The sequence below is a fragment of the Triticum aestivum genome, chromosome 1B, assembly GCF_018294505.1.
Source record: "Triticum aestivum cultivar Chinese Spring chromosome 1B, IWGSC CS RefSeq v2.1, whole genome shotgun sequence".
NCBI classification, from domain to species: domain Eukaryota; kingdom Viridiplantae; phylum Streptophyta; class Magnoliopsida; order Poales; family Poaceae; genus Triticum; species Triticum aestivum.
The window spans coordinates 200,611,182-200,683,270 of record NC_057795.1 but is presented as its reverse complement, the minus strand read 5'-3'; positions in this window follow the sequence as shown (position 1 = coordinate 200,683,270).

Here is a 72,089-nt window from a genome sequence, read left to right as displayed (position 1 = left end):
TTCACCCTTGCCGTTTTTTTCCCTCTCTTTCCCAATCTCCTCCTCTCTTTCCCGTTTGCCTTTTTCCCGTTGCCTTTCTGTTTGCTTGTGTGTTGGATTACTTGTTGCCATGGCGCAAGATAATACCAAATTGTGTGACTTCTCGAATACCAATAATAATGATTTCCTTAGTACTCCGATTGCTCCTCTTAATAATGATGAGTCTTGTGAAATCAATACCGCTTTGCTGAATCTTGTTATCAAAGATCAATCCGCCGGCCTTCCTAGTGAAGATGCCGCTACTCATCTAAACAATTTTGTTGATTTGTGTGATACAGAAAAGAAGAAAGATACGGATAAAAATATTGTCAAATTGAAGTTATTTCCATTTTCACTTAGAGATCGTGCTAAAGTTTGGTTTTCGTCTTTGCCTAGAAACAGTATCGATTCTTGGAACAAGTGCAAATCTGCTTTTATCTCTAAGTATTTTCCTCCCGCTAAGATCATCACTCTTAGGAACGATATTATGAATTTAAAACAACTTGATCATGAGCATGTTGCCCAATCTTGGGAAAGAATGAAATTTATGCTTCGTAATTGCCCTACTCATGGTTTGAATTTATGGATGATCATACAAAATTTTTATGCCGGATTGAATTTTGCTTCTAGAAATCTTTTAGATTCGGCCGCGGGAGGCACGTTTATGGAAATTACATTAGGAGATGCTACCAAATTGCTTGATAATATTATGGCTAATTATTCTCAATGGCACACCGAAAGATCTTCTAGTAAAAAAGTGCATGCTATAGAAGAAATCAATGTTTTGAGTGAAAAGATGGATGAACTTATGAAGATGTTTGCTCCTAAAAATACTCCTCATGATCCCAATCATATGCCTTTGTCTACTTTGCTTGAGAATAATAATGAATCTATGTATGTGAATTTTCTTGGTAGGAATAGTTTTGGAAACAACGCTTATAGAGGGAATTTTAATCCTAGGCCTTATCCTAGTAATCGTTCTAATAATTATGGAAATTCCTACAACAACTCTTATGGAAATTTAATAAGATGCCCTCTGAATTTGAAAGAAATAAAAACCTAGATGTTGCTAAACCCACTATTTTGGATCTCAAGGAATTTAATTATGAAAAATGCTCTTTGATTGTTTGTATTTCCTTGTTGCAATCCGTGCTAGATTCTCCTCATGCTTATAGTCAAAATAAGGCCTTTACCGAACACATTGTTGATGCCTTGATGCAATCTTATGAAGAAATACTTGAGTTGAAAGTTTATATTCCTAGAAAACTCTATGATGAGTGGGAACCTACTATTAAAATTAAAATTAAAGATTATGAGTTTTATGCTTTGTATGATTTGGGTGCTAGTGTCTCTACTATTCCCAAAACTTTATGTGATTTTCTAGATTTCCGTGATTTTGATGATTGCTCTCTAAACTTGCATCTTGCGGATTCCACTATTAAAAAGCCTATGGGAAGAATTAATGATGTTCTTATTTTTGCAAATAGGAATTATGTGCCCGTAGATTTTATCGTTCTTGATATAGATTGCAATCCTTCATGTCCTATTATTCTTGGTAGACCTTTCCTTAGAACGATTGTTGCAATTATTGATATGAAGGAAGGGAATATTAGATTCCAATTTCCCTTAAAGAAGGGCATGGAACACTTCCATAGAAAGAAAATAAAATTACCATATGAATCTATCATGAGAGCCACTTATGGATTGCCTACCAAAGATGGCAATACCTAGATCTATCCTTGCTTTTATGCCTAGCTAGGGGCGTTAAACGATAGCGCTTGTTGGGAGGGAACACAATTTTATTTTGTGTTTTTTGTTTTTGCTTATGTTTAGGAATAAATAATCCATCTAGCTTCTGTTTGGATGTGGTTTTATATTTTAATTAGTGTTTGTGCCAGGTAGAACCTGTAGGAGAACCTACGATGATAGTTGATTTGATTCTGCTGAAAAACAGAAACTTTGCACGCACAAATATTTTTTTTAAATCACAGGAACGTGATTTTGTGTTGATTCCTTTTTGTGATGTTCAATAAACAAATTGTCCAGGACTTCCTTATTTTGTAGAATTTTTAGAGTTCCAGAAGTTTGCGTTAGTTACAGATTACTACAGACTGTTCTATTTTTGACAGATTCTATTTTGCGTGTGTTGTTCGCTTATTTTGATGAATCTATGGCTAGTAAAATAGTTTATAATCCATAGAGAAGTTGGAATACAGTAGGTTTAACACAAATATAAATAAATAATGAGTTCATTACAGTACCTTAAGTAGTTCTTTGTTTTCTTTCTCTAATGGAGCTCACGAGATTTCTGTTGAGTTTTGTGTTCTGAAGTTTTCAAGTTTTGGGTGAATTCTTTTGATGGATTATGGAACAAGGAGGGGCAAGAGCCTAAGATTGGGGATGCCCATGGAGCCCCCAAGATAATCCAAGGACACCAAAAAGTCAAAGCTTGGGGATGCCCCGGAAGGCATCCCCTCTTTCGTCCACTTCCATCGGTAATTTACTTGGAGCTATATTTTTATTCACCACATGATATGTGTTTTGCTTGGAGAGTATTGTATTATTTGCGTATTTGCTTGTTAGTCACCACAATCAACCTTGCTGTACACACCTTTTGAGAGAGTAATACATGAATTGGAATTTTTTAGAATACTCTATGTGCTTCACTTATATCTTTTGAGCTTGATAGTTTTGCTCATAATGCTTCGCTTATATCTTTTGAGCATGATAATTTTTGCTCTAGTGCTTCACTTAGATCTTTTAGAGCACGGTGGTGGATTTGTTTTAAAGAAACTTTTGATCTCTCATGCTTCACTTAGATTATTTTGAGAGTCATTAATAGCATGGTAATTTGCTTAATGTTAATATACTTGGTATTCAAGATATGTGAATCTTTCTTTTGAGTGAATTGAATACTAAGATAAGTTTGATGCTTGATAATTGTTTTGAGATATGGAGGTGATAATATCAAAGTCGTGCTAGTTGGGTGATTATGAATTTGAGAAATGCTTGTGTTGAAGTTGGCAAGTCCCGTAGCATGCACGTATGGTTAAAGTTGTGTAACAAATTTGAAACATGAAGTGTACCTGGCTTGTGCACCCTTATGAGTGGCGGTCGGGGACGAGCGATGGTCTTTCCCTACCAATCTATCCCCCTAGGAGCATGCGTGTAGTACTTTATTTTTGATGACTTCTAAATTTTTGCAATAAGCATATGAGTTCTTTTGACTAATGTTGAGTACATGGATTATACGCACTCTCACCTTTCCGCCTTTGCTAGCCTCTTCGGTATCGTGCATTGCCTTTTCTCACCTTGAGAGTTGGTGCAAACTTCGCCGGTGCATCCAAACCCCGTGATACGATGCGCTCTATAACACATAAACCTCCTTATATCTTCCTCAAAACAACCACCATACCTACCTATCATGGAATTTCCATAGCCATTCCGAGATATATTGCCATGCAACTTCCATCATCATCATAATGACATACATTACTTTTGTCATATTGCCATTGCATGATCATGTAGTTGACATCGTATTTGTGGCAAGGCCACCATGCATTATTTTCATACATGTCACTCTTGATTCATTGCACCATCCCGGTACACCGCTGGAGGCATTCATATAGAGTCATATCTTGTTCTAAGTTTCGAGTTGTAATCCTTATGTTGTAATCAATAGAAGTGTGATGATCATCATTGTTAGAGCATTGCCCAGAAAAAACGAAAAAAATGAAAGGCCCAAAGAAAAAAGAAAGGCCAAAAGAAAAGAAAAGAAAGGCCCAAAAAAAAAGAAAAAAGAAAAAAAAGAAAAAAGGGCAATGCTACTATCTCTTTTCCATACTTGTGCTTCAAAGTAGCACCTTGTTCTTCATGTAGTGAGTCTCATATATTGTGCTTCAAAGTAGCACCTTGTTCTTCATGTAGTGAGTCTCATAAGTTGTGTTTTTATACTAGTGGAAATTTTTCATTATAGAACTTCGCTTGTATATTCCTACGATGGGCTTCCTCAAATGCCCTAGGTCTTCATGAGCAAGCAAGTTGGATGAACACCCACTAGTTTTCTTTTGTTGAGCATTCATAGCTCTAGTGCATCCGTTGCATGGCAATCCCTACCCCTCATGTTGACATCAATTGATGGGCATCTCCATAGCCCGTTGATTATCCTCGTCAATGTGAGACTTTCTGCTTTTTTGTCTTCTCCACACAATCTCCATCATCATATTCTATTCCACCCATAGTGTTATATCCATGGCTCACGCTCATGTATTGCGTGAAGGTTGAAAAAGTTTGAGATTATTTAAGTATGAAACAATTGCTTGGCTTATCATCGGGGGTATAGAAGTTGGGAACATCTTCGTGTGACGAAAATGAAGCATAGCCTAACTATATGATTTTGTAGGGATGAATTTTCTTTTGCCATGCTATTTTGAGAAGACATGATTGCTTTGGTTAGTATGCTTGAAGTATTAATATTTTTGTGTCAATATGGACTTTTGTCTTGAATCTTTCGGATCTGAATATTCATATCACAATTAAGAAGATTTACATTGAAATTATGCCAAAGTATCACTCCGCATCAAAAATTCTTTTTTTATCATTTACCTACTCGAGGACGAGCAGGAATTAAGCTTGGGGACGCCTGATACGTCTCCAACTTATCTATAATTTTTGATTGCTCCATGCTACTTTATCTACTGTTTTGGACTATATTGGGCTTTATTTTCCACTTTTATATTATTTTGGGGACTAACCTATTAAACGGAGGCCCAACCCAGAATTGCTGTTTTTCTACCTATTTCAGTGTTCCAAAGAAACGGAATATCAAACGGAATCCAAACGGAATGAAACCTTCGGGAACGTGATTTTCTCACTGAACGTGATCTAGGATACTTGGACCCTACTCCAAGAAGTGCCAGAGGCGGTCACGAGGGTGGAGGGCGCCCCCTGGGCGCGCCCCTACCTCGTGGGCCCCCCTGTTGCTCCCCTGACGTACTCCTTCCTCCTATATATACCTACATATCCCCAAACGATCAGACGAGGAGCCAAAAACCTAATTCCACCGCCGTAACCTTCTGTATCCATGAGATCCCATCTTGGGGCTTGTTCCGGAGCTCCGTCGGAGGGGGCATCCACCACGGAGGGCTTCTACATCAACACCATAGCCCCTGCGATGAAGTGTGAGTAGTTTACTTCAGACCTTCAGGTCCAAGCTAGTAGCTAGATGGCTTCTTCTCTCTTTTTGGATCTCAATACAATGTTCTCCCCCTCTCTCGTGGAGATCTATTCGATGTAATCTTCTTTTTGCGGTGTGTTTGTTGAGACCGATGAATTGTGGGTTTATGATCCAACTTATCTATGGATAATATTTGAATCTTCTATGAATTCTTTTATGTATTATTGAGTTATCTTTGCAAGTCTCTTCGAATTATTCTTTTTGGTTTCGCCAACTAGATTGGTAGTTCTTTCAATGGGAGAAGTGCTTAGCTTTGGGTTCAATCTTGCGGTGACCTTTCCCAGTGACAGAAGGGGCAGCAAGGCATGTATTGTATTGTTGCCATCGAGGATAACAAGATGGGTTTTTTATCATATTGCATGAATTTATCCCTCTACATCATGTAATCTTGCTTAAGGCGTTACTCTATTTTTAACTTAATACTCTAGATGCATGCTGGATAGCGGTCGACGAGTGGAGTAATAGTGGTAGATGCAGAATCGTTTCGATCTACTTGTCTCAGATGTGATGCCTATATACATGATCATTACCTAGATATGCTCATAACTATGCTCAATTCTGTCAATTGCTCAACAGTAATTTGTTCACCCACCGTAGAATACTTATGGCCCCCGGGTCTATTCTCATCATATCAATCTCTAGCGCTTTATTACTTGCTTTGTTTTTACTTTTCCTTTTACTTTTTACTTTGCATCTATCTATCAAAAATACCAAAAATATTATTTATCATCTCTATCAGATCTCACTCTCGTAAGTGACCGTGAAGGGATTGACAACCCCTAATCGCGTTGGTTGTGAGTAGCTATCGTTTTGTGTAGGTACGAGGGACTTGTGCGTGGTCTCCTACTAGATTGATACCTTGGTTCTCAAAAACTAAGGGAAATACTTGCGCTACTTTGCTGCATCATCCTCTCCTCTTCGGTGAAATCCAACGCAGTGCTCAAGAGGTAGCATTGTGCTCTCTGAAGCTGAGCACACTGAAGGAGCCTTGTGTAGTGACAGCACTTGGGAGCCTTGGTAGCCTGGGCTTTGGCTTCTGTGTCTGAGGACTTTGCTCCACATGATTGTCGTATTGGGGACCAAGAGCAGTTGGGGGTGTCAAGATTGGCCACTTAACAGTAACAAGCTCACCACGATAGAATACGCGTTCCATGGTGTGAGGCACGGGGGGAGGAACAGCCACATCTGAGGTGGATGGTTGTGCATTGTCTTCCATGGCATCATTGACTTCGGGCTGCACATTATCTTCAGCCATGACAATGTCATTGGCTTCATCAGTGGTGGTGGTGGCAGTCGTGTTTGCCTCAACTTCAGTAGCTTCAGGGATTGGGGGGGTCTGGCACAATCATTGCTTCTTGAGCAACGAGATCAACGGTAGGGGGAATAACTTCATGGTCTTCTTCTTCCTTGTCATCGGCTGATGCAGCCAGAATATCTTCAACCTCTTTGGCTTTAGATTCACGAGCAGTCATTGAAGGGGTGGCTTCAAGAAACACTTGATGTGCAACTGAGCTTGCAGTGTGCACATCCTCTTCAGGAATGCTCGACATGGAGACCAAGGGCTTAGGGCCACTGTGAAGCCTTTGGAAAGATGGCGACGCCTTTGGTGAAGGTGTGGTCTTCTCCATGTCTTCTGGAGTCTCTTGCAGTGTCTCAAGCACCGAAGTGGTGACATGAGCAGGTGGAGTGCGAGGAATAACTTCATGTAATGAGGAGTTGGGGTGTTGCACTTCCCAGAATTCATCTTGTGTGATTAGCGTCGTGGGATCGCCAACGTTGATCTGTTCACTGCTCGTAAGAGCAGGCGATGATACCGGATTGAGCATGAGCTGAGGAAGGACTACATCATCTTCAATATTGTCATCATGACCAATGTCTTCAGCTGCGATGGAGTCAGCAGCTGGAGTGTCTTCAGACTCATGAGCCTATGTGGTAGCAGGCTCATGCATGACGAGACAACGCTCGCGGTTGGTGGAAGCAGGCAATGCAACAAAAATGGGCTCCACTATCAATGGTTCTTAAGGAGCAGCCTGATCTTTGTGAGAATACTTTGAAGACTTTGTTTTCAGCTTCTTCTTGGATGGAGCAACATCAGAAGTGTCATGATGCTTCCTCTTCTTGGCTTCAGCCTCAGCCAGCTTAGTCTTCTTCTGCTTAGAAGCTACTGAAGGGACCTTTGGCTTCAAGCCAGTCATACTGGCAGGGAAGATAATGCTTGTTCCTTCCTGCCTTGGGGCTTCAGGTTCAGCTTCAGCAGGCTTCTTTGGCTTCTTGGCGGCCATTCGGGGGTCAATACTAGGACGCCCAAGGGCCTTTCTCCTCACAACCTCATAGCCTAGACGCACTTCTCAGCATATTACTTCATGCGCTCATGAGAGACTTTGGCTTCATCATGTTTCTGTTTGAACTCAGCCCTAAGGTCAATCATCATTTGCTTGAAGTTCTGAACATCAACGACATTGAGCTTTGCCATATGCTTCTTGAACTAGGCCTTCTCATAGTCAATTTTGTTTTTCAGCTCAACAATCTTCTGAGCTATAGCAAATTCCATGGCTATGCAGCCCTGAAATGTGACACTGATGTCAATGGGCAGCTGCAGATCATCAATGGTGGGAGTAGGATCTTCAAACCATTCATCGATTAAATTGTTAAGAATATCTGCATAAGAGAGGCAAATCCTTGAAGATTACGGCCTCTTGCTTGCTCTTGATGAGCACTTCCAGAGCATCATCAGCAAGATCTTCATCGCTTGACAAATTTATAACATTCTCTTCATTTTGCAGAATGCTAGAAAGAGTGAGGTCATGTCCAGAAATCTTCTTGGGCTTCTTGGACTTCTTGTAGATGCGATATTGATCCTAGGACTGCACACTAGATTCAGGTGGTGTAGATTTCAATGGCTTCACACTTGAAGCTTTTGTAGCCTTAGCCTTCTTCTTTAGCTTCGGGGGCTTAGGAACTTCAGCATCTTCCTCTTCACCAGCAGCTTCTTCAACAGTGGCCCGTTGTGCAGCTATATGGGAGAGAAGCCCATCAAAGCTATTGAAGGGACCAATGATATTCTGATCAGCTTCACGATTGCCATCTGTCCTTGGAGTTGCTTTACCAGGGTTGAAGTCAATCCCTATGTCCTTCTTGTTCTGCACTACAGAAGCCCTAACAAACTGAAGATTTTTCTCAAACAGTTCATCTACGCGACACCATCAGAGACTGGATGGGTCGGCATCTTCAGGCTGAGGTCCTCTGACCATGCAAGGATAGAATCCCTTTGCAATGGCTTTAGCCTTCGTCTTGGGGTGCAGTTTCCTATACACAATATCAACCCATGGTGGCCTCACGGCATTCTTCTTCGCATACTCAGGTGTAAAAAAATGGTACTTAAACCATTCCTCTGCCCAATATTTTTGAATCCATTGGACTTGAGTTTTGATTCACCATAGGTTTCCTCTGGGCCAGACTTGTATTGTTCATAGATATCTAGTGGCAGGTCCAAAGCTGTGTTGTCCCAGCGCTGTCTGTCACCCTTCTTTGCAGATTTTCCACCAGCCATTGGATTCAGAATGAAGGGCTTCACAACAGTGTTTGGCTTCAATCTACTTGTCAGACACGAGTTGGCTTTATGTGATTCAGTGTGATGCTGTAAGAAATCTGCAGATGAATGCAGACTATGAGAACCAAGGGATTCTCCCACGGACATGTACCTGTGACAGCATTAGAGATGTGAGGGAAGGGGAAGAGGTCATATGCATTCTCAGAAGATTTTGAAGATAAATCATTTTGAAGACATTGACCTCATAGTGCGAAGACATTCACTTATCGATGTGAGTTATTTCCAGATTTCTACAAATCCAAGAATAAGTAAAAGTGAGGAATCTAACTAGTTGTGATGCATAAGTGAACATACTTGCAACTTATGAGATGCAGAAACAAAAGGATCTAGATTTGGAAGTGTAGAAACAACTTTGGGAAGATGTGATGATTTCAATGGATCAAATAAATGGTAAAAAGGATCGCATATTTGCCGCACGAAGAACTGCTAGATGGGAAAGTTGGAGATCGAGCAGTCCAATCTCCCGCGCCCTAAATTGGCGGCGGAAGACACCTATGGCAGCGGCGAAAGGAAGAAGTCCGCGGCCGGCATGAAGACGGCGTCAGAGAGGTCGCAGCAGCGAAGCACTTCGTCTTCGGCGATGACAGATGCTAGCGGTGGAACTAGGGTTTGAGAGGGACGGTGAGGGGAGAAGATATAATGACCGTGAGGGGAGAAGTATTTGTAAAGAGGAGGGGCGGTGCAGTGCAATTGCGCAGGTGCCCCTTGCGCTTCACATCTGAAGGACACATGGCAGACATGCAACTTATTCATGGTTGAGCCATGACTCCAAGTGCGCCTGGTTTGTCGAGCAGTCGTTCCGGCTTCTTCGGTATTCAGGCAAAAAGGATAAGAACATTAAAAAAGGTTTTAAATGTGTGTCTCTATATCTTCAGCTGACAAGGACACAATAAAGACATTCGCCACGTGTCAACAGAATGCATATGAAGAGACAGAGAGAATTTGAGCGACACGCATAGAAGGGGTTAGGGTCCGATCACATTCACTTAGTATAGAAAATAGCAACTTGAAGACATAGCTATAAGTGAATGCTGTAGAGGACAACACACACACACACACACACAGATATATATATATATATATATATATATATATATATATATATATATATATATATATATATATATATATATTATAGTGAAGACCAAATCAACATTGCGAAGATAAACTTTGAAGTCAAATCAATGTTGAAGAGAAACTAATGATGATGATAAAGCAATCAACACGCCAAATGAAAATCTTCAAGAAAGGTTGGTGGTGGCGTTACCCACCGTATAGGGAATATTAGACCCAAACATGGCGCACAATTATCGTGGCGCTCCGAAGTCAAATTCCAAATTAATGTATTCATTCTCAGAGGGTAAGTCTTCATGAATTGAAGATATACGTTACTCCGTGTGTTGCACACCTAAGTCATCAATATGCATAAGCATTAGGATTAGTGTCCATTCACAGGACATCAAGGATTCTAAGATATTTAGCTCACACCGCAGCTTGCAAAACCTTTTCTCATCCAAGGGTTTCGTGAAGAAATCTGCTAATTGCTCTTCAGTGTTGACGTGAATGATACCAATGTCTTCCTTCATTACATGATCTCTCAGAAAGTGATGACTGATCTGAATGTGCTTTGCCTTTGAGTGCTGAACTAGATTGTTAGCAATCTTGATGGCACTTTCATTGTCGCAGTAGAGAGGCACATGGTTCATGTTGATGCCATAATCCTTGAGGGTTTGCTTCATCCAGAGAAGTTGAGCGCAGCAAGATCCAGCAGCAATGTATACAGATTCAGTAGTGGAGAGTGATACACAGTTCTGCTTCTTTGAAGACCAACAAACAAGAGATCGTCCAAGAAAGTAACACGTGCCTGATGTGGACTTGCGATCAACCTTGTCACGAGCATAATCAACATATGAGAATCCAACTAGATCAAACTCTAAGCCCTTTGGATACCATAATCCTAGCGTTGGGGTGTGAGCCAAATATCAAAGTATTTGCTTCACCGCGAGGTGATGTGATTCCTTCGGTGCTGCTTGGAATTGGGCGCACATGCAAAAGTTAAGCATTATATCTGGCCTAGATGCACATAAGTAAAATAAAGAACCAATCATGGAGCGGTATACCTTTTGATCAAACAATTTACCATTGTCATCGGGGCCTAATTGGCCTTTGGTTGGCATTGGCGTCGTGTACCCTTTGCAGTCTTGCATTCCAAACTACTTCACGCAATCTTTGAGGTATTTTTCTTGTAATATGAAGATGCCATTTCTCTGTTGACGGATTTGAAGACCAAGAAAGAATTTCAGCTCTCCCATCATGGACATCTGATATTTCTCTTGCATCATATGCCCAAACTCATCACTGTATCTCTTAGTTGTGCAGCCGGAGATAATGTCATCCACATAGATTTGGCATACAAACAATTCTCCATCATATGCCTTCGTGAAGAGAGTAGGATGTAGAGAACTAGGTTTGAAGCCTTTGCTCTTCAGGAAGTCTTTGAGTGTGTCATACCAAGCGCAAGGAGCTTGTTTGAGGCCATACAGTGCCTTGTTGAGTTTGTAGAACATATCAGGACGCTTTGGATCTTCAAAACCTGGAGGTTGAGCTACATATACTTCTTCTTCAATTTTGCCGTTGAGGAACGCACTCTTCACATCCATTTGGTATAGAAGAATATTGTCGTGGTTAGCATAGGCTAGCAGTATACGAATGGCTTCGAGCCTATCCACAGGAGCAAAGGGTTCATCGAAGTCAATTCCTTCCACTTGTGTGTAACCTTGGGCAAAGAGTGAGCTTTGTTTCAGACAACTTTAACATGCTCATCTTGCTTATTGTGATAGATCCATTTGGTGCCAATAATATTGTGCTTGCGAGGATCAGGGTGTTTGACTAGCTCCCAAACATTGCTCAGCTCAAACTATTGAAGCTCTTCTTGCATAGCTTGAATCCATCCAGGTTCCATGAAGGCTTCATCAACTTTCTTGGATTCAGATATCGAGACAAATGCAAAGTGACCACAGAAATTTGATAGTTGCGTAGCTCTTGATCGAGTGAGGGGACCAGGTGCATTGGTATTACCGATGATCTTATCAATCTGGACTTCATTTGCAACCCGAGGATGAGCTGGACAAAGACTTTGCTCTTGTTGATTGCTATCTTCAGCTTTAGCATTGTCTTCAGATTGAGCATTGTCTTCATGTTTATTAGGTGCTGAAATGATGATTTCCTCTTCATCCTATTCCTCAGTGGGTATGATTTCTCCAGTAACCATTAGCTTGATAGATTCACTCAGAGTTTGGCAGGTTCTCTCTTTGCGAGCCATTAGTCTCATCGAACCGCACATCTACAGTTTCAACCACTTTATAGTGAAAGAGGTTGAAGACTCTGTAGGTGTGCGAGTCCTTTCTGTAACCAAGCATAAAACCTTCATGTGCTTTTGGTCCAAATTTGGAAGTGTGATGTGGATCCTTGATCCAACACCTAGCACCGAAGACTTTGAAATATTATGTTTGGCTTCTTACCAGTCAAAAGTTCATACACTGGTACGCGTTGGTGCTATACAAATGGTTTTTAACCCCTTTCCACGATGGCGTTCGGAACCGTCGCCAAGTGAGTGACTGCGAAAGGGGGGGTCCTTCCCCACACGACCCAAAAACTGTCAGGGATATGCCCTCCTGGCACACATGCTCGGCAAAATGAGGTCGTGCGCAACCAGCGAGCGCTCAAATACGGTTATACATACAGTAGTGCTAAAAAATACAATTATAGAGGTGAAATCATTTTCGGTGGTAAGTACATCCCACACAGTTAGGCCCCGCTAAACGTTTCCATTCGTATGTACATCCCACACAGTTTCTCCAAGGAAAACGTTTGCAGGTACATCACACACAATTTTCCCCGTTAAATCGTTTGTGATAGCGTTGCCATTGCACACGATATTAATAATTTTATCGTTTGCATTATTGAATGCATCACACACGGTGCATAGAAGAAACTATGTGGCAAAGGCTGTCCATCACACACAGTTTTTATGTGGTAAACGTTTGTGCAAGGTGGCCTAATGCAAACAATTTTCAAGAGGATGTCGTGTGTGATTGTGTGTGCAGTGGAGATTGATCGCACACGTAGTGGATCCTAGAAACGTGTCTGATCTCCATGTCTATCGCAGACGTTTCGCTTTCGCAAACCGTGTGCAGTGTAATCCCGAATTAATCCCTAATTTAAAAATCACATGTTTTTGAATATGAAAGTAGGCAACCACTTATTTCATATCCAATCATGTTTATTACAAATATAGGTTAAACCACGAATGCATAATTCGATGCATAGGCAGATATACTGAAGAACTACAGAAGCACCAAGTAAAGAATGATGAACCACAATTGTACTAAAGAATGTAAAGAGAGAGGCGAAAGACATTCTGGTTGCTGGAGAAGGTGAAGCGGAATGCCCATATGGTGCCCTCCTCCATGCGTAATGCGCGCACGACTCTAGGCCAACTCCTTCTGATGGCCGCCCGTCCATCCTTCACTGTCTTCATTACGACTTCTCGATGCTCATTGTAGTCTGGATGAAAACTTTAACCTTCATTGCATGTCCACCAATCATGTACTTTGCGAGGTAATCTTGAGTGAACTACTTCGGGAACCACTACAAACGAAAAAGATTCAGACATTGTTGTCTAACAACTCATTATGGGAGGTAAAAAGAGAAGGCTGCAGAGTTTGTAGTTACCATCCTACAGCTCACTATTGTGTTGGGTAGAGCATAAACAAATAATTTGCTTGCCACCATTCATATCTTTTTGCTAATAATCCTTATCAGTTTCCTCACTTGATGCTTGTTCATGAATATCTCATTGCCCCATACGCAAAGAGGATCGATGCATGGATCCTTGCCAAGGGCATATGTACCTACAAGCAACAAGTCAATATTATAAGCTAACAAGTGGCCAGGCCTGGATCTATATGCACTACATTATGGAATGGCATGGGGAATACAAGCCGAGGGATGAAGCTAACCTCGGCGGAAAATGGTGGCCACTCCCGTTGTGGTCCTACATAAGTAGTGGAAATGCATGATAAGTACAACAACCTTAACATCAAACAAATATAGCAAAGGTAAGCAACATCATCTCCAAATGCTATCTTGAATGTGTTGGTTTCAGCATGTTGTTAAAGCAGATATAAAATGGAAGGCAATGTTACTGACAACAGGCTTAACAACCATCAAATTTTGCAATTCAAACTGGTATTGTTGAAAATGAATAGAACATAGGTAATGCTTAAACATCACACTAGATAAATGTGTAAAACTGAAATAAAGGGCATGTGTTAACTACACCAGGCATAACTGGAACCAAATACAGCCATTCAAACTAGTATTGATGCAGTCGAGCGGCACATTTCTGACTTGCATATAATGAACAACACATTGTGAATGACTGAAATAAACAAGGCATAAATGATCAGTATAACAACCAAATATAGCCATTGAAAATTGGACAGAGTCTCAGTGCAACCAACCTAACAAGAAAATACAAATAAACAAGGCATATGTTTGAAAACTGGACAAATGCTCACTACAACCAACATAACAAGCAAATACAAAAAAACAAGGCATCTGCTTGAAAGCTGGACAAATGCTAAAAAAAGAAACCTAACAACCAAATACAGATAAACAAGGCATCTTCTTGATAACTGGACAAATGATCACTACAGCCAAGTAAGAACCAAATACATATAAACAAGCCATCTGCTCGATAACTGAAAAAATGCTCACTGCAACCAACCTAGCAGCCAAATACTGATAGACAAGGCATCTACTCACTATAAACAACCATATATAGCCCTTCGTAAAACTGAAGTGGACAATTCATACTTAAACATCACATAGCCCTATTGAACAATACATTTTTGCATAACATGGCACAGTTAAAGCACCGCGCGGCAAATGCTACTACAACAAAGGGTACGGGTTGGCAGGCTAGAAAAGGTAACATTTGCTGATAGGATGTTGCCTCATATTTCATGGATGGGATCCTTCCAGTTGGAAGGGCACAGACCCATGGTGCGCTCTCGGATGTCACGGATGGGCTGTTTCACCTTGGAAGAACCTTTGTGGGTGCCATCCTTGTGGTCTTGGTCGTGGTCGATGAGATCTGACTTGGCAATTGAGGATCCCAAGACTCCACCGTAGAACGTGTCCTTCAGAAATGACAAAATGGGCTAGATGGCATATAAGGATCGCAAATGCTTGACCGCTTGGCAGAGGAGATCAGTGGCAGGGACGTTGAAGAGATCGACAACGGTTGAACCAGAGGGGTGGGGATGGACCACTTAACCTGTGACATGGCCAGTGTGAAGCAATCGCTGTCGACGAGCTTGATGTCATAGCTAGTTTTCCTGAGATACAATAATACGCTAGCCCGCTGACATGAAGCCTTCGGAATGGCAATGTAGTCAACATCTTCGCTGGCTTCCATGGTGACGTGTTGCTCCAGGATCGATAGGTCGGGGCAAACGGCGGCCACCTCGCCAAGATCCGCCAGAGAGGCCATGATAAACCTCTTCTTGGCTGAACGCTCGTCGGGCTCATCGGGATACGTGATCGAGCTTAGGCTGTGATATTCTGGTGCAGGGGATGTGATCTGGCAGGGAGGGACACCATAGGCCTCATCTAAAAACTCGGGGGAGTGGGGCGATGGTATGGTAATCGTTGGGTAACTTGAACTTTATTATCTAAGCTAGGAGGAACGGGCGACCGGCAGGGGTTGGCGGCAGCGCCGGCAGCGGCCGCGAGCTAGGGTTCGAAGGGGGAGGGGGCCGCGAGGGGGACTGTGGAGGGGGGTTGAGGATACGCCGCAGCTACTAAATTTTTTAGTAATGGTGGGTGGAGATGGTGGTGGACGATGGAGGGCGACGGTTCAAATGTCTCGGCTACTGCAATTTTACTATAAGGTCGGTGCTGGAGGAGTGTGGGCAATGGTTGAAGTACGACGTCTACTAAAATTTGGGTAAAGGAATTGATGCGGGGCGGGAGTGCCCAAGATCGCGCGCGGTCCAATAAGAATATGCATGTATGATAATAAGGAAAAGTTGCGGAACCACCGATTTTTGCAACGCTCAAGGCGGGTAGTTTGTTTTTATATTTCTAGCTAGCTGATCTATCACACACAGTTCGTCCTAATTTCTAAATAAACTTACCGGCCTTTAGCTTGCACAGATAGTGATTTTACTGCGCACTTGCATCACATATGGTTAAGCCAGTACCTCCACCCTTCGCTCGCGCTTGCGCAGTCGTGGTGATTTTACAACGCACTTGCATCGCACATGGTTGAGCCTGTACCTCCACCTTTACTTGCGCTAGCGCAGTCGTCGTGATTCACAGCGCACTAGCATCACACACGGTTAATACATTATACCCGCTGTTAAGTGTCATTAGAGTCTTTGCAGCCAAAAACGTTACGGAGGTTCAGAAGACAACCACACCAGCATGTGGCCCAAATATATATGAGTGAAAATGGTGGTATGTGATGTTCAAAATTCCCATGCACAACTTTGACCGCATGGGCCAATGGTTGGGCGCGTTGTCGAAGATTGGTGAGGGGGGCCTGAAGTCAAGAACCACCTGGAAGTGGCCAAATATATGTAGGAATATTGGGTGTGATGTTTAAAACTTTAAATACACAACACACAACTTTGGTGGCACCTGCCTCGCAAACCCGAAAGCACCCCTGGATATATCTATAATGACATAATGTTGTAGCTAGCTAGGATGCTTGGCCCACCACCTCCCACTTCGTGTCAGTGGGGGCGGATGCACATAATGATACTTTGGTCATACATGCATGTCACCATGACCTACCATAAGGCGGACCAATGAATCTATCGTTTGGTCAAACGACAACTGTTATTGTCGATAAACCGCTTGGGCCAATAGATTGATCAGACCATCATAAAAATCGCACGAGAGGGACCACAAAACCAGCACCCTTGCATGCGGCCCAAAATGATGTACGTTGGGAATGGGTGATGTGTGTTTTCAATATAGAATAATGTACAATTTAGATGTGGTGCCTACCTCTCGATACAGACAACAACCATGAAGGCAAGGTAGTTAAGGACGAAATATGCAGGGTATGATGTAGGTCGAACTCAGAAATCTGAGCATGTGGGAGGGAATCCTAACAACGCATGAGCTCGAGCTTCGGTTGAGCGACATGTGACGGTGACCGGACCTAACACGAACTAGGAGGAATCCATTCATGGCCAACACATACCCCTCGTTATCGGTCAAAGGGATGATATATATACACTTGGGGAGCACACAGATATGCGTGTCGTCACAAAAAAACTGCATAAGGGAGACGGGGTCGATCAAAATACCCCATATACACTGCATGCGGCCCGCAAATATGTATGGGTGCAGTGGTGTGTGATGTGTTTAAATCCCGAATGCACAACTTCGATGGGCCACCAACTACATTACAAACCCAACACCATACCCGACTCCAAGTTTGGTTCAATACGTACGATGTTGGTTTCCCCAACTTTGAGGCGGCGGCGGGGGGGGGGGGGGGGGTCATCCCACGCATGTGCTCAAACTTTATTTGGTCTAGCATGGCACACTTCTATACCCCTATACTGTGTGCGAATAACTTTGAAAGTTGGTCATTGGATGAAGACAATCGACATTACAGAGATGGCAAATCCGAGCATTACTGGCCGTTGGATATCATCTACATTGCACCAGATTCTGCCACATGTACGATCTAGAAGATTCCATGGTTGAACTTAAGCATAATGCACAAACCTCAAAACACAAGCACTTCTCCTTTGTTCTAGAATCTTCCATATATTAATTGCCCAAACTTTTTTTCTAAATGAATTTTCACTATTTGTTTTTACTTTATGCTTTACAATGCACAATTCCATGAATCTTAAAATAGTTTTTTTATAAAACTAATTGACTTTGAATGAGATGAACTATAAGAATTAAACGAACATCTACATCATGCATATATTACTCAAAGTTTACATGCTATAGTGTGGTATTTATTCATAATTTGGTTACCAAATCTCATGCGCGCAATGCATGTGTACCTTACTAGTATCAATAGGAAACCATCATGGTCAAACCCTTCTCGTTGTTGGGTCAAAGGGATAGATTGTGTGGGGCACCCTCATTGTCGGTAAAGGATAATATATATACCTCGGGGAGCCCATAGATATGTGCAGCGTCTATAAACCACACAAGGGAGACATGCTCGATCAGAACACCCTGCTCCCTATACCCCGCATGCGACCTGAAAAAGGTTTATATAATCGCCATGACAAGTCACTACAGAGTCAATGATTCTTTAATTTTTTAGAGCAAAAAAATCAATAAAAACATAGTCTACAAATTAGCAAAACAAGGACCCCAAGGTTTATATAACCGCCATGACAGGTCACTATAGAGATATCATATATCTCTAATGACCGTGTCATAGCGTTTAAATGAAGCTTGAGATATGCAACTTCCCACCGGGTCACCCATCCTTGGACTACTCCAGCCCGAGCACGCTTAACTTCTGGGTTCTATTCGACTAGGCTAGCGGATGGGAAGCAGCCACTTACTAATAGGAATTGCCTCCTTGCCTTTAAGGAGTTTCACGCTGGTCACCCTATGGGATCTACTCCCTCCTATCACGCACATTTGTTCTTTTAGAAACCGTGTGCGATATTTACATGGCTGGTGTGTCGCCGCCTAGCCTTCAATGAACACTGACACTGGTAGCGGGAAAACAATGGGAGAAGAGGCGGGAAACCAATGAGAGGAGTGGCGGGAAACAGTAGCATGTTTAGAAAACGTAGTAGAGAATGAAGCATGAGCTAGCATGATGCATGCGCACAGTGCTTACCCATGTACTGCATGTGCTGTCGAAAGGGCTGAGGGTTGTCGTTCAGACATACGATCCTGGGGTTTGGGTTCTGGCCAATCTGAATGCATGACTCAGTTCGTGCGCAGCAGGGGGAGGGGGAATCCGCCACGGTTTGGTAGGCACACGGCTTTCGTGAGTGAACCGTGTCCTATTTGATAACATTTTGTGAGAAGAATCTCAGTTTTTAAATCCCCGTAAATCCAAAACTCACCCGAAAATCATGAAACTTGGCATGGTGTCACGGCATGGCACATATATGTCCAGGAATTTTTTCGTCCATTTTGGCGCAAGTTTTATTACAAGCCTCTTACAAATTGTAGCTTCTCTCAAACAAGCCTCGTGGTTCTGATAGGGAAACATGTCCCCCTTGTGGGTGAAACGATAATCACTGCCTCTTTTCGCCTTGTATTTTCTTCTACGGGTAACATGGAACGACAGGATATCCGTGCTGAAATTTAAACTTATTCAGGGTTCATTTGGCCTTTTTATACACTAGTTGAGTTTCCTAGGCATTTAATGTCCATAATTCAAATCTGAACTTCAAATACATGCTCCAGTTCACCAAAATGGCTAGAAAAATTATACATGTGTCCTTGGGTGCATGTTTAGGTCCCATGCTAGGAATGGGAACGAATTACAATCGTACCGACGTCCTGGCTCGTCCTCAAACATTTGGAATCTCAGTTTTTAAATCCCTGTAAATCCTAAACTCACCAGAAAGTCATGAAAGTTGGCATGGTGTCAAGTCATGGCACATATATGTCGTGGTAAAAACATTGTCCAATTTGGGCCAAGCTTTATTACAAACGTCTTACAAACAAGAGCTTCTCTCAAAGAAGCCTCGTGGTTCCGATAGGGAAACGTGTCCCCCTTGAGGGCGAAATGATAATCAATGCCTCTTTTCACCTTGTATTTTCTTCTACGAGCAACATGGACTGACATGATATCCGTGCTGAAATTTAAACTTACTCAGGGTTCGTTTGGCCTTTTTATACACTAATTGAGTTTCCTAGGCATTTAATGTCCACAATTCAAATCTGAACTTCAAATACATGCTCCAGTTCACCAAAATGGCTAGAAATATTATACATGTGTCCTTGGGGTTCATGTTTAGCTCCCATGCCAGGAATGGGATACAACCGTACCGGCGTCCTGGCTCGTCCTCATACATTTGGAATCTCGGTGCTTAAATCCCCATAATCCTAAATTCACCAGAAAGTCATGAAAGTTGGCATGGTGTCATGTCATGGCACATATACGTCGTGGTAAAAACATTGTCCAATTTGGGCCAAGCTTTATTACAAAACTCTTATGAACCGGAGCTTCTCTCAAAGAAGCCTCGTGGTTCTGATAGGGAAATGTGTTCCCCTTTTGGCGAAACGTAATCACTGCCTCTTTTGCCTTGTATTTTCTTCTACGGGCAACATGGAGCGATAGGATATCCATGCTAAAATTTAAATTTATTCAGGGTTCGTTTGGCCCTTTTATACACTAATTGAGTTTCCTAGGCATTTAATGTCCATAATTCAAATCTGAACCACAAATACATGCTCCGGTTCACCAAAATGGCTAGAAAAATTATACATGTGTCCTTGGCTGCATGTTTAGGTCCGATGCAAGGAATGGGAATGAATAACAACTGTACCGGCGTCCTGGCTCGTCCTCAAACATTTGGAATCTCGGTTTTTAAATCCCCATAAATCCAAAACCCACCAGAAAGTCATCATAGGTGGCATGGTGTCACGTCATGGCACATATATGTTGTGGTAAAAACATTGCCAATTTGGGCCAAGCTTTATTACAAACCTCTTACAAACCGGAGCCTGTCGCAAGAACCCTCATGGTTTCGATAAACATGTCCCCTTGTGTGCCAAACGATAATTGCTCCCTCTTCTAGCCTCGTATTTTCTTCTCAACACGAAACAAGGGGAGATTCGCGCTGAACTTTGAAATTATTCAGGATTCGTTTGACCTTTTTTATTCATTAATTGAGTTTTCGAGTCATTTAATGTCCATAATTCAAATCCGAACTACAAATACATGCTCTAGTGCACCAAAATGGCTAGAAAAAATGTACATGTGTCCTTGCTATGCATGTTTAGGTCCCATGGAATGAATGGGAATGAATTCAACCGTCTCACCGTCCTGGCTTGGCCACAAACATTGCGTATCTCGGTTTTTAAATCTCTATAAATCCAAAGCTCACCAGGAAATCATGAAACTTGGCATCGTGTCACTACATGGTACATATAATTGTCCAAATTGGGCGAAGCTATATTACAAGCCTCTTACAAACCGAAGCTTCTCGCAACCCTCGTGGTTCTGGTAGGGAATAAACATGCCCCTCTTGTGGGCAAAACAATAATCGCTGCCTCTTCTCGCCTTGAACTTTGTTTTCTACAGGCAACATAGAATAACAGGAGTGTCATGCTAAAATTTGAAACTATTCAGGCTTCGTTTGGCCATTGTATATATTATCGACGTTTTCTAGGCATTTAATGTAGTCCATAATTCAAATTGAACTACAAGCACATGCTCTAGTGAAGCAAAATGGGTGGGAAATCGTACATGTGTTATTGGATGCATGTTTAGGTCTGATATAAGGAATGGGAATAATTACAAACTTCTTGTCATTCTGAAACATTGAGAATCTCGGATTTTAAATCCCAGTAAATCAAAAACTCACCCAAAAAACATGAAACTTGCCATGGTTTCATGACATGGCCCATATATGCCATGGTAAAAAAATCCTCCTATTTGAGACAAGGCGCACACATTAATAGCCATCGAAGTCCTTTTCAAAACAAATAGCTGAAACGTTAATATCGCAAATGGTTGTATTATATGAACCGTGTCAAAATTTAACCATACTCAATGCGTGCGTGCAGCTGTTTGATTAGACTCGACAAGCGCGAGAAGTCCGCCGTGCAGGTTCGACGGGACGTGTGCGAGCAGTCCGCCACGCAGGCTCGACGGGACGCGTGCATCCTGTCCACCTTGCAGTCTTGACAGGACACATGCGAGCAGCAAGGCCGCCCATGCTCACTGGGAAGCAATTTCTTTGACCTCCATGCACACTACAAAAAAAGACACATCCATGACATTTTGGGCCGAACGAAAAAAATTTATGTCATACTTATGACACTTCTATGACGATAATTGTGACAAAACCCAGTATCATCATAGATGTGGTGGGCTCCTACTTCTATGACAAAAAATCATGACAAAAAATGTGCTTTTCATCCTGGGCGGGACTGAGACGCAGCTGCATGACATCCTTTGGGCCGTCCATGACGGAAAAAACCATGGTAGAAGCGAGGGCAAGAAAAATTTCGGCGAGTTCCCGGTTACGGTGGGTGGTCGGGGCCGAGCGATGCATGTTTCTCTCGTACACGTACGCGCGTGTGTGCGAGGCGTTGGGCTGTAACTGAACCCGAGAGAGGCGTTGGGCTCTAACTGAACCCGAGCGATTGCACTGCAGGCTACGCGTTACTGAACCCGAGCGATCACTCGATGGCTGTTAACTGAACCCGATCGAGCGATTCTTTCGCTACTGCTACTAATTGAAGCCGATCGATGCTGCCTCTTGATGAACGGTGAGCGTTGCAGGGGGTTTGGATGAACAGTGAGCGGTGGGGGTGGATGACCAGGACCCCGTGGTGTTGCCTCTGGATGAACAAGACCCCGTGGTGTTTCCTCTGGATGAATAGGACCCCGATCGATCGAGCCGGTTGGGGTTGGATGAACAGGACCCTGTGGAGGGCTGGATGAACAGGACGACCCCGTGGATGGCTGGATGAACAGTAGATGGTGGAGGGGTGGATGAATAGTAGCCCGTGGAGGGGTGGTTGAACAGGAGCCCGTGGAGAGGGGTGGTTGAACAGTAGCCAGTGGAGTAGCACGCGGTGGAGACTGGATGAATAGGAGCCCGTGGATGAACAGGAGTAGGTGGACGCTGGAGGAGGTCGACGGTGGATGAAAAGTAGCCTGTGGAGGCTGGAGGAGGCCGGCGGTGGAGATGAACAGTATCCCGTGGAGTCCCATTTTGCGTTATACCACACCTCTCTCGATGAATAGGACCCCCGTTTCGACCGTAGCGCTCCAACACAAGTCCGTTTCGTCCTTTTGTGGTACGCCACACCCCTCCCGATCAACAGGACCCCATTTTGACCGTAGGAGGTCCAACACAAGTCCGTTTCCTCCGTTTTGCGGTACGCCAGACCCCTCCCGATGAACAGGATCCCGTTTTGAACGTGGCCGGTCGAACACAAGGGCATTTTCTCCGTTCTGTGTACGTCATGCCTCATTTCCATTGCCTGTTCCGTCCAAGCCGGTTGGCTCCAACGCGTTCCGTTGCCTCCCGATGAACACTACACATTCCGTTGCCTCCCGATGAACACGACGCATTCCGTTGCCTCCCCATGAACACGACGACGACGCAGTTTCTTCGTTTCGACCCAGGCATGTACACGAGCCCTGGTCGTACGTATGCGCGAGTAAGCGCTCGAGACCCCGCCCGTATGTACGTACGTGGCCGTATTTTCTTTCTTGCACCCTAGCTATTGTACGTACGTGTACATGCTACGTGCGCGCCTCTACTACGTCACGTGTGCGCCTCTACAGCGGCCATTATGTACGTACACGTTCGCGACCAGAATGACAATGCTACGTACGCTTCAACCAGGTGGGTCCCGACTGTTAGGCACTTCCTTGCGTGCGAAGATGTAGCTGGTGGGTCCCAACAGTCAGGGGGCGAATCTTATTTTTGCCCGGACGCACTTCCTTGCGTGCGAAGATGTAGCTGGTGGGTCCCAGCTGTCAGGGGGAAACATTTCTTCCTGAAATAAGCTGGCCCGTCTGGTGGATCCCTGCTGTCAGGTGGAGGAATCATTATTTTGCGCGTAATAAGGAGGCGCTTCTTTGCAGCCGCGGTGGACCCAGCTGTCATCCTCTCCACATATAGTACTCTTCCGATGGAAGTCGTTCCTTGACCACGTTGACCACGCCGCACCGAGAACACCAGGGCGGTGGACGATGGCGAGGCCTAGGAAGGGGACGACGCGGAGCCGGGGAAGACGCGGTAGTGGATGCCCATGCGTAGAGGAGTATGAGGGTTCACTCATTCGGCTGCAGTGTGAGGATGCCATCGCCGCAGAATAACAGGGGGTGTGGGTGAGTAGAGGGATGGCCTGGCCAGCGGCGGGAGTAGTAGGGGGCGGTGAGGCCTCCGCGGCATCACAGCCGGCCATGGGAGGCAGGAGCACGCGGCACAACCGGCGCTGCTTTGGGCGGCTGGAGCAAGAAGACCAAAGATTGAAGAAGCACTACCGCCGTTGGATGGACATTGTACGGTCACTGGACCTAGAATCGGTCATATTGACTAAGTTGACAAAGCCCTCCGTCCCCGTCAACTTAGTAGGCCCACAAGTCAGCCTCCCACAAGGGTGGGTCCCAGCTAGTAGGGGAGTATTCATTTTTTCTGCTTAATAAGGAGGCACTTCCGGTGGGTCCGAGCTAACAGCGGGGGGAAAGTTTTTTTTGTGAAATACGGTGGCCCGTCAGGTGGGTCCTAGCAGTCAGGGGAAAACATTTTTTTCACAAAATACTGTGGCCCGTCTAGTGGGTCCCTGCTGTCAGGTGGAGGAATCATTATTTTCCGCGTAATAAGGAGGCACTTCCTTGCCGAAGCCGTGGACCCAGCTGTCAGCCTGTCCACGTACAGTATACTTCCAATGGAAGTCGGTCCTTGAACACGTTGACCACGCCGTGTTCCGTTGCATGCATGCGTCCATGGGCGTGGTGCGTCCCCACTGTCAGCCTCTAATGTACAGTCATCTTCCGATGACTCTCGGTTGTTGACCATGTTGACCACACCGTTCTGAGCGCACCAAGGCCGGTGGACGACGGCAAGGCCCCAGACTGGAACGACCCTGAGATGGGGAAGATGGGGCAATGGAGTCACAGATGGAGAGGAGTGGGAAACTTGACTGGTTCGGGTGCGCGGCAGCACAGCCGCCGTGCCGCCCACGGGAGACAGGAGCAAGAACAGAGATTGAAGAAGGAGGATGGCTGTTGGATTAACATCCAATGGTCCAGCTGCTAGAATCATTTGTTGATTAAGTTGACAAAGCCCTGCGTACACATCCGCTTAGTAGGCCCACAAGTCAGCCACCAAATCTGACTGGTCCCAACTGTCATTGGGGTGAATAATTTTTTCGCAAAACAAGGAGGCAATTCCTTCCATGCAAAGATATAGCCGGTGGGTCCTAGCTGTCAGGTGGAGGAATTTTTTTCCAGCTTAATAAGGAGGAACTTTCCTTGCGTGCGGCCATGGACCTCGTGGGTCCCAGCCGTCACGCTCTCCATGTACAGTCCTCTTCCGATGACTCTCGTTTGTTGACGATGCCGCACCGACCGCAGCGAGGCGATGGATGATGGCAAGGCCCCGGACGGGAACTACTTGGGGATGGGAAGATGCGGCAGTGGAGTCGCAGATTGAGAGGAGGAGAAGGGTTATAACTGGTTCTGGTGCGGCGTGGGGCTGTAGTCGATGGAGAATAACAGGAGGCGTGGAGGGGTGGAGGGATAGCCTGGCTGGCGGTGGGGTAGCGCTTCACAGCAATGCGTGCTAAGCAGATCCGCTAGCCGCCGGAGGCCGGACCAGGTGGTCCCAGTGACGCTGGAGGAAGAAGACGAGAGATTGAAGGTGCATGTCGGCCGTTGGATATAAATCCAATGGCTGTGGATGTCATAATCATTTGTTGACCAAGTTGACAACGCCCTGCGTAGGCTTCGACCTATTAGCGCACATGTCAGCGAGCAAAAATGTGGCATATATTTAACCCATGTTTTCTAGAATGTACAGTCCATTTACTGGGCTGGGTGAACAAATTATTTCGCGTCAATCAGGCCCATTTATATTTTCTAAGAAATCCCAGTCCATTTGCACTTCCTTGAAATACACGAATTAGCTGGGCTCGTTATATATATATATATATAATGTTATGTTAGAAGGAGCAATTAGTATCAAAGAACAAACCGGAGAGACACATTTTTTATATACACTACAAAAAATACACTTCCGTGATGATACGTGTTTGTCACAGTAGGTCGCGTTTTTTGTCATGCATGTACATCCATGACAAATTTATGACAGAATCAAGATAGTGATACTTGTGCTGTCGTAGAAGTGTTCCATGACATTACCAAAATTATCATCACAGAAGTGTCCACTTCCATGACGATAAATCACGCGTCACAGAAGTGCTTTCGTCAAGGGTGACCGACACGTGGCATCCATCATAACGGAACGCCGTTAAGCTATCGGGTCGGGTTTTGGATCCGATAACCCGTTAACAGCCCCGACCAATGGGGATTTTCCACGTGTAAAATCATCACTGGCTGGAGGAGACACGTGTCAGGTCCGCGCTGGCACATGTGTCACTCATCCAATGGGCGAGACGCGCCTATGATATGTTGACACATGGACCGGCCCATCAAGTTTAAATGGGCTGGCCCAACTAAAGGCCACGAGATTTTGCGGACCATAATGTGCTGGCCCAGCTAAAGGCCCACGAGATTTTGCGGACCATAATGGGTTGGCCCAGCTAACGGCCCACAAGATTTTCCGGGCCATAATGGGCCGGCCCAGGTAAAGGCCCACAAGATTTTTGTTTGCCATAATGGGCCGGCCCAAGTAAAGTCCCACAAGATTCTTGCGGATCATAATGGGCCGGCCCGGCTAAAGGCCCACGAGATTACGCCGACATTAATGGGCCGGCCCAGCTGTAGGCCCACAAGAATTTGAGGACCCTAGTAGGCCGGCCCATTAACTGTCTGCCATGTTTTGGGCCAAATGTCGGCCCATATTTGATCCGGTCCATTAATGGCCTACCACGTTCTAGGCCTAATAATGGCCCATATGAGATCCGACCTATTAAAATCCTACCACGTTCTGGGCCAAATTATGGCCCAGATCAGGTACAACCCTTTAAGAAGCTATGGGCTCAATTATGGCCCATATCAGATTCGGCCCGTCAACTGGACACTATGCTTTTGGGCCCACTTGCTAGAGGCCCACTTAGTAATTCGGCCTGACATTAGTTTTGGCCTCTTAAGGACCCGTTTAACATTTTGGCCCTATATTAATTTCGGTCTGTTAAATGCCCGTCATATAGTTGGACCTAACTACGGCCCGGTTTGCATCCGGCCTGCTCGCAGCCAATATCTGATTGGGCCAAACAAGGACTGAGACAATTTTGGCCTGTTAAAAGCCTGTGATTTGATTCGCACAATCATGGGCCGGGGTTCATTTTGGGCTGCTGCCGGCCCGTTAGCTGTTCGGCACGTTTCAGGCCCAACCTACATCGTGATTGCATGACGACCCAATTATGTACCGTAATTTTACGGTTTGGCCGGTTTACTACGAAGACAGGATAAATATACAGTAAAATAACTGCAGCATCGTGAATAAGAAAAAACCTAGACTATACAATAAAGAAATTACAACATATTACATCCACTAGGCATCAAAGTTCGCCACTATGATAATAAAGCACACGCAGACAGCAGATTACATACACTGGGCATCAAAGATCGCCAACAGTGCAAATAAACACGCCGACAAAATAATATACAAAACCGACAGCACTTCAATAGAGTTCAAGAAAGGTTAGCCTTACTGGGGAGCTGCAGCGCAAGCAGCCGAGCAAGATGATGAGACTGCGCTTGTTCAACACTTAAATCTTCCTCACTCTGAAAGATAAACAAGCAGACAGATGACAGGTTTTGCACATAAAAGTATCGGTGCTGACAATTCATCACATTTCTTACTGACGAATAAAGTGACCCAGTTTAAAATTGCATTAACACAATATGGTATTGTTCAGGTCAAGACATTGCAGGAAATGACATTGTGAAGTAGTTGGTAGCTTCACGACACCACTGGATTACAGATCAAGAACTCATAAGTATCAATGGTTAGTGTGCTGTCAATTTATCCCATTTCAGATTGGCAAATAAAGAGACAGTTTAAATAATACTCCCTCCGTCCGGAATTACTTGTCATCAAAATGGATGTGTCTAGAACTAAAATACATCTAGATACATCCATTTCAATGACAAGTATTTTCGGACGGAGGGAGGAGTAGAATGATATGACATTGTTCATAGTTAAGACATTGCAGAATATGACATTGTGCTGTAGTGGGTAGGTTCACCATACCACTGGATTACGGATGAAGAACAGAAGCATACATGCAGTGCAAAAGAAGGTCACTTGCTCTGTATAGTTTAATTTACATGGTATGAATAAGGAACTTGGTTGTACAACTAAAAACTTAAATTGAGAAAGGACAAACTTTTCTTTATGAACTACATAATAAACTTTAAACATGCAATTCGATGCAAACACCAAAAATAAACAGCTGTTGCAGTCATGCCTAACCAAATATATACAACAAAGTTTGAAGGATTGTGATGGACAAACTTACATTATTGGTCAAGACAGGCTCTATAAAGGCCTTGTCCATGCTGATGGGGGGGGGGGAATTCAAGAAGTTTACCACAGAATCTTCTTCATAAGCATTGCCTTTATTCTACATTTTGTTAAGAGTAAATATAGATGTGATAATATATGAAAAAATGGAGAATATTTAAGATAAGATGAAGAGTGATGCTACATAACCAAGTAGCTATAAATGTAGGTGCAGTGATACAGGAAAAAGGTACAGCCAAGAGCAATGCACAGCTAAATTTCTTCAGTACCAACCTTATGGTACGAGTAAATATAGATCTGTTGTGTAGAAAATGGAGGGCAAAGGAAAATAAGCTGTAGAGTGATGGTACAGGAACAACTACCTGTCATTATAAGTACACTGATAAAGGACAACATGTACTTATAAGAACAACGCAGAGCTAAAAAAAACATTAGCATTGGATATATTCTACACTAATGTAACCATTCATACAGATCAGATATTTTGGAGCGAACAATTGATAAGAAAGCTATCATGCATACTGCTGTCACATAATGAACCAGGTATGTATGCAAGTACAGTGATATAGGACAACAGGTACTAACCAGAGCAAAGCAGCGGACAACATATTTGCGATATCCTGTCGTTCTTTTCAAACCGGAATTCTTCTTCGAGCAGATTTCCTGTAAACAAGATCCATAAGGCACATGCGGAAAATTAGAAGTTCAAATTGTCATGTGATTTCATAGACAGTACCTCATCCTGGGAACGAGACCAGTGCATAACAATGTTTTTCCATTCAATGTCTTCTAAATTTCGTCACAGGAGACTTCACCGGAAATTCGTATATAGATTTGCCACCAAAGTGTGATTTCCTCAGGTAACACCGATACTGCTGCAATGCTTCCTTGAAAATCACAACCAAGCTTTGCTCGTCATGACTATCCAGATTGACCCTCGCATAGTTACAACAATGTAATGTAAATCATTGATGTGTTCAATCAGCAGAAAACAGGAAAATAATAACCACGAATAATAGCACTTACAGGTAAATTGGACAGGAAGATGTGAAAATGGTGTTTGTCTTCACAAAAGTCTTCCCATGATGGGAATATATGCACGTAGTCCCTAATAACATTGAAAGCATCGTCTTTTAAACTGGGAATAAATGGAATGGGGTTCCAATCTGCTGGAATTGGCCGTCTCTGCAGTTGGGATAGGTCTTCGGCCGGTGGACTTGCTGTACTTTTTGCTGGAGTGGGATTTTTCTGTGGTACAGCTGGTGCTATGGCAAATGAAATTGTTATACCTTTTGCTGGAGTGCAGGTCCTGTGTGGTGGGGCTAGTGGTGTGGCTAGTGAACTATGGGTACAGTCAGCTGGAGTCGGTCCTACGTTTTGTGTCACAACACTATCGAACATGGTAAAGAAGAGCAAGCAGATTTTGGATAATAAAATGTTGGTTGCGCAGTGCCCACACATGATGAACTAGAGCGCATTAAGAATGCAACTCCCAGCTGTCTCTCGACCATTTCAGGCGGTTGGATGAATATCCTACGTCTCTTAACCCTTCTTCTTCCTTGTCTCTGATTCTTCCCATACAGAACACCGCACGGGCCGCCGGCCGGACCACCGGCCCCCACCGCCTGTGTTCCTCCGCCACCCCCACCCCCCACCCGCGTCGAGTTTTTTTCGTTCGGCGAGGCCCCACAACCACCCGAGCCCCTTGGATCGCACCGGCGAACTCCGGCGAGCTCTGAAAAATCGACTGACCCAATTTTGAAATTTAGTCTAGTGTGATTTAACTAGGGTGGAATATAAAAGGGGAAAACCATAAGCATTGGGAGTATAGTGTTGAGCGTGCCATGACGGATCTGAAGGTGCAAACCGGACAAAGGCAACTTCGCAACCAAGAGAAGAAATCAGAGTAAAGCAGTGGCGATCTATTTTCTTGATGCGATAAATAAGTTGAGCAGATACGAAAGAGTACCGCCTCTGGTGCGGCTCCGTGTATGCATCTGGTGAGAATTTCACAGTGCTGCGGTAGCGATGGCTGTCGGCGGCGTGGAAGCCGATCTAGGAGGGTAGACGGTGGCGGCGGGGCGCGGTGGACGAGACGGTCGTAGGAGTGGCGCCAGCAAGGTGGACGACGGCGGGGATGAAGCGAGAGGACGGGATGCAAGGATCCCGGTCCGAAGGCGTGGATGAGAGAGGTCGATCTCTTGTAATGGACGGCGGCATCAGCGTATCAGCTCCGGCATGGTGGAGGAGGACAGTGGTGGATGGAGTGGCGGACGGCGGCGGACGGAGGAGGGTGGGGTGGAGAGGGTGTTTTGGCGCCCACGGAGTATGAATGGGGAAAAGGGAGGTAGAGAGGAAGGGGGGAACCATGTATTTAGGGCGTGCTTGTCTCAAATGCGAGGAAATTTACAAACTTAGCCCCCATTTCAAATTTCTACTACATCACAACAACATTAGTCGGTTGGGGATAGGACGGTAATCTCGCATACACCCAATATTTGCCGACGAGAGTTTGTTTTTGGCGCCCATCGTGTATGAATATGAATCTAGGAGGGAGTCGATTTCGGCCGAGGGCACACTGTGTTTTGGCGCCCACCTTGTATGAATCCGGGTGAGAGGCGCTTACATCACGTTTGGGTGAAATTTCAAATCTACCCCTATTGAAACCTATAGAAATCGAGCAGATAGGCTTTGCACGGCAGGGATATGAAGTAGTGATTTCCATCTCGCAGATTTTGGTTTCCGGCGGTTACTACGACTTTCCCCGCTTCGTTCAAATTTTGCACAGTGCACGTTTACCGTGCCAACTTAATTCGAATCCCGTTTGTATTCTACTATTTTTTTTCGGGCGAGATCGATTTTCAATTGGAATTACATTCTATATACATCATTTTTTTACATATATACTTTCAAAAGCACAACAAAGAATTCTGCTCCTTTATATGTATAATATGATTTACAAATAGAACGATCTCAAAATCTTAAGGTTGAATTCGAATTTTTTTAACCAAATTATGTTCTACTAAAATGTATGGATCAGTAATATCTACATATTAAATAACATAGATGTGCGTGAATTCATATGAGTATGCATGTTTGATAGATCAATTTTGGTTTGAGTATGGATTACATGTATCATCATCTCGAATTCAAATATTTGAATCCCTTTTTTGTTCACTCCTTTCACGCCCATCTCTCTCGCATGCATGCTCCTTCAGGTAGCCATCACTCTCTTTTCTCCAGCTCACCCGCACGCTCACTTCATGTTTCTCCTATCCTCGCAAACATGGTCTCTCGATGTCTCACTTGAGAAGTGCCACACTCTCCCTATCATTATACATTACACGGTTTTTGATTATCTCTCACTTCTCTACTGTTCTTTGGTATCACTCGGTACCTAAGCTTTCTTTTCACCGCCACACACACAGTCTCCACTCGTCTTTCACTTTGTCTTTCTCTCTATGCGATTCTCTCACGCACCCTATATGTCTCTACATATGACTCATACCACTAAAATTACTCTCTCTCTCTCCTGTAGACACAACATTTGTTGCGGTCTCCTTTTCGTCTCCATTCCAGACTGACACCGATCAGAAAACCCCGACTACCGTCTCCTCTCTCTCTCTCTCACAGACACACACACACAACTCCTGCTTCCACTCCCCTTCCCGACTACCGTCTCTCTCTCACACACACAAAACTCTCGCTTTCGCACCCCGACTTGTATTTCTCTCACAAACATTTATCGACTAGCTAGCCTCTAGATAGGTTTATACACCCGCACACTCATGCTTCCACCATCGCATACATGTCTCTCTCCCACTCCTATTATCTATGTAGCTTTTTCTTCCCTTCTTGAGACACGCCCTCTCGATCGTGCACACACACACACTATCGCCTCATTTTAAGCTGATACCTATCGCACACACACTACTTGTGTCTTTGTCACACATGCACTCCATCCTCCTCCACTCTCCCTCTCTCTCTCACACACATGGGCTTTTTGCTACAACTAGCAAGATGCCCATCCATTGCATGGAACATCAAGATGCATTTGTATGAGTAGTTTATCTTGAGGGGGAAAAGGATGAATGAGGGAAGACCTTATTTGCAAATGTGGAGAGGGGTGTGGGTATCTTTTTGCAAAATTGCCATAGTTTCCTTCCTATCCGTCAGATATAGATCGGACGGCTTATATTGCAGGATGGCAGGCACACGATCATCATCGACAATGCTTTTTAAAAGAGTAGGGATAAAAAATAGAGTTGGTGATGATGGTGGGCATGCCATCCTGCAATGTAGGTCGTCCGATTTATATCTGACGGATAGGAAGGAAAATATGGCAATTTACCCACACTCTTCGCAGATAAGGCCTTCCCTTGTTCATCCTTTTCTCCCACAAGATTTTGATGTTCCGTGAAACGCACGGGCATCTTGCTAGTAAGAGTAGAAATTAGACATATACCACTTCTCGAATCTTGAAACCAACAACATGCCTCCCTTATCTCATCAAAACCGCCAAAGGAATATATTTTGAGTGAAACATAACATATTTTTAGTCATAACATATTTCAAAACTAGACTTTTTTTCTATCAAATCGGTGAATATGTATTAATCTACTTTGATCGTGTGGCAACGCATTGGCACATTGCTAGTAGTTATTATAATTTTTTGGACAGCAGACAAACGATGGAGTACATATATGAAGAGAAGAGGCGCACGCACGCAGTCGGCCTCTCGCTGTCTCGCACACATGAGTGTTACGTAAAGGCGACGTTAACAAATAAACCCTAAAACCGTAGGTGCACGATTACTGCATTCGCGGGTACCGGGTACATGGTGGAGCACCTTTGTAGGAGTTGATGGTCGGGACCACTGGTGAACGACTTGGAGCGCGGTGGCTCACCAGTTGCCATAGATCGAGTAGCCACGTTTAAAATATCGTTTTTTTAGCGGGGTTAAGAGTTCTGATTTTAAATGGCACGTTATAAGTAGTAAGTAGTTTTTAGAATGATTGGTATGGAGAGAAAATGGAATTCATAGTACTATGTACATCCTTGGCGTATGGTTGTATGGGTTCATGTTACGAGATGTTGAACCTGGTAGTTCTAGGGCAAATACTACGTTTAGATTTAGATGCTGGTTTTCAGTAATCGGAAGGGGAAACCCTTCTTTGATTAAAAAAAACTACTACCTCCATTCTGGTTTACTAGTCCCCATCGTACTTTGGGTCAAAGTTTGTCCACGAATTTTACTTGTAAAATGTGAATGGAAAACGAGATTTTGTTATACCCAAACAAAAAAGTACTGGAGGGAGTGATTGCTCTGACACGGACGCGACCTCTCATAGGGCATGCATTGAACCGGCGCGCCGGCCAAGAGGGCCGCACTCGCTGCAGGCCCACTGAGCACGCCTCCTCGCCGCGTGCAATGTAACGCCCCTGATCCGATGCGCCAGGTGTCCGCCAGTTATTCGCCATCCTTGCCATGTCATGTGCTTCCATGTTGCCCTTTTCCATGTCATCATCTGCATTTTTTATCATAACATCATGTGCATCTCATTTTGCATACATGTACGTCTCATGCATCTGAGCATTTTCCCCGTTGTCCGTTTTGCAATCCGACACTCCTATGTCCCCCGGCGCCCCCTTTTTGCCTCTTTTCGCGTGCGGGTGTTAAACGTTCTCGGAATGGACCGAGGTTTTCCAAGCGGCCTTGATATACCACCGGTAGACCGCCTGTCAAGTTTCATTCCATTTGGAGGTCGTTTGATACTCCAACGGTTTACCGGGTAACCGTAAAAGCCCTCTCTTGTGTGCAGCCCAACACCCCTCCAAAGTGGCCCATAACCCATCCAAACCCCCTCCATGCTCTCGATCGTTCGATCACGATCGCGTGGCCGAAAATCGCTCCTCATTTGGACTCTCCTAGCCCCCTCTACCTATAAATATGCCTCTCCCTCCGAAATTCCGGGTCGAAACCCTAGCTTCGTCCTCCTCGCGCCGCCGGACATGTCCATCAGCACCGGACATGTCCAGCCGGCCACGTCGCCCGACCAATGGGGGCGTGCCACGTCACCCTGCCGCCGCCGCTAGCCAACCAGGCGCAGCCACCTCACAATTGCCCGCGCCCTCTCTCTCCTCCGCCGCCCGCGGCCCGCCAGGCCTGCCGCCGGCCCCTGCGGGCCCATCTCCTCCGCCGCCCCACGGCTCCCGCTCGCCGCTGCCGGGCGCTGCCAGACCGCCCTCCGCCTCGTTGGCGTCGCCCCGCCTCCCCGTCGCCACGAGCCGCCGCCTCCGCTCCCGGACGCGCGCCGTCCCGCGTGTGCTCCTCTCCGGTGGGATCCAGCAGGACCCGCTCCGGGCACCTCCTCGCCGGCACCCCGGCCATCTCCGGCGCCCTCCGCGGCCTCTAGCTCCGGCGAGCCGCCGCCCCGTATCCGTCCGCCTTGAACTCCGTGCCCACAGCTTCCAGATCCAGATCCGTTTTCGAAGGTTGACCCCGAAATTCCTCCAAGTCCCTGATTTTTTGACATTTTATGCCCGTGTTCATCGCATCATAACTGTGCATCCGTAGCTCCGTTTCATGTGTGTAATATATCGAAATGTTCGTTGTGAGATGCTCTTCATTTCATTCCATTGTGACATGCTTGTTTGAGATCATCTTGATGCCCTAATCATCGTTGCAAGAGTGCTATATGATGTTAACCTGCTGAGACTGTTATAACTTGATGATTTGTCATTTTTGTTGCATTTGATGTGTGCATCCTATGAGCTTGATGTAGACATGTGTTTCGTACTACATCATGCCATCTTCACAGTGGTGCCATCCATGTATTTTTGTGGGTCTTGTAGTGAGTGCATTGAGCTCGTGAAGTAGGGTACTTGCTGTTGCTGTTTTGCTAGGCTGAATCTGCTATATCATGATGCTATGTAAACCTGCTGCTACAAGTCATTCTATGCATAATCTGGAGATGTTCACTAAGGATGTTTTGTTATACATGTCATGATCTATCCGTTCGTGCCCCTGGTTGCATTTATATCCTGTTGTAGATTGTTATTATCTTGCTCTCAAAATTGCTAAATAATGTTGTTGTCAGCCTGTTAACTTTAAGTTCAGTTTTGCCATGTGTGTTGCTAGTGATCCATGCACCCTATGACCATGATCTTGCCATGCTTACCTTCATAAACATGTATTCTTACTGTTGGTCGCATTGCCATGCCATGTATTGCTTTGTGGTGAGTGGTTCAAGCTCACCAACGTGCCTACTTATTGTTGTTCCAGCCATGTATGAATGTGTCATATAACTTGCCATGTTTACATGGGTGCCATCATATCTTCTGTTCCTTTTTGTCTCATCGTCAGTAATGGACTTTTGTTCTATGCAATTAGTAGATTCATGCCATGCCTTTTTTGCCATGATAAGTTCTTGGAACATGTTGTTTGATAGCTCTAAACATTGCAATCTGATGTTAGTTCTGCCAAGTCTGTAAACTGTTATCATTTGCAATCTTGCCATGTCCTTTTGAGCATGTTATAGTGATTTCTGGAGATAGCTCAGTGTTCTTGTTTTGTCATGCTTTACCTGTACTTCATGCCCATGCCTTTTGTTATTATGTTGAGATACTGTAGCATATTGTTTTGATGCTTGCTAGATGCCTAGTTGTTGTTTTGGACAGCTTGTCCTTTAAACTTGTATAGAGTGTATGTGTTGAACCGTTGCTCCGTTTTGAGTGTGCTCTATATGAAACTTGCTTAGAATTGCATGTAGTTTCATATTATAATGTTGCATCTTTGTTTTGAGAGTGTTTGCTTGATGTTTGAATGCCTTTCGTATGAATGCCATGTTTAACTTGTTTTGCTCATATCTTCTAGGCCGTAGCTCCGAACTAATTGAACTTTATATGTAACTTGACTTGAATTTCGTGTAGATCCTCTTGGTGCTCTTTAACTTGTTGTCTAAGAAGTTCAACTTAATGTTTGTTCAGATCTGGACCAATTTCTAAATTTGCATATGAGGACTTACCGGAATTGTTATATGTTGTTTCCGGCCTCATTTAAATTTGCCTTGATGTGTTGCTCTTGTTTGCATCATCTCTTGCCATGAGTAGCTTTATGTAGCTTTGTCATGCATCATACTTGAATGTGCATCATGTCATGTATATGTGTGGTGTGTTGACATTGTTGTGTGCTTCTTCTCGATAGTTCCCATTTCGTTGCGATCGCGAGGATTTGTTCGTCTATGCTTGGTTCATATTCGTGGCTTCATCTCCTTCATGGACTCGTTCTTCTTCCTTGAGGGATTTCAGGCAAGATGACCGTCACCCTGGATCTCACTACTATCATTGCTATGCTAGTTGCTTCGTTCTGTCGCTTTGCTGCGCTACCTATCTTTTGCTCTTCAAGCCTCCCAAATTGCCATGTCAGCCTCTAACCTTTTCACCATTCCTAGCAAACCATTGCTTGGCTATGTTACCGCTTTTTCTCAGCCCCTCTTATAGCATTGTTAGTTGCAGGTGAAGTTGAAGTTTGCCCCATGATGGATAGGATTATGTTGGGATATCACAATATCTCTTATTTTATTAATGCATCTATATACTTGGTAAAGGGTGGAAGACTCGGCCTTATGCCTGGTGTTTTGTTCCACTCTTGCCGCCCTAGTTTCCGTCATACCGGTGTTATGTTCCTTGATTTTGCGTTCCTTACGCGGTTGGGTGATTTATGGGACCCCCTTGATAGTTCTCTTTGAATAAAACTCCTCCAGCAAGGCCCAACGTTGGTTTTACCATTTGCCTCACCTAGCCCTTTTTACTTTGGGTTTCCGGAGCCCGAGGGTCATCTTTATTTAACCCCCCCCCAGGCCAGTGCTCCTTCGAGTGTTGGTCCGAACCGAGCTGCCTGCGGGACCACCTCGGGGAAACTTGAGGGTTGGTTTTACTCGTAGCTAGTCTCATCCGGTGTCGCCCTGAGAACGAGATATGTGCAGCTCCTATCGGGATTTGTCGGCACATCGGGCGGCTTTGCTGGTCTTGTTTTACCATTGTCGAAATGTCTTGTAAACCGGGATTCCGAGACTGATTGGGTCTTCCTAGGATAAGGTATATCCTTCATTGATCGCGAGAGCTTATCATGGGCTAACTTGGGACACCCCTGCAGGGTATAAACTTTCGAGAGCAGTGCCCGCGGTTATGTTGCAGATGGGAATTTGTTAATGTCCGGTTGTAGATAACTTGACACCTGATTCGAATTAAAACGCATCAACCGTGTGTGTAGCTGTGATGGTCTCTTTTCGGCGGAGTCCGGGAAGTGAACATGGTTTCTTGGGTTATGTTTGACGTAAGTAGGAGTTCAGGATCACCTCTTGATCATTGCTAGCTTCTCGACCGTTCCTTTGCTTCTCTTCTCGCTCTCATTTGCGTATGTTAGCCACCATATATGCTTAGTCGCTGCTGCAACCTCACCACTTTACCCCTTCCTTACCCTTTAAGCTTTGCTAGTCTTGATACCCATGGTAATGGGATTGCTGAGTCCTCGTGGCTCACAGTTTACTACAAAAACAGTTGCAGGTACAGGTTATGCGATGATCATGACGCGAGAGCGATGTTTGCTTGTTTTGGAGTTCTCCTTTCTGCTTCTTCTTCGATCAGGGGATAGGTTCCAGGTTGGCAGCCTGGGCTAGTAGGGTGGATGTTGTTTGAGCTTCTGTTTGTGTTTCATCCGTAGTCGGATGTTTCTCTTATGTATGATGATGTTGTATTCGTGTGGCATGGTATGCCTTATGTATGTATCCCCATCTATCGTGTAATGTTGATGTAATGATATCCACCTTGCAAAAGCGTTTCAATATGCGGGTCTATCCTTGGTGGGACCTTCGAGTTCCTTTGGATAGGGTCGCATATTGGGCGTGACAAGTTGGTATCAGAGCCTCGACCGACCCTAGGAGCCCCCTTGATTGATCGTGTAGTTTGGCCGTTGTTGAGTCTAGAAGAAAACTGTTTTCGGAGTCTAGTTATATCGGAGAGTAGGAATTCTTTTTACTACTCAGCCCCCTTCGTCGCTTTGGTGAGAAGTCTTGACGTAGGTGTTTTGAATTACTCCTATTCCCATTCAAATTTTTCTTTAGGTTCACGCAGTTGGTTTTCCGTTTGTTGGTTCTCATCTCTTTTCATCTGGTGCATTTCTCGTCAAGACGATTCGACCCTCTTTGTTTTTGCAAGTTCAATCCTCAGTTGTTTTCTTTTCCCACCCACCCACCCTTTTTCTTCTCGGAGCCGGAGTCCATAATCGAGTATCCATCCTACTCGTGCGAAGCCTTTGCATTCTTTCAACCGGTGTTTTCCCTTCAAGTTATTCGTCGGTTCTACCTTCCAAGTTGCCTTTGTTTTCCCGCCCTCCCACCACTTTTCTTCCTGGAGTCCGAGTCTATTTTCGAGCATCAATTTCATTCGTGTGGAGTCTCTTCATTCTTCCCTCAATTGTTTCAACCGGTGAATTCTCGTCTCGTTCGTCATTCTTCATCCCTTTCTTTTCCGGTGGACTCTATTCAAGTTTTTTTTCGGGTTGATCTCATTCTTTTCCTGGGATCAAGTGTTTTCCTTGCTCGTTCGCCTCTCGCCAGTTTATCCTTCCGGAGTGCTCAAGACATCTCAGGAGATTCGTCTATATTCCAATTAATTTGAGGTTGTCACCTCATTCAAATATTGCAATTGTTCCGGTGCATCGTCTATCTGTTCAACATCCTTTTCCAACGGTGTTTTTATATTCAGTGGGCCCTAACCCGCAGGTCTTTTCCCAGGATCTTACCTGACCCTTCTAATTCCCCCGGAGTTATTCTCAATTCTTTTCAAGTGTGATGTAAGAATGGATCCCATCAGTCACATGCCTTCTCCAAGAACGCTTTCAAATTCTTTTCATCTTTGGTGCAACCCTTCCTCTTTTTCATTCTACCGGAGCATCTCAGTAATTTTGATGGTGTTTTCTCTTCGTCATTTGAAGATCGAAGAAGAGTTTTTTTCCTCTAAATCTTGTCTGTTCACTCGAAGATTCGCGGTTCTAACTTCATGTTATCCTCGCGAATTATTCCATTTGTCAGATGTTCTTTTCTTACCCACCCGGAGCATGTCAGGAGTTGTTTTCTGTTTCTTTCACTGGAGACCATCATTTCAGCTACCGTTATCCAATTATCCTGGTGCTTCATTCAAGTGTTCTTTAATCAGCTCGTGATCTCTTTGTTCTTTTGCATCTAAATTCCCTCTAGCATATTTGTTCTTCTAATTCTTCCCAGTGATTCAGTCTCTTTCATCAGTCATTTTCGAATTCTTACGTTGGTTCGGTCAAGATTTTGTTTCTTCCTTGATTATCATTTTAATCCATTCGTTCTTTCCAATCTACAGGTGGGTCATGAAGACTTTCTCAAGTTTTACGCCATATACTCCTCAATCCTTTTCAAGAAGAATAAGTAGTATGCAAAATCCATTGCTTGTCATCAATTTAATTTGATGAAGGATAAGCATACAATAAACCTTATTCTTATTTCCTACAAGTGATTAATTACTTCCTTCGGAGTTTGTTCTTGATGAATAAATTCTAGTTCCAAGTGTTTTCATCTTTCCTTTTCCAGAGTTCTAATTTCCTCAGCCATCTCGTCGGAACCTCCATCTAAATCACCGCAAGGCCCATCTTATTCTTTCTTCCTTCGGTCTATCTCATCATCCTTTTGTCACCGGAGTTCTTCATGGTGGTTCTTCATGATTTAATTCATTCTTGAAGAGTTCATCAAGACTTTGTTGGAGAAATTCAAGTATCTTTTCTTCTCGCATCTTGAAGTGCAATTAATTCTCTGTATTCTTTTGAAGTGGAGTTTTGCATTTCTTCGTTCTTCTCAGCTATCCAATCATTTCCGTTTGTGGCCGGTTATCACCTTATGATCTTGAGATGTTACCTATAAGACCACAACAGGCTAATTCTTTTTGTTGTTGATTTTCTCAACAACTCCGTTCAATCCTTCCTTCTAAGTTCTTTTCATTCAATTCTTTCAATTCTTCAGGAGGCATTGCATTGTTCATCTCGTCAAGTGCCATCTCATTGGGTGAAGCTCGTGTTCTATTCCTCCATGGTTCGGTCAGAGTGCTGCCTAAATCCTTTCAGTCTTATTCGTTTCTTATCTCGGTCTAACCGGAGTGGTTTCATGGTCTATCTGATTCTGTGAGCTTTCGATTCCCGTCATTTCGTCGTTCCTCCCTTCTTCTCGAGTGCTCTCGATTCTTTGCTTCTTCATTGGAGTTCTTGTTTCACCTCATCCCTTTTCCCTTCCGTTCTTGGTCCTAAGATCTTGGGACGAGATCTCTTGTTAGTGGAGGAGTATTGTAACGCCCCGGATCCGATGCGCCAGGTGTCCGCCAGTTATTCGCCGTCCTTTCCATGTCATGTGCTTGCATGTTGCACTTTGCCATGTCATCATCTGCATTTTATATCATGTCATCATGTGCATCTCATTTTGCATACATGTACGTCTCATGCATCTAAGCATTTTCCCCGTTGTCCGTTTTGCAATCCGACACTCCTATGTCCCCCGGCGCCCCCTTTTTGCCTCTTTTCGTGTGCGGGTGTTAAACATTCTCGGAATGGACCGAGGTTTGTCAAGCGGCCTTGGTATACCACCGGTAGACCGCTTGTCAAGTTTCGTTCCATTTGGAGGTCATTTGATACTCCAACGGTTAACAGGGTAACCGTAAAAGCCCTCTCTTGTGTGCAGCCCAACACCCCTCAAAAGTGGCCCATAACCCATCCAAACCCCCTCCATGCTCTCAGTCGTTCAATCACGATCGCGTGGCCGAAAACCGCTCCTCATTTGGACTCTCCTAGCTCCCTCTACCTATAAATATGCCTCTCCCTCCGAAATTCCGGGTCCAAACCCTAGCTTCGTCCTCCTCGCGCCGCCGGACATGTCCATCCGCGCCGGACATGTCTAGCCGGCCACATCGCCCGACCAATGGGGCCGTGCCACGTCACCCGCCGCCGCCACTAGCCAACCAGGCGCCGGCACCTCACCTTCGCCCATATCCTCTCTCTCCTCCATCGCCCGCGGCCAGCCAGGCCCGCCGCCGGCCCCCGCGGGCCCATCTCCTCCGCCGCCCCTCGGCTCCCGCTCCCGACGCCGGGCGCTGTCAGGCCACCCTCCGCCGCCGCCGCCTTGCCTCTCGCTCGCCCGCGCCTCCCGTGGCTCGGCCGCCGCCCGAGCGCCGCGCCGCCGTCCTCCCCATCGCCAGCCTCCGCCTCGCTGGCGTCGCCACGCCTCCCCGTCGCCACGAGCCGCCGCCTCCGCCCCCGGACGCGCGCCGCCCCGCGCGTGCTCCTCTCCGGTGGGATCCAGCGGGACCCGCTCCAGGCACCTCCTCGCCGGTGCCCCGGCCATCTCCGGCACCCTCTGCGGCCTCCAGCTTCGGTGAGCCGCCGCCCCATCTCCGGCCGCCTCGAAGTCCATGCCACAGCTTCCAGATCTAGATCCGTTTTCGAAGGTTGACCCTGAAATTCCTCCAAGTCCCTGATTTTTTGACATTTTATGCCCGTGTCATTGCATCATAATTGTGCATTCGTAGCTCCGTTTCATGCGTGTAATATATCAAAATGTTTGTTGTGAGATGCTCTTAATTTCATTCCATTGTGCCATGCTTGCTTGAGATCATCTTGATTCCCTAATCATCATTGCAAGAGTGCTATATGATGTTAACCTGCTGAGACTGTTATAACTCGATGATTTGTCATTTTTGTTGCATTTGATGTGTGCATCCTGTGAGCTTGATGTATACATGTGTTTTGTACTACATCATGCCATCTTCACAGTGGTGCCATCCATGTGTTTTTGTGAGTCTTGTAGTGAGTGCATTGCGCTCATGAAGTAGGGTACTTGCTGTTGCTGTTTTGCTAGGCTGAATCTGTTATATCATGATGCTATGTAAACCTGCTGCCACAAGTCATTCTATGCATAATCTGGAGATGTTCACTAAGGATGTTTTGTTATACATGTCATGATCTATCGGTTCATGCCCCTGGTTGAATCTATAGCCTGCTGAAGGTTGTTATTATCTTGCTCTCAAAATTGCTAAATAATGTTGTTGTCAGCCTGTTAACTTTAAGTTCAGTTTTGCCATGTGTGTTGCTAGTGATCCATGCACCCTATGACCATGATCTTGCCATGCTTCATAAACATGTATTATTACTGTTTATCACATTGCCATGCCATGTATTGCTCTGTGGTGAGTGGTTCAAGCTCACCAACGTGCCTACTTATTGTTGTTCCTGCCATGTATGAATGTGTCATATAACTTGCCATGTTTACATGGGTGCTATCATATCTTCTGTTCCTTTTTGGCTCATGGTCAGCAAGGGACTTTTGTTCTATGCAATAAGTAGATTCATGACATGCCTTTGTTTGCCATGATAAGTTCCTGTAACATGTTGTTTGATAGCTCTAAACATTGCAACCTGATGTTAGTTCTGCCAAGTCTGTAAACTGTTATTATTTGCAATCTTGCCATGTCCTTTTGAGCATGTTATTTTGATTTCTGGAGATAGCTCAGTGTTCATGTTTTGTCATGCTTTACCTGTACTTCATGCCCATGCCTTTTGTTATGACGTTGAGATACTGTAGCATATTGTTTTGATGCTTGCTAGATGCCTAGTTGCTGTTTTGGACAACTTGTCCTTTAAACTTGTATAGAGTGTGTGTGTTGAACCGTAGCTCCGTTTTGAGTGTGCTCTATATGGAACTTGCTTAGAATTGCATGTAGTTTCATATTCTCATGTTGCATCTTTGTTTTGAGAGTGTTTTCTTGATGTTTGAATGCCTTTTGTATCAATGCCATATTTAACTTGTTTTGCTCATATCTTCTAGGCTGTAGCTCCAAACTAATTGAACTTTATATGTAACTTGACTAGAATTTTGTGTAGATCCTCTTGGTGCTCTTTAACTTGCTGTTGAACAACTTCAACTTAATGTTTGTTCAGATTTGGACCAATTTCTAAATTTTCATATGAGGACTTACGGAATTGTTATATGTTGTTTCCGGCCTCATTTAAATTTGCCTTGATGTGTTGCTCTTGTTTGCATCATCTCTTGCCATGAGTAGCATCATGTAGCTTTGTCATGCATCATACTTAAATGTGCATCATGTCATGTATATGTGTGATGTGTTTACATTGTTGTGTGCTTCTTCTCGATAGTTCCCGTTTCGTTGCGATCGTGAGGATTCGTTCGTCTACGCTTGGTTCATCTTCGTGGCTTCATCTTCTTCATGGACTTGTTCTCCTTCCTTGCGGGATTTCAGGCAAGATGACCGTCACCCTGGATCTCACTACTATCATTGCTATGCTAGTTGCTTCGTTCTGTCGCTTTGCTGCGCTACCTATCTTTTGCTCTTCAAGCCTCCCAAATTGTCATGTCAGCCTCTAACCTTTTCACCCTTCCTAGCAAACCATTGCTTGGCTATGTTACTGCTTTTGCTCAGCCCCTCTTATAGCATTGTTAGTTGCAGGTGAAGTTGAAGTTTTCCCCATGATGGACAGGATTATGTTGGGATATCACAATATCTCTTATTTTATTAATGCATCTATATACTTGGTAAAGGGTGGAAGAGTCGGCCTTATGCCTGGTGTTTTGTTCCACTCTTGGCGCCCTAGTTTCCGTCATACCGGTGTTATGTTCCTTGATTTTGTGTTCCTTACGCGGTTTGGTGATTTATGGGACCCCCTTGACAGTTCGCTTTGAATAAAACTCCTCCAGCAAGGCCCAACCTTGGTTTTACCATTTGCCTCACCTAGCCCTTTTTCCCTTGGGTTTCCGGAGCCCGAGGGTCATCTTTATTTAACCCCCCCGGGCCAGTGCTCCTTCGAGTGTTGGTCCAAACTGATCTGCCTGCGGGGCCACCTCGGGGAAACTTGAGGGTTGGTTTTACTCGTAGCTACTCTCATTCGGTGTCGCCCGGAGAACAAGATATGTGCATCTCCTATCGGGATTTGTCGGCACATCAGGCGGCTTTGCTGTTCTTGTTTTACCATTGTCGAAATGTCTTGTAAACCGGGATTCTGAGACTGATCGGGTCTTCCTGGGAGAAGGTATATCCTTCTTCGATCGCGAGAGCTTATCATAGGCTAAGTTGGGACACCCCTGCAGGGTATAAACTTTCGAGAGCCGTGCCCGCGGTTATGTGGCAAATGGGAATTTGTTAATGTCCGGTTGTAGATAACTTGACACCTGATTCGAATTAAAACGCGTCAATCGTGTGTGTAGCCGTGATGGTCTCTTTTTGGCGGAGTCCGGGAAGTGAGCACGGTTTCTTGGGTTATGTTTGACGTTAGTAGGAGTTCAGGATCACCTCTTGATCATTGCTAGCTTCTCGACCGTTCCTTTGCTTCTCTTCTCGCTCTCATTTGCGTATGTTAGCCACCATATATGCTTAGTCACTGCTGCAACCTCACCACTTTACCTGTTCCTTACCCTTTAAGCTTTGCTAGTCTTGATACCCATGGTAATGGGATTGCTGAGTCCTCGTGGCTCACAGTTTACTACAACAACAGTTGCAGGTACAGGTTATGCGATGATCATGACGCGAGGGCGATGTTTGCTTGTTTTGGAGTTCTCCTTTCTGCTTCTTCTTCGATCAGGGGATAGGTTCTAGGTCGGCATCCTGGGCTAGCAGGGTGGATGTCGTTTGAGCTTCTGTTTGTGTTTCATCCGTAGTCTGATGTTGCTCTTATGTATGATGATGTTGTATTCGTGTGGCATGGTATGCCTTATGTATGTATCCCCATCTATCGTGTAATGTTGATGTAATGATATCCACCTGGCAAAAGCGTTTCAATATGCGGGTCTATCCTTGGTGGGACCTTCGAGTTCCTTTGGATAGGGTCGCCTATTGGGCGTGACATGCAACCAGCTTAAGACTGCCCCGCCTGCCTTCATCGAATCCGCGCGTGTGCCGGCAACACGTCCTTCCGCGAGCCGACAGGCATTTTAGAACACAAAAAATGACTAAAATATAATTAATTTATGCATGGTCTTGAGTTTTTGTGCTTGCACTGGTAGCAGGAACTAGTAGAGGTTTTTCTTTATTTATAACTCTCCTCACATTTTTTTGGCTTTGAAGTGAATCATGGTTGTGGACATTATGTATGAATGTGCAGATATCTATGAACATGAGTTTGATGTGGAAGTTGGACTTGGAATGTCGGGCTTGTGCGTGAACTATACCATGTCCAATGCTTCGTCTGTTATTGTTTGGAAAGTAATTGCTGTTATTACATGACCCAAAAAAAACATTTTGTGCCACATTAGTAGATGCACAGACATCACAATAGGCATGCTGACTTGATAAACATTTGAACCTAGCTATTATGAAGGAAATTTTGTATTGACAACAGTTTTAGATAGCAGGAGACACCTAGCCTGCTCTGCCTCTGCTAGCTTATTTCTGGCTTCTTCCATCTCTTCTTTGGCTTGGGTGAAGAGAGCATATGATTGCTCTTTTCGCTTCATCAGGAACTCAGCTACATTCTCAAGGGCTGTTGCACACGTTCTTTTAGCCTTTACTAATTCCACGAGGACACGAACAACTGACGACTCCACCTGGCTTGTGTGTAATCCAGCATCATCTGGGAATTTGCACCTTGTGTCTAATCCAGCATCATTAGGGAACTTGCACCTTGTGTGTAATCCAGCCTCATTTTGGAACCATGATCTCGAGGTTGACCATACTTCCCTCCTCGCAGGAACTGCATCCTGACATGAAGTTACTTCTTTTTTAGATCAATACTCAGAGAAACCTAGATCCATTTATTAGAAGCCAGATAAACAGAACTCGGAGAAGTGAATTCAAAAGGAAAAGAAATATAAAAATAGACTACACGGTGAGAACACCCACTTCCTACATCAAGTTAAAAACAAAAGCATTAGGACGATTAAGACTCTTCTTATTACACATCGAAGAACACCACGCTTAAGAGAAACAAAAACTACAACATATACACATCGAAGAACACGAGGCTAAATGAAAGTAATTGAAAGGGTGTTACTTACCAAAGCTCGTTTTACAGGTTCGATGCGGCTCCTCTTTAACTTGCCACGTTCCTTGAAGATGTCCCAAATATCCCGTGTTTGGTCTTCATTGCTCCTCTGCATGTTCACACTCGTGGTTTCAAAATCTCAACATGGAAATAAAAATACTACTAGTAATACTCGCGCATCTTGTGGGCAACATTAAAGCACTCATATGCCATGTTAGAGTATCTCCAACAGAATCGCAACGCGCGGCGCTTTAAAAAAGTGTTTACAATGCTGAGATCGAGAAGTAGATACTAGAGAGTAGAGGATAGTTCTCAGCATAGATAGATAAAAAAAGATAATTCAACTACTCCTCGTCATCCGACTGCTCCTCGGTGATGTCCTCCTCCGACGTCTGACTGTAAGCGTGAAGATACCGATCATCATAGGATTCCCAGGGCGACGCTGCTCCTAGCCTCATGTTGAATTGAGAATCTTCTTTTCGCCTACGCTTGTCGTCGCGATAGGCGGCTTGCTCCGCACTTCTCTTATCCCTCTCCGCCCTCCTTTGCACGTAGAACTCGCGCTCGTTGATGATGTCCTGTGGGAAGTGTTGGCGCCATAGTGCAATGGCTTCCTCGTCCATCTTGGCGATGCCGAGACGGTGCTCCCGCCTCCGGTTGTCGTGACGATCCTCATCGGTACTAAGCCGCGGCAGAGACGCGAGCTCCTGCGCGCGCTCCCGCGTCGGCATGTTGGGGAAGTTCAATGTTCTATGAGGCCACAGGAGGCACCACGCTGCCACATCATACGCGCGGGCGGGCTCAGTGGCGGTGTCGAAATTGCCGAGGCCGAGGCGCATCCCATGGAACCGGATCTCGGCGGAGAAGCCGCCAGAGGGGCACGCGCGGACGCCGCGGTATCCCCAAGTTTCCTGGCAACGCGGCGCATGGTGGCGCGGCGGCGGCGAGGCGAAAAAGAGCGGGGAGAGAGCGGTGGCGAGGCACAGAGCGGTGGCAAGGCACAGAGCGGTGGGAGGGCGTTGGATTTTATAAAGCGCGCCGGACGCCGTGCGCCAAAACTAGCGCACGCCCGGTCGCTTTTTCCCCCGCGCACGTGATCCTTTCCCAACGTCTCTTCTATATCTACTCTCTTCTCTACGGTTATATTTATTTTATATTTAATATTTAATATTTATCTCTACTTCCTTTACTATCTACTTTTTTTTCTCTATACTTTTTTTTCTTGCAATATAGGCCGTCCGATTTATATCTGACAGATAGGAAGGAAACAAATGGGAATTTTGCAAAAAGATACCCATAGCCCTTTCCAGATTTGCAAATAAGGCCTTCCCTCGTTCATCCTTTTCTCCCACAAGATAAACTACTCATACAAATGCATCTTGATGCGTGCAACGCATGGTCATCTTGCAAGTTCTGAAAACATTTCCATCATTTTCCACACTGCTGGTCGCAAATGAAAAACCTACCCAAGCACAGCGCAATACAGGAGCGACGCACAATTACAAGCTGATATTCTGTTGGACAATGGAGGCTATAACCAATTACTTTTACGGGAACAATAGCACCCAGAAAAATTGAAGGGTAGGTATGAACAAAATTGGAACTGCACATGTACTGCTAAGTGATTCAATACACACATTACCAATCGAGGAGGAGAACGATGGTCGCGACGGCCTTTGTGAGTCATGGTCGGCAAAGGGAGTCAGTTCATTGTCCACGACGATGGTACTTCTGCGCTTGGCGCCGGCTTCCGGGAAGCAGATCCGAGAACGTGGAAGACGATGCCGGGGAAGAGGCTCCGTCTACAACGACGACGGTGGGCCGGCTCCAGTGTGGCATACGAGGTCGTCGATGTAGCAGATGCGCTGCGGTGGACGAGTGCATCGGTGTAAAGGGGAGGAGCACAAAGGCTGTGGTGCCATGGAGAAGTCTATTTTGCGGTGGGGATAGAAAATGGGGAGTATTCAGGTGTACTACTCTGGGTGCCAGGGTGGGGCTGGCTGGGTAGGGTGAACCTGAAGTTACAAAAACAGCCCCCAACCAAGCATCGTCCGTAGGCCTGTTCCGAAGGCTATGATGGTAACTTCCCACTGCTCGAATCAGGGTCGCAGGAGACTTTCCCGCCGACCTCAAAATTTTGTGACACTGGACTCCCCATGTGGCATGTTGAGTGATTCGGCTAAGCAACTAGCGAGTAGTAATAGTAAACTCTGCATATTAGGTTTGACCGAAGTCAAACTTCCTAAAGTTTGACCAAGTTTATATAAAAATATAAACATTTACCATAACAAATATGTATGATGTGGAAGTACATTCAATAATGAATCTAATGGTATTTATTTGTTATTGTATATGTTAATATTTTTTGTTATAAGCTTTCTGAGAGTTTACAAAACTTGACTTTGACCAATGCTAATACGCGGGCTTAAATAAAAACGGAGGGAGTACACATTTGTTTTCTTAGTTTGTAGTGAACTAATCATTTGTTGAAATTGTGAAATAAATATATTAGGCTAGTGACTTCCAATGTAATGGTCTATACAATTCAATAGTTACAATCATTGTCGAATCCCAAGATGCATACAAGGTCTATAGTACTTCACAACATGCTCAAACTCACATAATCCCAGTCAAATGAGAATCTAAATGCATTTCATAGTTATTACTTTGTAGGATGCAACAAAAACAACCAAAACTCTACATCAGCCATTATAGAAGCAACATTTTGACATATCCCATTGTGTGAATGAAATGTGCAGAGAGAGCTTTTGAAGATGGAGCAGATAGGGCGGGAAAGATTGTATGTATGTGGATGAGAGAGTAGGAGACAACCCTAACAAGACAGAGAGAGGGAGTGAGAGTGAGAGTGAGTGAGAGAGAGAGAGAGGAAGAAGTTAGGTCTATGAGAAAGATGGAGACATGTAATATACGTGATTCTGTATACGTGGAAGGAGAAGAGACAACATGTTTGATGAGAGAGCTGGAAAAACATGGACGAGAGGGGAAGGATCTCATGGGTTGAGGGATTGACAATTTTGTGCGGGGGAGAGAGGGATTGGTAATTTTGTGCAAGAGAGAGAGAGGGTGGGGGGAGGAGTCAGTCAGCCGTCGTCACATCACCCTGCTTCCAAATGACCCCGCATTCTCTAGTGCGGTGTGGTCGCCGTCTTCGATCTGCTCGATGCCCTCTTTGAAGATTGAGGTGTTGTGCATGTTGGGGTGCAAAGAAGCACAAGCGAGAGTGGTCGCCGTATAACCTTGGATGGGGATGAATTGTGTGCTCGGGGGAGTGTGTGTGTGTGTTGTGCTGCGTGTGTGTGTGTGTGTGTTAGATATTGAGCGAAAACAAACCTAAGGAGAGAAATGGGTATTCACGAAGAGATTGGCGGGCCTTGAGGTGGGCAGGGGCCGAGTGAGGGTGTCAAAATGTGCGCGTTGATGCATATGTTGCATGCGATCGTGCGAGGGACGGACGAATCGAGAGAGATGGTTGTTGTGTTACGGATGATCCTCTCTCTCTCTCTCTCTCTCTCTCTCACACACACACACAAGTAAACTAGAAGACCGTTCTCTCATGTATACACAACGTATCGGCATCTATCTATGTCTCACTCATGCATGATCATTTGCACATTCACACCTCTCTATGTCTGTATTACACGCACACCGTCTCCACATTGCCCTTCCACCACAACACACATATGGACACATACACACGTTCTCTCTCAGTCACACACACAAAAAAAGTATTAAAAAACTAGGGCGCACCTAAAACGTCCAAATCCAAATAAACACAAACTGGAGCTAAATTCAAATATATGGAAATATTGCAGCGTCAAGAACTTTCCCAGGAAAAAAAGTTGAGTAATATTCGAGGATTGTTTTCACACACACAAAAAGGTTCGGTGGATGTCCTTCGAGCGCGACACGGTGACGCACCGTTCGATCGACCGCGCGGCCGCGGTTCACGCGCTTGCACAGGATTCCGTATCGTGGCTGTGGTACTAACTTCAAAAAATAATAAAAGCGCTGCCTAAGTCTAATGTTTACGTGTACTAGTACGGTTTTCTTTTAAGTTTGACCAACCTCATATAAAACTAAAGTAAGCTCCCATACGCGCACTCATCAATATGCCGCCGCCGCCGTTGCGCATGCCGGCGCCCGCCTGCTCCGGCCAACAATTTCTCGCCCATCACCGCCGTGTCGCCGCCATCCCTGTGCCATGAAGCCGAAGGCTCGCCCGCTCACGTCGTCTGTAGTCCCTCCTTGCCATGTCGCCGCGCTGCCAAGCACGTGAGCAGCTGGTGGAGCCGCATCTATTCACACAGCGTATGAAAAGGAGGACGAGCGCGTGCTCCAGCACGCCGGCGAGGAGGAACTAGCGTGTCATTGTCGTCTCCGCCCGCGGAGGAGGCACGCATGGTGGCTGTCGCGGCGGAAGCCGGTCGCGCGCACGTCGAGCCCACAAACTGGATGCGGACACGGAATCTACCTTCGAGACCTTGAATGCCACGTGGATCCTGCAATCTGAAGGAGCAATTTGGGTCAGTCGACTCATGTGAGTCGTTTGATGCAACATGGATGGCTAGTAGGGCTTCTTCCACCTCTTCTACCGTCTTCTTCCTTCACTCCGTCGAACTTCTTTCACAAATCGACTAACCCAAATTATACTACTAGTACGAACGTATTAAGTACAGTAGGAACACGAAGGTACGAGCAGTAGTACCAACTGCAAGAAGAACAGTAGTAAGACATAGTACTAGTACTACTCTACGTACTAAACAGTTCAAATAACGAGAAAGAACATAAACATAGTTCTGCTGGGGCCTCAGCACAACACACCCTTGAAAATAAACTAAGCAACTAGTCAGCTTGACACTGCAGTAGAACCAGCATGAGCGACGGCACTGCCACCTACTCGGAGTCCGAGTCCACGTCCTCGACTTCGTCCTCGTCCCTCTTCCTCTTCCTCTTCGCCGACGCTTCTTTGCTTGAACCGGACACTGGGCTCTGCTTCTTCATCCAACCCATGTAGATATTTAAACAAAGGTAGGCATCCATTGCTGCGTACAGGATGTGATCTTCATCTAATGTCTTCGACTCCCATGCATGATGAAACTCGTGATGAGGTTTCTTCAGTTTAGCGTACGAAGGATCAATCATGGCTGCTGCCAGGGTCAGCATTGAAGGTTGAGAGGAGGACACCAGGCTTGCCTTCTGGAGATCGAAGGGCTGGCCTACAATGAGACCTATCCGACGCAGGACTTCTTTGTCGTTCTTAAAGCCTACAGTAACGAATTTCACTCTTTTGTCCTTGAGGAAGTTCTTAAAATCCTGGCACTCAACGTCGGCATGGCATATGTGGTAGACCAAGCAAACGTTATGTACGCAAACCTGGATCACGGCGGGCTTCTTCCTCTCTTCGTCCTTTAGATCCTTCTCTCGTCCCAGGACTGTGGTGTACTCAACATCTAGCCCAGCGACCCACTCATCCGTTGAACTGTTGAACATGCGTAGGAAGCGAGCAAGCCATGCTTTCACCGTCGCGGATCCACGTGTGTAGATGACGATGAACTGATCGCCGGTGATGGCTCTAACCTGGTACTCAGCGGCGACCATGGAGATTTGGGAGGCCATGGATTTTGGAGGAGGGTTAGGAGAAGTTGAACTGTTGTACCCCGCAAAAACTGGGAGCGAACTAATGTGAAAGGACGGGACGACTGGGAGCAAACTGTTGTGAGGTAGAAGACGGGGACGAGTAGGGCGTGCGAACGGCGTGGGGTTGCTGGCTTGCCCGGTGGATAAACGGCTGCAAGCCCCCAAAGAGTTCTCGAGAACTATGCGGGACCCACTAGATGTCATGTCTACTAGACCCATATCGTAGGCCTGACGGTATAGCTTCTGCCTGTTCGCACGCCATGCCGGCGCGTGGATGTAACTTCACTTAATTCCGTCAACCGTCGCGCCTCCCACGACCTTCGCCTCCCTCGCGCGGTCGCGCCTTTGAGACTTCGACCGGCTATAAATGAGCAATTTTTTTGCCTACTCCGCATGCATGATACTCCCTCTGGTCCTTTTTACTCCCGTCAACCGTTTGCAAAGTGTTTGACCAAATATATACTTTTTTTGAACACCACCTTATATTAATTAACCAGCCACACCAGTACACTCATTCGATACAATATTCACCACACAGGGCGGTATGTTTTTTACAAGAATACCATCTAATCTATTGTCAAAGCTATACTTAGCGATTAAGTGTGCCACCTTATTGGCCGAACGGCTAATCTTTGACAATTGAAGATTGTTGATCAACTTCGAGATGCTCAACGCTTTCATCTTCAGGTCACGCATAGCAGACCTGTCATAGTCCCCCGATGCAAGAGACGCTACCACAAAAGCGCAATCAGTCTCTAAAATTACAGGATTATGAAGAGAAATACCTATGTAGAGACCGGCAATGCAAGCCCTAAGCTCCGCTTCCTCCATGCTTTGACAGGCATCAATGAAATCCCACGACCAAATTTATACTAAAAATATCAATATCTACAATACTGATTATAATGAGTATAAGAACTACGTTTTATAATGAGTGTAAAAATATTGATTTGACATTGTGAATGTTGATACTCCCTCCGTCTAGGTGAGTAAGTCATCTTAGGCTGTGCACCGTGACCAAGGAGGAGGGGAAAACGAGAGACATTAATGTTTATTTGCTAATTAAATAGTATTGCATGCAATGAACTAACCACTGCATGTCATGTTTGATAGTCTCAGGTCATTAAAAGCATGCACACCCTCATCTCTTATTGGTTGATATGTCAAGAAACAAGAAACGAGGTAGAAGTTAATGCACCGCGCCTACGTGTTTTGGGATTATTTGGTTTTCATAAGATGACTTACACACCTAGCTATTAGAGTACCACTACCTCCCTTCTAGTTTAAAGGGCTCGACTCAAAAATTTCACCTACTCTTAGCAAGATAGTAGAGGCGGTGGAATAGTTTTTGAAGTCTGCAAAAGTACTCAACTAATGTTGTCGTTCTTCACAAAAAATGTGTTTACCAATGCATGCATGAACACTAGTTAGTCTAACCCCCCTCTCTTCTTTAATTCTTTGCCACATCAGCATGTTTGCTAGTATTCCCGTGTGCGTGATACCAGCTAAGATACCACCATGATGGACAGCCTTAATCATCGCATGCAATAATTTAGTGCACCTTGAAATATGAACATGTGTGGGGCGTGTATATTTTTAATGATTTGAGACTATACCTAGCCCGGCATGCAAGATGACTTATTATGCACCGTTCCCCATACCTGCAGGAAGCCCGTTCATCTCCAAATCTTTTCCTCTCCATGTGTGGAAACAATATGCCTGCCAAAATCTCCTTCTCCCTCCGGCGGTCCCACCACTCCACTCCGTGTGAAAAAATCTGGATGCATGACTCTCGTCCCCCAACGCTCGTCCAATCTGTTGTGACCAGCAATATTTCCACCCCTTCGCTCCCCCATAATTTACTACAACAAATATGCCCACGTAGCTTTTACTTAACTTCAGGTGCATTGGGTCACTGACATACGGGCCCAGCAGTGTACTGGCCCACATGTCAGTGACGCAACTGGACCTGCAGTTAAGTCAGTGCAGCTCAGTCCATATCTTACATAGGTGTGCCATTGCTTGCTATAAATACTACGCCTCCCACGACAACGCTATCTCCTGCCCCTCACGTTTACGTTCATCGCTATCTCCTCCCCCTCCCTCTCACGTCGACCACCATGGCATCTCCCCTCCCAAGCCCTAGGAACCCCTCGCTGCACCGCGCACACGGTCACGTGTCGCCTTCCGTTCCTTGCCGCCACTAGTCGAGGAGGACGCGTCGGTGTTCCGCTCCTCGCCGCTACGCGACGCATCGCCGTTCCATTCCTCGCTGCCACTAGTCGAGGAGGACGCGTCGGTGTTCCGCTCCTCGCCACGACGCGATGCGTCGCAGTTTTGTTCCTCGCCGCCACTAGTCGAGGAGGACGCGTCGGTGTTCCGCTCCTCACCGCGACGCGTCGAGGTGGACGCATCGGTGTTCCCAATCTCACCAGCATGCGCGTCGGAGGACGCGTCGGCTCCCCACTACGAGGAGAACGCCGCGCCGCCCGCCGAGCCCCCCAGCCTTGAGGAGCTTTGGAAAGAAATGGATGCCGCCTTGTGGGAGGCTTTGCCTCCAGCAGAGCGCACCAAAATAAAGGCAGAGAAGAAGGTCGAGGAAGAGAAGCGCACCGTGCAACAAGCTTTCTGGGAGATCTATGTCACGTCCGAGAGAGTCAAGCAATTGGTTCTTTGGCAGAAGGCTCGTGCGAGGGCCGTGAGGGTGGCGGAGGACGCCCGTGCCAACGCCCTGAGTGCAGTCGGGCCCAAGTGCCTCATCTACGCTTGGCGGTACGTGGACCGGGTGCACGCTTCCAGCCAGGAGGAGTACCTGTTGGCGCCGGATCACCACACCAGTGAGATCACGCTCGCCCGCCGGCAAGCCGCCAATCAGCACCTCGCGAGTTGCGAGGCTGAGGAAGAGGCGTTGTGTCGGCGCGCTGGGAAACGGCCGCACACCAGGGCACTCGTGGCGTGCCGCAAGCGCTCCTGCGAGCGCCGTGGCTTTTAGGAGGAGTATAATTTTTGTTTCGCAAGGCGATCTCATTAGTTTTGGGACGGAAATGATAAATCCCGAACGTTCAGTAATTTTTAGCGTCCTTAATTAAGTATGTAAAAGGGAAAGTTTGGAAACGTTGTGTATTATTACGCATTTTGCAAGTACGTGCATATAGCACAAACTTTACTATATACTATCGGACTACACGTCTCTCTCAATATATGCTTGCAGACTGTGCTACTCCCTCCGTCCAGGTCAATAAGTCATCTTTGGTTGTGCACGGTGACCAAGAAGGAGGGAAGACTTGTACACCTAGATGGAGGGAGTACTACTATTACTTATGTACGTGCAAATGCACGTTTTAACATTACGATGCGGTTTTTGTAAAAGTAGAAAAACAACACTAGTCAAGCTTGTGAAACGATTCAATGCAAAACAAATGCAAAAATGCTCGTTTGATTGTTTACTTTTAGCTTCCTTCTCTGTGGTTATTTCTCTATGCACCGTGACCAAGGAGGAGGAGAAAATGAGAAACGTTAATGTTTATTTGCTAATTAATAGTATTGCATGCAATGAACTAACCACTGCATGTCGTGTTTGATATCTCAAGTCATTAAAAGCATGCACACTCTTTATCTCTTATTGGTTGATATGTCAAGAAACAAGAAACGAGGTAGAAGTTAATGCACCGCGCCTAAGTGTTTTGGGATTATTTGGTTTTCGTAAGATGACTTACACACCTAGATGCACCGCGCCTAAGTGTTTTGAGTAACATTTTATCAGTTAAATCTTTGGTCAAAATTTAGCACAAATTACAATGGTGGGGAATAAACCAGGATGGAGTAGTAGTTTAGAAGCCCAAATAAATGAGTGAGGCGCATTATTGTTACTCTCCACTGTGACTAGTCTTGTGGGAAAAGCAGGGGAAGCCGCCAAAAGAACTGGCCCTAGGAGTAGTAGCTAGGGATCGAGTGTGGGAGATGAACCGGAGAAAGTAAATGCAGAGAGATGAAAATGCAAAAAAGACGGAGGGATGTGATGGTTGCTTGTCCGTTTATTTTACCAGGCCATTTATTACTGGGAGTGTTTGGTTTTGTGATATGACGTCTTTACTGCCGCGCCACGAGAGGGGTGGGAGGTGAGACTCCCGTGCAGTGCCGCCCTCTACACTTGTACTACATCGGTCATGGTTTATTAGTCCCCCATTGAATTTGACTGAAGATCTAACTGACAAAATGTTAGTGCATGTCAACAAAAACTATATCGTTGGATTCGTATTTGAACATAGTTTTGAATGATATAATTTTAGGTGACATGCATCAGTATTTATCGTACTATATATAATGTTCGTTCAATTTTTGGTCGTACTAATCTATAGTAGTAAGGTGCCCGTGCATTGCACCGAAGAGTGAAATGCATTGATCAGGGAGTTGTTTATTTTGACAAAGGATGTGGGGGTCATATCATGTGTAACGGGTATCGATAGGTTTCTTCAGATATTATCTCATCTCTAGAGCTCACAAACATCCAGGTGAAATAGATAAAAATGTATCTTTTGCAAACAAAAGCGTTCAACTGTTCAACCTGCATCCAAATCTTGTGAAGAAATAACACTTATTGTGCTTTGCAAGAAATGATCTTTAAGAATTAGTTTTTGAGTATCGATTGTTATACATGTTGGCTACAGATGACATGGCACTTTCTTATAGTCAACAGTTGGCTATACTATTAAGTAATATTAACCATGCCCTTATACACCTAGACGGAGGGAGTAACTTAGACTAGTGTCATGCATATAACACTAGTCTTTGTTACTACCTTCATAGTGCAAAGTAACATACAAGTAGTATCATAGATGATAGCATTTATTACATTATAGACTCATTTTGCTTTGGGTTGCGTTATGTTACAGTAACATATTATGTTACTTAAAACACATTTTTCCTCATTAACTCTATGCCACATAAGCAAACCTATCTTGAAATGCGCTATGTTACTTGCTAAGTTACTCCCACTATGACCAGCCTCACCAGTACTGTAGTAAAAATTCATACATGGAAGATTCTAGACTAAACCATAAACGGATACACTTTTATTCATGCGCAATACTCCAATAGAGCAAGATCATGCATGGAAGTCTCCACATGCTTAGACAGCGATTACATTGAGCGAAGACTAATGATCAACATTTAGCTTGATAATGCGTATCTTTTTAGAAGAACAGTGAGGCGAAAGGAAGGACTGCGGCGAAAGCCACTCAAGTTTAACGACAAGCTTACAGAATCAAAAGCGGCAAAGACACGGTCCATAAGCGCCCACACACACACTACATGTTTTCTAAGTGCACTTGATAATGCGTATGTCCAGGTGAACCTCCTTGGAGTCCCCGTGCACCGAGTGGGCGGGTAAAGGATGGAACGGATGCCATGGGTTTTCCAAGTCCACATTGGCGGGATAGTCCTAGCTCCTCAGGGTCCAAGTCTGTCCGATGAGGCCGGTTTCGCCACACGCGCCCGGAGGGGTAGTAACATTGACCACGCACCTGTACATCTGCCTCGTGTCAGTGTCAGCGTCAGCGGCGACGCCCCTGACGCACATTGCAGAGACGGGGCGGCGGCCTGCGCGGGCCTCGCCGGTGCCCACAATCAAGAGGAAGACGTTGTCGTCCTCCTCCGAGCCTAGCAGGCGGTGGTGATCCTCTAGCGACTCCGACATGGTGAATCGTAGCACGTGTCGTACTTGATGTTCTCCGCCAAGGTTCAGCAGTGACCGCTGCACGCATCCGTGAGGTGATGCACCATGTCCGCCGGCGAGCCACAAAACGGCATCGGGCACTCATAGCAGTGGACGAAGGGCTCCTTGGAGGCATCGACCAGGCCGTCCATGAAACGAGAGTGGTTGTAGGGGACGTTGCGCCAGTTGAATATGTGAGCAAGTTACTACGATATTTAATCCGAATAAGCACAAAATAAATCATGACGGCTATAACAGAGATGAAACTAATCATGTGGACTAGCATAGTAGTCGGATACAGAGTAGAAACATGAATTCTACCACGATTTCGAATAGGAAGGACAGAAACACATACGATGCAACGGGAGCAGCACCGTTGGTGTTGAGGTTGTCGCCCATGTCGTTGAGGAAAAGGTTGCCGAGGTCGGGGAAGAAGTCGTCCTCGGTGAAGTCGTGGCTGCCAGCAGTCGCGAGAGTGCGCTCCCTAGATTTCAACAGCGCCCGCCGCATGGAGCGCAGGAGGGACTGGCTGTAGGGGATGTTGCGGCCGCCGAATGGAGCACAGGAGTAGCACACGAAGCAGTAGATGGTGTCCTTACTAGTACTCCCTCGTATCTATCTATCTATATCTATATATATCTAGTCTTATAGAAAAGCGAGTTGGTGATGATGGTTTGCCTGCCATCTTGTAATATAGACCGTCCGATCTATATCTGACGGATATAAAGCCAACTATGACAATTTTACAAAAGATACCCGCACCTCTCTCCACATTTACAGATAAGGCCTTACCTCGTGCTCCTCCCTATGTCTCTATCTCTACAAGTACTTTTTTATAACAAATTGAATAGTGTTGCGTCGTCCGCTGCACGCCCGGCTGAACACGCCTCCTCGCCTCCATCATCACCAACTGAGTCTTTTATAGGAGTAGGAGTAGAGGAAAAAACGAGTTGGTGATGATGGTGTGCGGTGCAATGCACGGGCATCTTGCTATTTTTTTTGCATATAAGTCCAAACACCACGTAGACACGGTCTTTGAGCACAGTTCGTAGTTGTTCCACGATCGAGCATCGAAGTTTGTAACTATTTTAGATTAGAATATACTACTACTCTGGTGCTAGTAGTAGAGCAGAGTCCTACTCTACTACTCTACTCTAGCAAGCTAGGGCATAGTACTGTAGTAGGTACTATAGGGAGTACCAGTACTGTGATCACTCAAGCAAGTTGTTTGCCATCGATATGACCTTATGCTGCTGGTATGTGTCTCGTAAGTCAAGTGGCGTGGTGTAGTCATCATCACCTGTCCACTTCCCACAGCACATATTCGCTTCTCCATCTTTGTCCTCACATAATCTCGTCCAAGCTTCCATCCCCGCTAAGGCGCCTCCCCCCTCGTCCGAAACCCAAGCACTAACAATGGCAGAACTGAGCAGCGTCCTCCGAAAGAGTGGCTGGAATTCGCTCCCCACAGAGGTAATCAAGCTCATTGTTTTGCGTGTGGACAATCTCAGTACCATGCCGCTCGCCGCATGCTCGTCGGGGTTGTACCGTTTACTCAAAACCCTCAGGTCGGAGCATTTTAAGCCAGCTCCTTGCTTGCTGCTGCCGCCTGATCTTCAAAAACGGCGTGTCACGCGGCATAACGATCGTAGGGTGGCGAGCATCAACCCCCTTCACTGCGATCCCATCCCCGTCAGCCTCATCTACATTAACGGTATGTACTGGGTCGGCATGAACACGTCTTGGATGGTGCTCGTCGACGGTCGCGGCAGCTGGATGCTCGTGCAGGTCTACACCCGACGATTGATCCCCCTTCCTTCGATTAACACTGCACTACTTTGGCAGCGCGGCCCAGAATACTCGGAATCTTATAGTAGCCAACATGATACCAAGTTTGATTTGCTCAAGGTTGTAATCTGCCAAGTGCCCACAAGATCTAGGAATTATAAAGATTTTAGGCTAATTGTGTTCTTCAACCGTGGTCTCGCCTATCTGACAGGTCACTGCGGTAAGTGGATAAATCTGCACGTCCATCGCAGGATCATACATCCTCCATGGTTCTCTGATGCCATTGAACACAAGGGCTTCATTTACGCTGTTGACTCCTTCTATGGCTGGACGTATTGCTGGCCTACTCCAGTCATCGCTACAAATGGCTGTTACAGCAGTATGTTACTTTCCTATGATATCATGATGGCTTTCTTATATTACTGTCAACATTTACAGAAAAAATATTCATGCTCATAACATGTTGTTCTTAAGATTGACTAAATCAAGAGCCCTTTTTTATTTGACTCCAACTTGATATGATGTTGTAGGCCGCCTGGTGTCCATACCCTTCCTAATCCCAGAACCTTTCAAAGAAAAGCAGCATGGCAGTTGTAGGTGGTTCCAGGCTCAATCAGACGACGGCGAAAGATTGATGATCGTTTGCACGTACCAGACGTGTTGTTTTGGGGAATACAATCACAGTCACTGCAAGGTTTTTGAGCAGGATCCCAGCTTCTCTGGGCCTTCAGGAATTTTTGACTGGAGGCTGGTAAGTAGCCTTGGTACACGCTCTCTGTTTGTCGGACTGAATTATCCGATTAACCAGGAGATAACCGACGGCAAGGATCATGATGGAAGCACGGTTTCGTTCATCGGGAAAAACTGTGTGTACACAGCGTACCATGCGTCTCTGCATGCACCATACCCTGATGTGTGCCGCCACGCTCTGCAGACCAAAGTAGGAGAGAGGGTCACAAGTATCAGACTTTGACCTGCTGGCTGGGGTTTCCCCTGTCAGGCACCCATCTGGTTCAAGCCGTTAGCCAATCTCCACAGCTTAATAAATAGTAATGTCTAACTAAGCCAGTTAGTTAGATGCGTACACTTGGTGTAGTAAGATCTTTATTTAGTTTGATGCATATGCTTGTTCTTTTTTGGTAGCCCTTTTGTAATGATGGCTGATGTTTGGTTTGGAGGAGATAGCTGTGTATTCACTCTTTTGGCCTTCTTACTACTTTTGTTGCACCCCCAGCCCTAGTTGCTGCTGCTGTTGTTTTTAATGTACAATCAGTAGTATATTTTGTTTGTTGGTTGAATATAAATGTGTTGTTAGAATGACAAACACAATGTTTTGGAAGTCGTTGCATGGTTCGATCCTTTAGTGCCCCGTACCGTACTAGCTCATACTATTTTTTGTACGGAACACATTTTCCACTTGTTGATAACATGCAGCCCACTGATGAAGGCCCAATAGAGAAGCCCATAATTAACTGGAAGGGACGCTCTCACATGAATCCGGCCCAGGTACATGCTCATGGTCCCCTAAACATAAATAAATAAAAAAATAAATAAAGCTAAATGCTCATGCACCAGTTCTTTGGGAAAATAGGTAGCCCAGTATTTCTTTTTGAAGAATACCCAAGCTAGGCCTATTTGTTTTCTCCGAATTACTGGGCTGCAAATCTTTCAAGACAAGCAAATGTGATATTAGTTTTTTCTTGAATTTTGTTCTTCACTGATATCTTATACGTATTTCATTGGATTTAACCTGACATGGTACTAACTTATTTTTAAATTTGTTTTAGTATGGCTATTAATTTTTGGATTAAGAATATTTCATTCCCCAGCAAAAATTTCCCACATATTTAGTTAATTTTTTGACCCTGGTACTGACCAGAAAATGGCCGGCAATTCTAAAAATGGAAAACCGGCTGCAATAAATTCCATATGAATTAGAAAATGAGTAAAAATTATAAAAATAATAGCAAATGGGTTGTACACGCCACAGATTTCGAGGCTGACTTGTTTACGCAAGGCTTTGTCAGTGAACACACGATTCTAGCTGTCGTGCTTCTTCAATCTCTGATCTTCCTGCTCCAGCTGCCTAAACTAGCGCCGGCGGGACTGCCTACTCCCTCCTCTTGTGGCCCGCTGTGATGCCACGCAGGCTTCCCCGGCTAACCCTACTCCCTCCGCTGGCCTGGCCGCACGCAATCAACCTCCTCCTTATTACGCAAAAAAATGATTTCTCCCACTGACATCTGGGGCGCACCAGTTGGGAGGCTGACCTGTGGGCCTACTACGTTGACGCGTACGCAGGGCTTGTCAACTTAGTCAACAAACGATTCTAGCAGCAGTAACCGTTGGATTTGAATTGAACGGTCCTGCTGCTTCTTCAATCGCTGCTCTTCTTGCACTAGCCGACCAAACCAGCGCCGGGAGACCGCCTGCTCCTGCTCCAGTGGCCGGTTGTGCTGCCGTTGAGGCCTCATTTCCCCCTACTACTCCCACCGCTAGCCAGACCCTGCGGCAATGGTAGCCTCACACCGCAGCCGAACCAGTGAACCCTCGTACTCCTCTCCGCGTGGGCATCCACTGCCACGTCTTCCCCGGCTCCGCGTCGTCCCCTTCCTAGGCCTCGATGTCATCCACCGCCTTGGTGCTCTCGGCGCGGCGTGGTCAATGTGGTCAACGACATTCCATCGGGGAGAGTACTGTACGTGTAGAGGCTGACAGCTGGGTCCATGCCCACAACCCAGTTTTTTTGTGATTTGCCAAGTAAGTTGCTTTGTCAGGCTTGTTGGGCTGCAAATCTTTCAAGACGAGGAGAGCTTTCATTCGGCTGGCCGAGAAAATGGCCCATCAGTAATGAGAAATGGTTTGTACATTTTTAAAACACATCAAACCGGTAATTAGTTTCAAATATCTTTTTTTTATTTTGAGATTTTGAATTACATTAATTTTTATGCATGGAGAATTTGTTGGATTTTATACTGATATACATTTATTTTTAAAATCAGTTTGAATGTGAGTCGAAATTTTAGGATTAAAAACAGTTCGGACCGCACCGAAATATGCAAAATTTCGTATAAGTTTTTAACCGTGGCCACAATATGGGCTGTAATGCTAACAAAAAGAATATGGGCTCCAAAAAAAACCTTAAGAATTAGGAAATGGGCTATAAATTATTTAAAATAATGGCAGATGGGTTGTATGCTGTTTTCCACAGATTTGAGGCTTTCCTAAAAAAAAGGTTGACGCACAAGCAATGACTGTTGGATGGCCATCCAATGGCCGTCGTGCTTCTTCCATCTCTGCTCTTCCTGCTCCAGCCGCTCAAACAAGCACTGGTGGGACTACCTGCTCCCTCCTTCCCGCGGTCGGCTCTGACAGCTCGGACCCACCAGCTATATCTTCGGACACAAGGAAGTGCCTCCTTATTATGCAAAAAAATGAATAGTCCCCCTATTAGCTAGGACCCAGTATAGTGGTAGGCTGACTTGTGGGCCTACTAAGTTGACGGGGACGGAGGGCTTTGTCAACTTAGTCAATATGCACGATTCTAGCTCTAGTGACCGTATGATGTCCATCCAACGGCCGTAGTGCTTCTTCAACCTCTGGTCTTCTTGCTCCAGCCGCCCAAACCAGTGCCGGTCGTGCCTCGTGCTCCTGCCTCCCGTGGCCGGCTACGATGCGGCGGAGGCCTCACCGCCCCCTACTACTCCCACCGCTGGCCAGGCCATCCCTCTACTCACCCACACCCCCTGTTATTCTCCGGTGATGGCAGCCTCACACCGCAGCGAACCAGTGAACCCTCGTACTCCTTTATGCATGGGCATCCACTGCCGCCTCTTCCCGGCTCCGTGTTGTCCCCTTCCTAGGCCTCGCCGTCGTCCACCGCCCTGGTGCTCTCGGCGCTGCGTGGTCAACGTGGTCAAGGAACGGCTTCCATCGGACGTGGACTATACATGGAGAGGCTGGCAGCCGGGTCCACGACCGCAGCAAGGAAGTGCCTCCTTGTTACGCGCAAAATAATTATTCCTCCACCTGACAGCAGGGACCCACCGGACGGGCCACCATATTTCGCGAAAAAAACGTTTCCCTATAACTGCTGGGACCCACCAGCTACACCTTCGCATGCAAGGAAGTGCGTCCGGGCAAAAAAAATGATTCGCCCCCTGACTGCTGGGACCCACCAGCTACATCTTCACACGCAAGGAAGTGCGTCCGGGCAAAAAAAACGCTTCGCCCCCCTGACTGCTGGGACCCACCAGCTACATCTTCGCACGCAAGAAAGTGCGTCTGGGCAAAAAAACGATTCGCCCCCTGACTGCTGGGACCCACCAGCTACATCTTCGCATGCAAGGAAGTGCGTCTGAAAAAAAAACGATTCGTCCCCCTGACTGCTAGGACCCACCAGCTACATCTTCGCAGGCAAGGAAGTGCCTGACAGTCGGGACCCACCTGGTCGAAGCGTACGTAGCGTTGTCATTCTGGTCGCGAACGTGTACGTACATATATACTGGTCAATGTAGAGGCGCGCACGTGTCGTAGTAGAGGCGCGTACGTGTCGTAGTAGAGGCGCGCACATAGCATGTACACGTACGTACAGCGGCCAGGGTGCAAGAAGGAAAATACGGCCACATACGTACATACGGGCGGGGTCTCGAACGCCTACTCGCGCGTACGTACATGGCTGGGTCGGAACGGAGAAACAGAGTCGTCGTCGTGTTCATGGGGAGGCAACGGAATGCGTCGTGTTCATGGGGAGGCAACTGAATGCGTCGTGTTCATCGGGAGGCAACGAAACATGTGGGAGCCAACCGGCTTGGACGGAACAGGCGATGGAAACGAGGCCTGGCGTACCACACAATGGAGGAAACGGACCTCCTACGTTCGGAACAGGGTCCTGTTGATCGGGAGGGGTGTGGCGTACCACAAAACGGAGGAAACGGACCTCCTACGATCGAAACGGGGGTCCTGTTGATCGGGAGAGGTGTGGCGTACCGCAAAACGGATGAAACGGACCTCCTACGGTCGAAACGGGGGTCCTGTTGATCGGGAAGGGTGTGGCGTACCGCAAAACGGACGAAACGGACCTCCTACAGTTGAAACGGCGGTCCTGTTCATCGGGAGGGGTGTGGGATACCGCAAAACGGACGAAACGGACTTGTATTGGAGCGCTACGGTCGAAACGGGGGTCCTGTTCGTTAGGAGGGGTGTGGCGTACCGCAAAACTGGACTCCATGGGATACCGTTCATCTCCACCGTCGACCTCCTCCAGCCTCCACGGGCTACCGTCGACCTCCTCCAGCCTCCACGGGCTCCTGTCCATCCAGCCTCCACCACGCGCTACTCCACCGGCTACTATTCAAGCACCCCTCCACCGTCTACTGTTCATCCAGCCCTCCACCATCTACTGTTCATCCAGCCCTGCACACCACGGGGTCCTGTTCAACCACCCCTCCACGGCCACCCCTCCACCGTCTACTGGTCATCCGGCCCTCCAGACCACAGGGTCCTGTTCATCCAGAGGCAACGCCACCGCTCACTGTTCATCCAACCCTCCCCCCCCCCCGCAATGCTCACTGTTCATCCCAGAGGCAGCATTGATCGGCTTCAGTTAGCAGCAGTAGCGAAGGAATCGCTCCATCAAGTTCAGTTAACAGCCATCGATCGATCGCTCGGGTTCAGTAACGCGTAGCCTGCAGTGCAATCGCTCGGGTTCAGTTAGAGCCCAACGCCTCACTCGGGTTCAGTTAGAGCCAACGCCTCGCACACACGCGCGTACCTGTACGAGATAAATGCGCATTGCTCCACCCCCGACCTCCCACCGTAACCGGCAACTCCCCAAAATTTTCCTGCCCTCGCTTCTACCACGGTTTTTTCCGTCATGGACGGCCCAAAGAATGTCATGCAGCTGCGTCTCCGGCCCGCCCAGGACGAAAAGCCCATTTTCTATCATGATTTTTTGTCATAGAAGTAGGAGCCCACCACATCTATGATGATACCGGGTTTTGTCACAATTATCGTCATAGAAGTGTCATATGTATGACAGAAAAAAAATTCGTTCGGCCCAAAATGTCACGGATGTGTCTTTTTTTAGTGATATATAATTAACAAATTAGCGAGTTATTGCTCAATATAAAATGAGCACGTTATTATTAAATTGGTCCTTAAAATCTTTGCAAGCTTTTGTACGCAATCACCAGGATTTTCCTTGCATGTGAGTCAAAACAACCAGGATTTTCCTTGCCAACTTCTGTTAAACATTAACTTTTATAAGTTAATAACACGTGGGATGTTTTTATAATGTATATATAAGTCTCTATAAAATATACGATAATAGTAATAATATAAATCTATATAATGTGGTTAGAAGGGAAAACATAAATTGGACACAACATTATTATTCTTATATATTGATAAATAGAACAGAGACCTGCGTTTTATTAAAAAAAATACATTGGGCTGTTGATCTTTAAGAAAAAGCCCATAGGCCGGTATGGACCTCAAAAAATAAGTTGAAACCACTATCTCCATGTGTCGTGGGCTACACATGTTAAAATACAAAACCTAGGCCTAGCTAATACTTGTTCGCCCTTTGGAAAAAAATGATACCAGATCCCTGAGCGAACTGGATTAAAGAGGGGGCCGGTGTCACGACTGAAGAAGCACATCAGGAGTGATTTTTTTTCTTCAGTGGATGGCTCTCGATAGCATTTTTTTACTTGCCTTTGCACCATACAACTTGTATTTTTAGCCTCCCAGTCCGTCGTGGTGGGCTAGCAGCCCATTTGCTGGTCGGGCCAACCTATAGAAACTAGCACTCGATTTTTCATCAAGCCCCAAAAACAACACAGTACTATGTTTGTTTTGAGACCGAAAACATTATGGCAGCGGTTGAGCGGGGGAGAGGGGAAGACAGAGTAATAAAAAGATTAAAAAGAGCTGATGCACCGTTGCTACCCTAACAAAGCAGGTGCAATTCTTCTCGGGAAGAAGGTGTGTCGTTGACACCCACACGTCACATACCCCACAGTAGGCATACTAACAAGTTCACACACAAATACAACAGAAAAGGTAAACATTTGTATCAAACTCAGGTTCACAGGACACGTTCATATTCATAGCCAACATTCACTATCAAAAACCCAAAAGATTCATATATACACAAGCTCAGCATATCTATGCATCCAAATGATTAATAGATCACACGACAATATTCATACATAATTCACAAAAATATTCAGATATTCACATGTTCAGTATGTTTATGCGTCCAAATGATTGAGATCACAGCCAATATGATCCATGGATGAACTTTAATTACCTAGGGTACAGACTGGTAAATGGTGTTCAGTCGGAGGCACTTCTTGCTAAAATTAATTCTTGTACGAGTATACTTTCGAGTACATAAGAGGCAGCACAGACAATCTGAACTTTGCTTGTAGGTTTATCCTCAAATAGTGGCCTTATGCCGAGCGAGGTTTGAGCAACTTGGCCACTACTTTCATCCAACTAGTTTACTGGGTCATCTTGGTCCTCTAGCTCGCCAAAATTCTACATTGCAGACGAGAAAGGAGGCGGTTGAGAAAATGAACCACCCAAATTTTTTGTGCAGTTCAACTGAAATGGAGCATCCCTGGCGTGCAGACTGATTAAGTGCGAGATGAATATACGCGTCAACCAACTTGTCTAGAATCTTTAGACTCCATGCCATACAGTTTGCTACCATATCTGCCGATAACCAAAAGGCACAAGTTGAGACCAAAGACAGGACTGTGTTCTTCTGGGCTATGCGCCAAGCAATATTTTTGGCGTTCACTCTCCTAATACTTGGGAGTTTGACAACTGGTTGACGCCGGTTGATACTCGAATGAATATAGGCACTTCTTGCCAACATCGATGCTTGTCTGAGTGAACTTTGGAGTACATAGCAGTAGCATAATTATCTTTCCATCTGATCATTTTGTGCAGTTCTACTGAAATCACCCAATGCAATGATTTGCCTGCGAGTTCAGGCTCCAAGTTACTCCTTTATAAAATCGGCAAACAGTAGCACAATACCAAATTACCAATACATGACAAGCACAATAATCAGGATAAAGACCAGTACCAACCTGTGTGAGGTAGCATATCAATTACTATTTCCTTTGACTGGAAGCTGAGATAAGTGAAGCGACTGACAGTGAAGGAAGAAAGCAAGCCGAGATTAGCGACTGACAGGAAAGGACGGAAGCTGTCAAGGTAATGGCGCACCCAAAGTTTTTGTGCAGTTCCACCAAAATCGAGCATCCTTGTTGGCACATTGAGAGAGTGAGATTACTGTAATAGTGGGACTAGTTGATGAAACATACACTAACAAATAGAAGCACCCTCATTATCTTAATGGGTAAAGTTAGCAACATAGTAGTATTGCTTAAAGAGTGGTATTAGTTTATTTAATCAGTGCCAATTAGCTCAACACTCAAAGCATTGCCATTTAGCATAGGTTGCAAAACTTTAACGTGCAAAGATAAAGGTGTTTCTCATGACAGTAGCATGATACAAATAGAGATGACAGCAAACTAATATGGATGAAGGCCTTAGGCCCGTACCAACCTGAGAAAAAAAAGCTTATTCATGTAGTCCCATAAGAGATGATAAATCACTCACTAGAATCACTCAATAGTATATATTTTTCTGCACTTCAAATGTATGATTGAAACCACTCTTGTTTACCAATGTTGAGATTATATCAACAGATTATCAAGAACTTCCAGCAGAGTTAAAGCACTGACTGGGATACAATTCATTGTATTGTCTTGTGTAGTTCCACTAAAATGTATGATTGGCACAACATGATCCCTGTTTTCACAAGTAGGAACAAGGTGAAACCTTCATTAGCTTAGTGGGAAAGGATAGGAAGACAATAGCATATTACTCTAATAGTAGCATCAAATTCATGATGGACAATACGCAAAAAATTGCCTCATTGAACCAATGGCAATAAATTTACATGAAAAACAATAGCACTATTATGTCATGACACTAATAATATTCCCTCCCTGCTCCACCACATGATTCACCTCCATAAACAAACATACACACGTACATGATTCAACATAGGGTCCTACTAAAGATTTGTTTAACTCTGACAGGAAAATTAGGCAGCAATAAATTAGTGGTACTTAAGTACTCCTAATTAACTAAGTGAGACAGTAAAAGTGGAAGGGCTCCCTGGAGGATCGTCACACATGTAAGGTAGACGTTGTCGGAGCCCTTGAATGGCCTCGACTGAGGCCTCTGGCTTCAGCAAGATCACCTTGGCACTGTTTATTCTTCTTCCTCTTCATGCTCTATTTCTCTTTCTCCTCACCAGTTGGTGAAACCAAGTACATGATTGGCCTTCTATTTCATAATTGGTTTTGTCAGTGAGGGAGTACAAGTGTACTAGTAAAAAATAGCATTATTTTCTCATGGCAATCGGAAAATAGAGATGAACACATGCATTAAATATCATTCTTACCTAAAGGAAGGTTATGGCGCCAATATGGATGCTGAGGATTGGAACACAGATCTCCCTTTATGTAGTTCCACCGAAATGAACCAACTGTTCCATTCTGACATTCCAGTTAAACAATGCAAATGTCACTTCTTTTAAGAAGAGTTTTGTGCAGTGCACCAAAAGGTCACAACAGCAACCAGGTGAATTGGATATCCCTGTTTGCACAAAAAGGTATAGAGGAAACAGTCAGAGTCTCAAACAATTACAAGCAAAAACATTTGGCTAAACTTGCCATGGCTTATAACAGTGGCATGGCTTCATTTTTACCAGGGACATTAGATTAAGAATAGCTAAATATTTGGTATAAGGGCATGGGACAGTGGGTGCACCAGCAGTCCAGCACCATGTACGTAAACAGGGGCATAAAGTGGTGATTCATAGTTTGTTGCCTCGAGAAACAAACATCCAAGGAACATCTAGTCCTAGTCATACCACTGTGTACAATGTTACCCCTATATTTCCCTTTTCGACCAAGAGACCGGTTGGATGACCAGTCTGTACTACTTGCACCCCCTTTCCTTCCTGTTTGTACCAAGTCCAATGTACATACTAAATTCCTCCACCCCCACTTTATTTCTTGTTTGAACCAAGTACTCCCTCTGTTCGGAATTACTTGTCATCAAAATGGATGTGTCTAGAACTAAAATACATCTAGATACATCCATTTCAATGACAAGTATTTCCGGACGGAGGGAGTACAAGATTCGAATCCATGAAGTAGCTTTACCTCGAACAATAGAAGAAAAGAATAGGTGACGTTGGACCATCCGATCGATAGGGGATGAGAGGTAGAAAATGATGCACATGCAGTGACGTAGCGAGCTGGGGAACTAGAGCTAAGGCGGATTTGAATGAAGATATACTTGAAGGTCATCGAGATGTGGATAGGTGGGCGGCGGGAGGCCAGATCAGCCCACAGTCAACGATGAAGGTATCGGAGGATCTCCCGCGTCGGCGCTCGGCCAGAGATAACGATGCGGCTGGCAGTGGGTCTCCTCCTTCGCTGTCGACGATGGCCTAAATGCTGCCCCTCCTCCCCTTCACCGGCGGAGGGGGATACGTCCGGATCTGTAACCGGCGGTGAGGATAGAAAGACAGTGCTTTTTGAAGGGAGAAAGATAGTGTTACAACCCCTATCTTGTTTAGATCTGGAGAGGATGAGAGTGTGTGAATAGAGCAACCCTAGCAAGCAAGCGCGGAGGCTCCAGCCTATATATACGTAGTGGGGTAGTTTTCCTTTTTCACTCCATCAAAACAATTGTTTAAAATTGTGTACTACATGCCAGGTCGTGATTTTTTTAGTTGTTGATTGTTTTTTGAGATAGCTACCCGCTTGTTCCAAGTGGTGCTACGGTGTGCCAGGTCACACTTTGTATCGTTCAAGTCTGGTACTACAAGTCCCTCCATTAAATGAACAACCACCCCCTCGTAAAAATTGTGAACAAGCCCACGGCTAAAATTAGCGGAAACGTGGGTTGCCCCAACATGCATTATTATTTATATTTTCTACTCCCTCTGTTCCTAAATATAAGTCTTTTTTGTTAGCCACACCCAAGATAATAATTTTTTTATTAGCAGTGAACCCCACATGTCGTCGACACAAAAATTGTGGCAAGATTCCCTTAGGCAAGCCAAAGTGTGTCTAACAATTTGAGCAACTCAAGTTAGGCAAGTGTGGCAAGTGTGGGAAAAATAATGTGGCAACATACGACAAACATAGTCACAATCCAAACAGCCCCGTAATTTTTTGTGACATGCATGAAAATTTGGTTAGTTAAATTTATAGTCAAAATTTGGCAAGGTGCATCAAATCAACACATGAAAGTATCCAAAGGCAAGTCACAGTCCGTTTCCAAATATAAGTCATTTTAGAGATTGCAACAAGTGACTACATACGAAGCAGAATATGTCTACATACATCCATATGTTGTAGTCCATTTGAAATGTGTAAAAAGACTTATATCGAGTGCAGTGCTTTGATGTGTCGCGTTGTCAGGACCCCGACTCGATGTCACATCGATCTAGCCGGTAACACTTCATATCACTTTGCGGCCTCACGCACGGTATTCCCACGGGTGTCGCCTTACCTTTGCCCGGGACCGTTTGCGCCTTTTGGCTCACGTATATGATAGTGTCGCTAGCATCCATATGATAAAGAGCCCGGGCTGACATGACTAGTCGTAAACCCAAAGTGGCACAGACTTACAGGGACAGGCATCCATGACCCAGCATCGAACGTGTCGGTCATCAGCAAGTGGGTCCGGGCTGTAGCACTGGGCTAGCAGGACTCCGGTAAACCGGGCTGTAGCGGGCTAACAGGACTCCGGTACTCAAAGCGTGACATTTGCCCGAAGGGACAGACACAGGAACGAAGAAGGACACATGCCGGCCAGCCTAAGTGTTCCAGAGCAGTAGCAAGCTACCATGGCTCAGCGGTAACACTAGGAGACATTTCCCGGTAAGAGAGGCTACTAAAGATAAACAACTAGATAGTCAGATCCCACACATACCAAGCATTTCAATCATACACACAATATGCTCGATATGTGCAAATACAACGAAGCATCACAACATGACTCTATGACACAAGTACTTTATTTAAGGCTCAGGGAGCCATACATATCATACACACAGGTACGGGTCTCATGACCCAACATACCAATCATACAGTCATACAAGCCAACAGCGGAAGTACTTTGTCTGGGTACAGACAACTAGTAAAATAAAAGAGGCTTGGAAGCCTAGCTATACTACGTGGTCCATCACAAGCTCAGGGTCACCACCTGGGTCTTTAGCCTACTCGTTGATGTCAACGTCTACATAGAACCCATCAGAAGGGGTTGCAGCGTCTTCTGTAAAAATGTAGATTATAGCAACATGAGTACAAAGGTACTCAGCAAGACTTACATCAGATCCTACATACATGCATATTATCAAGCAGGGTTGGTGGAGTTATTGCAGCAAGCCAGCTTTGACTCATGGCTAGACTATCCTACGATACTCCAACTTGAAATAGTTTTGCGCACACGAGTTCACTACTCACCACTTCAAT